General features: G+C 24.7%; 1 protein-coding gene across 1 annotated transcript; it reads left to right on the top strand.

Annotated features, from left to right (window-relative positions):
* Positions 1–12,416: 12,416 nt before the first annotated feature.
* Positions 12,417–40,675, top strand: LOC117170863 (ubiquitin carboxyl-terminal hydrolase 22). Its single transcript, XM_033357906.1, has 7 exons — positions 12,417–12,632; positions 12,712–13,336; positions 21,581–21,713; positions 25,028–25,243; positions 30,649–31,063; positions 35,195–35,758; positions 39,119–40,675. Exons 2-7 carry the CDS (start codon positions 13,217–13,219, stop codon positions 39,174–39,176), a joined length of 1,506 nt encoding a protein of 501 aa, XP_033213797.1. The 5' UTR covers positions 12,417–12,632; positions 12,712–13,216; the 3' UTR covers positions 39,177–40,675.
* The last annotated feature ends 10,946 nt before the right edge of the window (positions 40,676–51,621 follow it).

Raw genomic sequence — 51,621 nt, 5'->3', positions numbered from 1 at the left:
CGTGTACAACGTTACCGGCTGATGCCGTTGGAATTGATTGTTGAAATATATTTTTTTTACATCTTTTATTGTTAAGCTTTGTACTTAAACGTAGTTTTCTTTCGGCTCTTGCATTTCTCAATGTTTCAGACCGATATTTTATGTATAAAAAAAGTTGGAACGTTCAAAAAATGTTGAGGTTCAGAAAAAAGATGAAATAATTTTCAGTGAAGTTTCTACCAAAATGCAGTACCTAAATGTACTTTATTGTACTTTAATACATTTCCCAAAGTTTCAGCTCGATATTTTATTTACAAAAAAAGTTCTGAGGTTCAAAAAAACATTCAGTGAACTGAAAAACTGTGGTCGGTAATATAGGTATTTAGCTGTGTCACATGTCCTTAAGATTATAATTTACTCTTAAATTTCCAGCTCCTTAACTTCAAAATCCCTGAAAGGGAATTTAAATTAAAAATTAAATAGAAGTTTAGAGTATTTTCATTATTTAATTTTTATATATTCTTTTAATTTTTTTGTTAAATAAAAGATTTATTAAAATTTTTCCCAGGAATATGAAGAAAATTTCTTCATCGTGTTCAAACATTTCAAAATCCTAAAAAGTGATTTTTTTGACGATTTCGGAAATCTTTTGAAATAAACTCTTAATATTAATTTTTCAAAATAAAAAATCACTTAATTTTCATATGAATCTTAATGAATTAATTTTATTCTATTGGAGCCTTTTCAAATGCTTAAAAATATTTTAATTTTTTTTCGCAATCTTCGAAAATCTACATTTTGTTTTAGAATAAAAAAAGTAATATTTAAAATTGTCTTAAGAATTTTTTTTTTGAAAAGAAAAACTTGTTTTAAATTTTATTATGAATTTGAGGTATTTTTTTTATTCTGATAATTTTTATTCTAATAAAAAAATCTCTCTAAATATTTTTATATATTCTCTTTATAAAAATAATTTTTCAACAAAAACAACTCATCTTTAATTTTCCTAGGAATTATAGTCAAATTTGTTTTTTTCTTTATCATCTCTTCAAAATTGCTTGAGAAGTTTCAAAATTGTATTTCAAAATCTTCAAAAATCTACATTTTGCTAAAAAAATTGTTTGGAATTTTAAAAAATTTTTATTAATTTTGAAATTCTTTTAAAACTTCTAAATAACTATTTAAATTATTCGAATTTTTTCTCAAAACTTTTAATGAATCGTGCACAAATAAACAAAAAATGTCTAAAATGTTCGATATTTTTTTTTATTTCAAAACTGTTTTGAAATATTTGTAAGTCTTGTCTTAAAATTATTTTTTCTACATAAAAAATCGTTTTCAATGTTCCTAGGAAATCTTTGTAAAATTTGGATATTCTTTTTAGCCTTTCAAAATGCTTAAAAAACTTCAAAATTTGATTTCAAAATTTTTTATACCTTAATCCTGTTAACATTTTTTTGGGAACTGTTTAAATTTAAAATGATTTTAAAACTTTTAAACAACTTTTTAAATTATTCTAATTTGTCCTCAACCTTTTAATAAATACAGCAAAATTTTTAAAAATTCCTTATAATTTACCATGTCTTTTTTTTTAAGTTTTGGAAACCTTTGAAATATTTTAAAACATTCTTTTTAAAAATCAATGTTTCAGAATGAAAAATCATTTTTAATTTTCCTAGGAATCTTAATTATTAATCTTAAAATTATTGAAATATATTCAAAATTGGTCGAAAACTTTAAAAATTATTATTAAAGTTAAAAATTCAACTACTTAGTTTAAAGTAGAAATTCATTCTTAAAAATGGTTTATTATTATATATATATTTTTTTATTCGATCCAGTTAAGAGTATTTTAATTTTTTTCGTTTTAAATATTCTCCTAAGATTCTTGTTTTTTTATTATAACAATAATTTAAAATTTTCCCTGGAATTTTATGAATATTTTCTTATTATTTTAAAAGCTTGAATAATAATTGGGAAACTTCTAAATTTTATTTTAAAACCTTCAAAAAAATTAATTTTGTTTAAAATTTCTTGGAATCATTCCCAATTTTGAGTTATGTTTCAAATTCTTAGAAAACTTCAAAATATCTCCAAAAATGGTTCAAATTTTATCTATAACTTTAACTAAATCCTGCATAACTTAAAAAAACCTTAAAAATTTCCAGATTATATTTTGACGATTTTGGAAAGATTTTACAAAATTAAAAAAAAAAATTAATGTTGAAACAAAAAAAAAACTTAGTTATAATTTTCTCATTTAATCATTTTTTAAATTATTCGAATTTGTCCTCAAACTTTTAATAAATCCTGAAAAATTAAAAAATTGCCTTAGAATGTTCCATATATTTTTACATTTTTTTAATCTGTTGAAACATTTCTAAATATTCTCTTAAAATTAATTTTTCGAAATAAAAAGTCATTTTTAGTTTTCCTATGAATTTTAGTAAAATTTGTTTATTCTTTTTTAAACTTTCAAAATGCTAAAGAAGCTTCAAAATTTTATTTCAAAATCTTCAAAAATCTAAATTTTGTTAAAGGTTCCGTATTTTTTTTTTACAATTTTATAAATCTTTTGAAATATTTTTAAATATTCGCTTACAATTTAATTTGTAAAAATAAAAAATCATATTTGATTTTCCTAGGAATCTTAATCAAATTTTGGCATTCTTTTCAGCCTTTCAAAATACTTAAAAAGTTTCAAAATTTGATTTCAAAATCTTCAAACATCTGCATATTGTTGAACATTTTTTGGAATCTTTTTAAATTTTAAATTAGGTTTGAAATTATTTTAAAACCTCTAAATATATCTTAAAAGTGTTCTTATGATTAATAAAGGTTCTGAAAATAACCAAGATATTTTTTTCACGATTTTGTAAATATTTTTATAATTTTCTTAAAATTAATTTTTCAAAATAAAAACTAATTTTTAATTTTCCTATGAATTTTAGTCAAATTTGTTTATTATCTTTCAGCCTTTCAAATGCTTAAAAAGCTTCAAAATTTTATTTCAAAATCTTCAAAAATCTATATTTTGTTAAACATTTCTTTGAATCTGTTTACATTTTTAATTATTTTTTAAAATTCTTTTTTAACTTCTAAATAACTTTTTAAATTATTCGGAATTATACTAAAACTTTTTTTTTAATCCTGCAAAGTTAAAAAATTGCCTTAAAATGCTCCATATTTTTTTTTTACAATTTTGGAAATCTTTTTAAATATTCCCTCGAAAAATTAATTTATAAAAATAAAAACTCATTTTTAATTTTTCTAGGAATTTTAATATAATTTGTTTCGTTTTTCAGCCTTTAAAAATACATTTTGTTAATAATTTTTTGCAATATTCTTAAATTTTAATTCCTTTAGAAGTTCTAAACATCTCTTTAAATGGTTCGGATAATTATTAAAAAATCCTTAAAATCTTCCAGATTATTTTTTGACAATTTTGAATATATTTTTCAAAATTTTCTTTAAAATAAAAACTCATTTTTAATTTTCTTATTTGAATTTTTTTCAATTATTCAAATATGTTCTCAAAAGTTAAATAAATCCTTAGAATTAAAAAATTGCCTTAAAATGAAAATATATTTTTTTACAATTTTGTTAAACATTTTTAAATATTCTCTAAAAATTCATTTTTCAGAATGAAAAATCATATTTAATTTGCCTAGGTATCTTAATAAAATGTTGGCATTCTTTTCGGCCTTTCAACATATTTAAAAAGCTTAAAAATTTCATTTCAAAATCTTCAAAAATCGACATTTTTTAAAACATTTTTTGGAATATTTTTAAATTATTTTTGAAATTCTTCCAAAACTTCTAAGGATATCTTAAGAGTTTTCGTACGATTAATAAAAATTCTACAAATGATACAGATTATTTTATGACGATTTTGTAAATATTTTTGGAATTTTCTTAAAATTAATTTTTCAACATAAAAACTAATTTTTAGTTTTTCCTAGGAATTTTAGTCAAATTTGTTTATTTCTTTTCAGCCTTTCAGAACGCTTAAAAAACTTCCAAATATTATTTTTAAATCTCCAAAAATTTACATTTTTTTTTAATTATTTGGAATCTTTCAAATTAAATATTCTTCAAATTACTTTAAAACTTCTAAATATCTCTGAAAATAATTAGAATTTTTGATCAAATTATTTTTTGACAGTTTTGGAAATATTTTTAATTATTTACTTAAAATTATTTTCCAAAAATATTGAAACAATTTTCAGTTCAAAGCAGTAAAATTTGAAAGATTACAGTTTTTTTAAGGAGCGCACTTTTTAAATCAGAAGTTAAATTCTTTTTTTTAACTCATTACAAATTAATAATTATTCAATTATTATTTATGTATCAAAATTTGTTTTCAAATTTTTTTAAACATTCTATTTTTAAAAAATTCCTTTAAAATAGAAATCATTTTAAATTTTGACAGAAATCTTAAGAATTTGGAAATTTCAAAATTTCAATTCACAAAAATATAATTTCTTTTTTTTAATTTGTAGGAATGATTCCAAATTTTGAATTTTTTTTGTAATACTTTCAAAACCGCTAAATTTCACTTAAAATGGTTCGAATTTTTTCTACAACTTTTGATAAATTCTGCATAATTAAAAAAACGTTGAATCTTTCGAGTTCTTTCTATAAAAATTTTGGAAATATCTGAAAATATTTTATTTATATTAGTTATCCAAAATAAGAACTCATTTTTAATTTTCCTATGAATTTTAGTCAAATTTGCTCATTCTTGTTCGGCGTTTCAACTATTTTTCAAAAATCTTTTCAAATTTAAAATTATTTTATAAATTCTTTTAAAACTTCCAAATATTTTTAAAATTTATTGAAATTTTTCCTAATCCTTTTAATAAATCGTGCAAAATTCAAACAAAATGCCTTAAAGTCTTCCAGATTTTTGTTGTGACCATTCTAGAAATTTCTTTAAATATTTGCTTATAATTATATTTTTTAAATAAACAATCATTTTTTATTTTCCAATAAATCTTAATAATTTTTTGGTTATTCTTTTAAAACCTTTCCAAATGCTTAAAAATATTCTAATGTTTTTTTCTTAATCGTAAAAAATTTTCATTTTGTTCAAGAATTTTGCTCAATATTTTCTAGTTTTAAATTATTTTTTCAAATTCTTCCAAAACTTCTGAATATTTCCTAAAATGATTCAAATTTCTCATACAATTTTTAATAAAGCCTTAGAAATAAAAAATAAATTACTTAAAATCTTCCAGATTATTTTTGTTTGACAATGTTGGAAATCGTTTTAAATCTTTTTGAATATACTTTTGAATTTTACTGTATTTATACACAATACTTAGTTGAATTTTCTACCCAAAATATAAATTTTCAATTAAAAAGTGAGTTTTAAATACAAGAAAATAGTTTAATTTTCAATAAATAATCGAATATAAATATTTATATGAAGTTTCCACCAATAAGAAAATCTTCTACAAAAAATAAGACTTTAATAAAATACAGGAATTTTTAAACAAATAGTTGAATTTTAATTTTTTTTAAATGTCAACCATAAATGAAATAGTTATATTTTCAGTTTACTAATCAATTTTAGAAAAATTAATGTGAAACAAAATAGTTAAATTTTCAACCAAATAATTAAAATCTTTAACCAAAAAGATGAAGTTTTAAACCAGGTGATTTTTTGTTCTATAAAAAAATTTTTTTTTAACAGAATACATGAATTTTCAACTTAAAAGGATTCTTTTGCGAATAAAAATCAAATAGTTATATTATTAGTTAAAAAATAGGAACTTTTAAATGAAAAAGAAGATGTTTAAAATAAAATAGTCAAATTCTGAACCAAAGATATTAATTTTTATTGTTGCATTTTGTAACAAATAAAAAATGAAATTTCTACCAAAAGAGAACAATTTTTAATTAAAAAAGAGACACATTGAACAAAACATTGGATTTTCCAAGGAAAAACGATTCTTAACAAAAATGATTAATTATTTCGTATTAAAAAGGAAGAATTTCCAACAAAATTCACGAATTTGCAACTAAAGAAATTATTTTGTAACCAAAAATCAAATAATGAAACTTAAAATTAAAAACTTTAATTTTCAAAGAAAAAAAGAACAAATTTTCATAAAAAATATTAAAATTCTCAGCCAAAATAGAACAATTTGAACATAACAGTTGAATTCAAACAATAAATAACAAAAAATTTTCAACCAAAGAGATAAATTTTGGAAATTTAAATGATAAATCTTAAAAAAAAATTGAACAAAGTTGTTCAAGTTCAAACTGTGTACTAGTAGATTTTTCAACTAGGAAAAAACTAGATTTTCAATTAAAAATGGAGTAGTTAAATTTTTGAACAAAAAGTTTTATTTTCATTTAAAAAAAAAAGGAATTTTCAGCAAAATATGTAGATCAATTTTTAACCAAAGAGTAGAATTTTTAAAACTAAAATGATAAATTTTCAACCAGAAAAAATTATTTAATAAAGTATTTCTATTTTAAACCAAGTAGTTGAATTTTCAACTAAAAAAATGAAACTTTCAATAAAAAATAATGAATCTTGAACCTAAAAAACGATTACAAATTTATTTCCTTCTTGACTAAAAAATTGTCTTGGTAGAATAATTAAACCCTTTTGTTCAAAATGGGTATATTTGTTTCAATTCAACCATTTTTTTTTTAAATTGAAATCTTGTTTGCTTTGAATATTAAGCATATCATTCTTTAATGTGAAATCATCTTTTTTGTCAAAAATTAATTTTTCAAACTGAAAATTTAAACATTCCATTTTTAGTTCAAAATGCATGTACTTTATAGAAAATTTGTCTTTTTGGTAGAAAATAATTCTTCTTAGTTGAAAGTAAAATTACTCAGTTAAAATTAATTTTTTTCGTTGCATGTAATTATCCTTTTAGTTCGAAAATTCAACAATTTATATAATAATTCATGAATTTTATTGAAAATGAATCTTTTTTAGTTGAGCATTCAATAATATTGTTAAAAACTCATCCTTTTAGGTAAAAAATTAACTTTTTCGTTGAAAATTCAACTGTTATAGTAAGAAATATAAATATTTAGTGGAAAACGTCATTATTTTATGAAAACTGAAATTTTCAGTTGAAAATTCAAAACTTTTTTTTTTTAATTTATCTCTTTTGGGAGAAATATCATATTTTATGATTTTTAGTTAAAAACGCAATTGTATGGTCGAAAATGATTTAATTTGGTTGAGGATTTAAGCATTTTCTTGAAAATTCGTCTGATGGTAGAAAATCTTACTTTTTTGGTTGAAAATTATTACCTATTCATTGAAAATTATCTATCGGGTTCAAAGTAAAACAAATTTTGCATATTTATTTCTTGGATGAAAGATTGATTGTCGTTTGTTGAAATTCTTTTTGTTTTTAAATTCATCTCTTTGAATGAAAATTGCTTTGTTAAACATTTATTTTTTTGGTTGAAGTTTTATCTCTTTCGTTGAATTTTCATCCCTTTGGTTGAAAACTGAACCATTCCATTTATGGTTGAAAATGGTTACTAGATCCGTACCCTCAAAACGTAAATAGTCAGGGCCACCTGAACCGTTTCCAATTAGAATGCATTATAATGCGCAATTTACTCGACTGAGTACTTGCGCACTGCGGCCCTTCCGAGGCGAGAGTCACGACCGTCTCTCTCCCTACCGCCCGAGAAACTTCGCAGACCAACGGCTCTAGGACCTGGAGTTTAGTGCTAAAAAACTGATATTCATTGGTCGAAAATGTAAGTAAATGGTGAAAAGTTTAACTTATTTTTGTTTAATACTTCTTATTTAAAGATTTATCTTTTTGTTTGAAGACTCAGCTCTTTGGTTGAGAATTGAAATTTTTTGTTGAAAATTCCTTCTTTTATTTTTCATGAAAATGATTATTTCTGTTGAAAATTCAACTGCTTGGTTTAAAGTAGAAATTCATTATTAAAGATTATTTTGTTGTTGAAGATTTATCACTTTAGTTTTAAAAAAATATCTCTTTGGCTGAAGCTTGAACTTTTTTGTTAAAAACTTCTTTTATTTTTGGAGAGGTTCTGTGAATACGTTTGTTGAAGCCGAAAGAGCTTTAACAGAAGAGAATTCACAACCCTTAAATTAGAGTTGTCGATTTTCTGACCTTTAATTTTAAAAGGTTCTCAAATTTCTTGAAATCCCTTTAAATCTTTCAAATTTCGCGACATCTCTAGAAATCCCTTCAAATCATGCAAATATTTTTAATTTTTCGAAATCTCGAAAAATCCCTTGAAAATTCCCCCCTTATAATATTTTGAAATCTTTCAAAAATTTTCAAATTTTTTAAAACTTCTAGAAATCCTTCGAAATATTTTTATTCTTTCGAAATTTACAAATATCTGGAAATTTTTCGAATTCTTTTAAATTTTCTCGAATTTCCTTAAATCTCTAGAAATCTCTTGAAATATTTTATATTTTTTTACATATTTTCAAATTTCTTAAAATCCTTGAAATGTTTTAAAATCTTTTGAAATGTCTTGAAATCTGTATATTATTGAAAAAATTATGATTATTTATTATAAATATCAGTTTAGCTAAAAGTTGCAAAAAACGAGATTCGTATAATCAAGGATTACCCATCCAATATGAGGGCTATCGCACTGATACGAAATTTATACGAAAACCAAATCTCATTTGAGTTGGGGGCCGTTTTTGTATGGAAACCAGGCGAAACTCTTTCATGAAATCTTTAGATATCCCTTGAAATCTTAGAAATCTTTTGAAATCTCTAAAAATCCCCTGAAATATTGGAAAATTTCTTGAAATGTCTACAAATCCCTTGCAACATTTGAAAATTTCTTAAATTCTCCAAAAATCCTTAGAAAAACATTGAAATCTTTTGAAATCTCTAGAAATCCATGGAAATATTTTTAATTAACATTTTTTTTAATTTCTTGAAATCTCTGGAAATCCTTTGGAATATTTAAAAATCTTTTTTAAATTCTTTCAAATCTCTAGAAACCGTTTTGGAATTTTAGAAATTCCTTGAAATTTCTAGAAATCCCTTGAAATATTTTGACACTTTTTTTTTAATTTATTAAAATCTCTAGATACCCCTTCAAATTTTAGAAATTTTTTGAAATTTCTAGAAATCCCTTGAAATATTAAAAAAAAATTTAATTTCTGGAAATCTATAGAAATCCTGTACATTTTTTTTCAACTTTCTGGAAATGTATAGAAATTTCGTGACATATTAAATTTTTTTTTATAATTTCTGGAAATCTGTATAAATACTTTACAATATTTTTAAATTTTCTTAAAATCTCTAGAAACCCCTTGGAATTTAGATTTTTTTTAATTTCTAGAAATTCCTTGAATTATTTGTACATTTTTTCAAATTTCTGGAAATCTATAGAAATACTTTGGAATACTTTGAAATCTTTTCAAATTTTTCGAAATCTTTTAAATGTCTTGAAATCTCTAGAAATCTTTTGAAATATTTTTAATATTTTTAAATTTCTGGAAATCTACAGAAATCCTTTGGAATATTAGGATATATTTTAACTGATTTGAAAACACTAAAAAAAACCTTAAAATATTTTTAATTTAAGATTTTTTGAAATCTCTGGAAATCCTTTGGAATAATTCAAAATCTCTTTTTAATTTCTCAAAATCTCCAGAAACCCCTTGGAATTTTAGAAATTTTTTGAAATTTCTAGAAATCCTTGAAATATTTTTACTTTTTTTTTAACTTCTGGAAATAGATAGAAATCCTGTGGAGTATTGAGAAATCTTTTAACTGTTTTGAAATCTCTAAAAATCTCTTTTTAATTTCTCAAAATCTCCAGAAACCCCTTGGAATTTTAGAAATTTTTTGAAATTTCTAGAAATCCCTTGAAATATTTTTACTTTTTTTTTAACTTCTGGAAATAGATAGAAATCCTGTGGAGTATTGAGAAATCTTTTCACTGTTTTGAAATCTCTAAAAAAAACCTTAAAATATTTAATATTAAATTTTTTTTTTAATTTCTGGACATCCTTTGGAATATTTAAATATCTTTTATAATTTTTTGTTAAGTCTCTATAAACCCCTTGGATTTTTATTTTTTATTTTTTTGAAATTTATAGAATTCCTTGGAAATATTTGTACATTTTTCAAATGTTTGGAAATCTATAGAAATCCCGTGACATATACAAAATTTTTATAAATATTTTTTTTCTAATTTATGGAAATCTCTATACATATTTTCGAATATTTTGAAATCTTTTTAAATTTCATGAAATCTTTTAAATATTTTGAAATCTCTAGAAACTCCTTGGAATTTTAGAACTTTTTTAAATTTCTAGAAATCCCTTGAAATATTTTTACATTTTTTTTGTAATTTCTGGAATTCTATAGAAATCCTATGTATTATTGAGAAATCTTCTTACTGTTTTGAAATCTCTAAAAAAAACCTTGAAATATTTTTAATTTTCAGATTTTTTTAAATTTCTGGACATCCTTTGGAATATTTGAATATCTTTTATAATTTTTTGGAAATCGTTAGAAAAACCTTGGAATTTTGGATTTTTTTTTAATTTATAGAATTCCCTTGAAGTATTTGTACATTTTTTCAAATTTCTGGAAATCTATAGAAATCCTGTGGAATATTGAGAAATATTTTAACTGTTTTAAAAAAACTAAAATAAACCTTTAAATATTTTGAATTCAAAATTTTTTGAAATCTCTGGAAATCATTTGGAATACTTTAAAATCTTTTTTGAATTTCTCAAAATCACTTGAAACCCCTTGGAATATTAGAAATTTTTTGAAATTTCTAGAAATGCCTTGAAATATTTTTACATTTTTTTTTAACTTCTGGAAATCTATAGAAATCCTGTCGAGTATTGAAAAATCTTTTAACTGTTTTGAAATCTCTAAAAAAAACTTTATATATTTTATATTTTTAATTTTTTTGAAATTTCTGGACATCCTTTGGAATATTTAAACATCTTTCATAATTTTTTTAAATCTCTAGAAACCCCTTGGAATTTTAGATTTTTTTTAGAAATTTACAGAATTCCCTTGAAGTATTTGTACATTTTTTTCAAATTTCTGGAAATCTATAGAAATCCCGTGACATATGAAAACATTTTTATAAATATTTTTTTCTCATTTTTGTAAATATATTCAAATACTTTGAAATATTTTGAAATCTTTTCAAATTTCTCGAAATCTTTCAAATGTTTTGAAATATCTAGAAATCTTTTGAAATAATTGAACTTTTTTTTTAATTTCTGGATATCTGTAGAAATCCTGTGTAATATTGAGAAATCTTTTAACTGTTTTGTAAAACTCTAAAAAAACCTTGAATTATTTAAATTAAATTTTTGTTTGAAATCTCTGGAAATTCTTTGGAATACTTGAAAATTTTTTTAATTTCTTAAAATCTCTAGAAACCCCTTGGAATTTTAAAAATGTTTTGAAAAATCTAGAAATCCCTTGAAATATTTTTACATTTTTTTTTGTAATTTCTGGGATTTTCTTGGGAATTTTTGAACATCTTTTATAATTTTTGTAATTTTCTAGAAACCCATTGGAATATTAAATTTTTAAATAAATTTTTTGAATTCCCTTGAAGTATTTGTATTTTTTTCAGATTTCTGGAAATTTTTAGAAATCCAGTTAGGTCTAAAAAAAATTTTATAAATATTTTTTTCTAATTTCTGGAAATCTATAGATACTTTGTAATATTTAGAAATTTTTTTAATTTGATTTTTTTCTAATTCTTGGGAATCTATATAAATAATTTGGAATATTTGGAAATTTTTTTAATTAAAATTTTTTCTCTCTAATTTCTGGAATCTATCTAATACTTTGAAATGTTTTAAAATCTTTATGAATTTCTTGAAATCTTCTAAATCTTTTGAAATCTCTAGAAATCCATTGAAATATTTTTTATTAAATTTTTTTTAATTTCTTAAAATCTCTAGAAATCCTTTGGAATATTTAAAGATCTTTAAATAATTTTTTTTAATCTCTAGAAATCCCTTTGAATTTTAAAAAAGTAATGCAATTTCTAGAAATCCCTTGAAATATTTGTAAATTTTTCAAATTTATTGAAATCTCTGTAAATCCCTTGCAATATTTAAAAATCTTTTTTAAATTTCTTTAAATCTCTAGAAACCCCTTGAAATTTTAGAAATGTCTAGAAATCCCTTGAAATATTTTTACGTTTTTTTCTTCAAACTTCTGGAAATCTATAGAAATTTTTTCGTACAATTTGAAATCTTTTAAATATTTTGAAATCTCTAGAAATCTTTTGAAATTTCTGAAAATCCCAAGAAATCTCAAGAAATCCTTTAAAATATTTCAAAATATTTGCAGTGGCGCACTGCAAGTGGGTGGGTCGTTCCAGTTGACTTGGATGGGGTATGTTGGGGGTAATCTGAGTGGGTGTCGCATGACTCGAAGGTCTGTAGGTGAGTGAACAATTAGAAAATCGAGAGAAAAAATAAAAAATTACTAAAGAAAAAGAAAAAAAATTAAATTTAATCGTCTACCAGAAACACCTGCCTGTGATCGTAACACAGCACCACTGAATCCTGAAATTCATAAAAAAAAATTCCAATCTGCTAAAAGGTCGAGTCATCCTCTCCATTTTCATTGTATTATTCACAAAAAAATTACCAATAAAAAGTAAGTACCACACATTATTATCCAAGTCTCCAAACCCTTAATTCGAGTGTTTTTATTCCAAAACTGTAAAATTTTACAGACCAGTTTCCTCCTTGGGGCACCGCACCCACACAACACACGTCTGACTCAGGGACGGCCTTAAGGTAAGGCTCCAAAGTGGAGGTGAGGAGGGGGTAGCCGCTCGTACCGGCACCCCACCATAGCACTAGCAGTGACCGGCTGGTTTCCGTGGGATCCCGGGTGTCGAATCGCGACCCGTAGATCCTCGAAATCTCGTGATCGGGCGCTCTCTCTCGACGCGCTTTCTTTTCCAACCCAAAAACCGATTCCATTTTCCAAGCTTCGCCCGGAAACTTGACAAGACGACGAGAACATATGAAAGCAGTTTTCCGAAGATTTTCCATGTCAACGACACGCACGCTACGCCCCGCGCACATTGTTCGTCACATCGTTTTTTCACCGGATCCCCTCGAGTGTCAGGGCCCGCAAACCGAGGGAAGTCAAAAGGGGCTCCCAGAATTGGCTGCGATTCGCAAAAACAAAATCCTGAATACGAACCACGCCATCACTCGTGCCAGCCTGAGATGAGCGACCATGGCTGCATACACTTGAATAATTTCAAGGCAGCCAAGGGTATACAGCCCTACAAAGTGATCCACTCTTTTTTCGTCACCAGCACCTCCAACGAGGCCAGGATCAGGAAGGTGGGACTTTTTTTTATCTCACATTTCCCAGTAAGAAGAGAAAAATTCAGGTTTTCTATTCTTTCAAATATACAATACATTTTCTCACAAATTCCAGTCAACAGCAAACTTTCAAATGTTTTTGTTTATTGTTTTTTTTTTTTTTTTTTTTTGAGTAATTATTAAATAATATGGCTTAAAAACCACTTCATTGTTCAATCTACATCTTCAGGAGTTATTTAGGAACTGTCTTCCCTCCCGGAATTTTCGGTATTCAGGGCTAGAGTTGCGGGAAATTCCGTAATACGAGTGCCATTCATTTTCGAAAAAAGTGTTTCTTTTTCAGTGTTCGAACTTTAATAAAATGAATGTTTACTAATAAGGTAACGTCACTTCCTATTTTATTTACTCTTGTTTCATCCTACACTCGTTTCGATATGTAAACAATTTGTTTTTAAATTTAATTGAGGTTATGTCGAGCTCATGAAACAGAAATGCATCTTGCTCTTTTCCTATTCCCTCTGATTGGTAATATGAGCGAAAAATCGCCCATTTGATTCGAATATTCTGAATTTTTCTCTCTTCTCTTCCTACCGGGAAATGCCGGCTTTAGGATTCTAGTTTTTCTCTTACTATTTCTGAAGTATCTCCTTTTTTTAGTATTTTTAGTAATTTTCTACTCATTTTTATTGAAGTGTTTTTTTAAATAGTCGTTTGTTTTCGCGAGTGTCAAGTGTTTTAAGAGAACTGTCAAATTTCCCTGGTGGAGAGAATGACAAACAAACACATGGACATTATTTACACGCTTTCCCAGCAACGTGCACTTCACAAACGGTTCATTCACGTTTTCTTCAGGGGCGGTTTGTGACTTGAGAGCCCTGCTTATAACTTTTCTGATTACATTTTTTACTTGATCGAAACAGGTTTTATGAGTGGAAAAATTTCATTTTTAAAGTAGAAGTGTCGCTTTATACTTATTCCTCAACCGTTTTTACGAAATTTTATGTAAATTTCGTTTGTTTATTGCAAAATTTGGGAATTTAAAAAAATTATTATTCGAATTTAGAAGACAGGTGTTTAAAAAATTCCGGTTGCAAATCGGAATTCGTCAAAATTTAAAAGTTCTCTTTTTAGAATTAAAAAAAAAAGTATTTCAACTAGTTTTTAGAATTTCTCTGAATTATAATACAAATTAAAAATTAATTTTGTTGGTTTGAAGATTCATCATTTTCATTGAAAATTCATCTCTTTTTGAAAATGTAACAAAAATAATTTTGTTAACTAAAAATTTAACTATTCCAGTAAAAAATTTACTATTTTACTAAAAATTATTTTTTTTTAAAATGAAGAAATAGATTTTTAATCAAATATTCAACTATTCTTATCTTTTTTAAATTTCTTAAAATCTCTAGAAATCCTGTGGAATATTGAGAATTTTTTTTAATCTCTAGAAACCCTTTAGAGTTTAGATTTTTTTTTGACATTTATAGAATTTCCTTGAAACATTGGTACATTTTTTCAAATTTCTAGAAATCTATGGAAATCTCGTGGCATATTAATTTTTTTTTATAATTTCTGGAAATCTATATAAATACTTTGGAATGTTTACTCTGATTAAATTATAACTTTATTTATTATTATAATAAATTATTATAATAAATTTATTATTTTACTAAAAATTCTTTTTTTAATGAAGAAATAGATTTTTAACAGAATATTGAACTATTCCATTTTTGATTGAAAAATGGTCTTTTTGGGTGAAAATTGAACTATTTGGTTGAAAATTGATATGTTTTATGTAAAAATTAAACTATTTGAAAATTTTTATACTTTGTGAAAAATTCTTATTTTTTTTATGTAAATTAATCTTTATGGTTAAAATTTTTTTCTTTTTGCTGGGTATAAAATTCACCTATTTTAGTTAAAAATTCATCCTTTTGGTTGAAAATTGATTTTTTTTCTGTTTAAAAATTTAACAATTTGGCTGAAAATTTTTCTCTCTCAATTTAAAATTAATCTCTGAAAATGAAGCAATTTGTTGAAAATAATTTTTTAAATACAAATTTAATTATTCCAGTAGGAAATTGAACTATTTTACTGAAAATCCTTTTTTTAAAATTAAAAATAATATTGTTATCGGAAAATTCAACAATTCTGTTTTTAGTTGAAAATTTAGCCTTTTTGGATTAAAATTCAACTATTTGGTTGAAAATTGATATTTTTTATTTAAAAATTAAAGTATTACATATTTTGTTGAATATTTATTTTTCTGGTTAAAAAACTTAACAATTTGGCTTAAAATATGTCTAGTTTAATTAAAATTTCAGCTATTTTTTTTATCTTTATGATTAAAAATTCATCTTTTTTCTCTGTATAAAATTCACCTATTTTAGTTGAAAATTTGTTAGTTTGGTTGAAAATTGATTTTTTCTAGTTAAAAATTTAACAATTTTGCTGAAAATTTGCCTTTCTTAATTGAAAATTCATCTCTTTGAAAATGTAATTACTGTCATGAAAATAATTCTTGAGACCAAAAATGTAACTATTCCAGTGGAAAATTTAACAATTTTACTAAAAATCCTTTTTTTTTTAAATTAAAAATAATATTGTAACATTCAACTATTCTGTTTTTTTTTTCCTTTTTTTAAATTTATCTTTTTTGGATGAAAATCTATCTTTTTGGATAAAAATTCAAATATTCTGTTGAAAATTAATTGTTTTTTTATTTAAAAATTAAATGATTTATTTAAATATATATATACTTTGTGGAAAATTAGCCTTTTATTGTAGAAAATTCATGGGTTTGGTTCCAAATAAATTTCTCCATTTGAAAATTTAACTATATGCCTTACAGTTTTGGTCGAAAATTGATTTATTCTAGTTAATAAATTAACAATTTGGCTCAATATATGTCTTCTTTAATTAAAAATTTAAATATTTTTGGTTAGAAATTCAAGTATTCTGTTTAAATATTTATCATTTTAGTTTAAAAATCATCTTTTAGCTTGAAAATAAAATTACTTGGTTGAAATTTAAACTCTTTTTTTTTGAGGATTCGCCACATTAATTAAAAAGTCATTTCTTTGATTGCAAAATAAGCTTTTTGATTGCAAACTTGTTTTTTTCTTTCGATAAAAAGGAATTTTTGGTCGAAAATTTAACTATTTTGTTGAAGATTTGTTTCAGTTTTTCGTTGAAAACGATTTTTATTATTTTATTATTTCGTACGGAAATTTTAACTATCATTCCAGTTGAATATTTTGCAATTTTAGTTGAAAATACATCTATTTGGTTAAACATTAATTTTTTTACTACAAATTTTATTATTCAATTTTATGGTTGACAAAAGATATTTTTTAGTTGAAAATACGACTTTTTTATTGAACATTTATTTATTTTTTAAGTTAAAATTTAATTATTTTTGGTTTGGTTGACAAATAATCCTTTGAAGTAAAAACTAATTTTGTTATTGTTAAAAATGCAACTATTTCAGTTAAAGATTCATTATTTTAGTTCAAAAATTCACCAGTTAGATTGAAAATTAATTTCTTTAATGAAAAATTCAAGTACTTCGTTAAAAATTCATTTATTTGGTTGAAAATTTGTATTCTTCGGTCAAAAATTAATCATACTGTTTGAAAATTCATCTATTTGGCTTAAAATAAATATTTGCGTTTTGCGATCAATATGAATATTTTATTTGTAGTTTTTACATTAGATTTCTTTATTTAAAAATGCTCCGAAATAAAATTACACTCGAAATTTTAGAAATATTCCGCGTTCGTTCTTGTGAAAATGATTCACCCTCTGGAAAGTGAAAACAATAGGACCCTTTGAAAGGGCGTCTCGGGATTGCTTTTGTGTGTTAAATCTGCGAATAACGGGATTTAGGATGCAGCCCGCAGGTACCGTTGATCGGGACGCTACTGGATTCAAACATGTGCAACAATTTTCTTGGAATCCTTGGGAATAAAAATTCCATTTAAGAAAACAATCATGCGCAGTCGCGAAAAATATATATCATTTCCTGTAGTTTTTTGCAATTTTTACGCAAAAATACGTTATATTACGGTCTTATAGGGGGAGGGGAGGGGGTTCTCCCTTGCCCGGAATTTTCATCAGCCTGCATTTTACATTTTCTAAATTACATATAAGAGCCTGTCATTCCCAACCCCCGGGCCCGGGTTTTCCTCTCGACGGGCCTGATTAAGGGCGTTGGAAACAGGCCATAACCTCGAAATTTTGAATGCTTGGAAAATAAATAATTTTACACAAAAAGTACTATTGAGATTAGCCAATTTTTCATTCTGGATACAGAATTGCTTCGAAACAGTAGACACTAAGTATCTAAAAAAGTTGTAATTCTAGTATTTATGAAGTAAAAGGGGCTAATTCAATTTTGAGGTTAGATCCGGCTTTTAGCACCCTTAAGAGCGTTGAGGGTTTTAGAACCATATCCCATAGCTTTTTTGGTCGAGCTTTTGTGAAATTCTAATAAATGATACTAGCACATCTTTCGGGATTTGTTGCAACATTGGTTTGCATAAGAAATTTCTGAAGCGGCCGATAGAGTCTGCGCTCTTTATTATACTTCGTAATTGGAATCAGGCCCTAATTAAGGTTAAAAAAAGTTCAAAAATGTATATTGAGCAAATGTTTCAGATAATAGGCTTATCATTCAAGATCGGACAGAAAAGAAGCTTTATTGAATACAAATTTATTTATTTATTAAAAGAGCATTTATTGTTGAAGCAAATATATATAATAATAAATACATCAACATTTTTTACAAACATTCTAGAATGAGGTAAACAAATTATAATTTGAATATAATATACCATTTGAATTACGCGCGCTTTGTAATTTAGATATTTCAGGACGTGACGTCACTTGGCAAGATGTCCGCATGGCGAGGGCCAAGCAATAACACCAATTGCATGTGACGAAACTTAATTTTTATAATAAACATGGGAAAAAATGATGTTCGCGATAAGTTTATTTGGGTATTATTCTTCTTTTTTTCATATTCAATATAATAATAAAATCGTCACAGAAAAATTATCGATTTTTTTAATTTAATTGAACAGCTTTTTAAAAATAAAATTTAAAATCCAAATACATTTATGTTGAAAACGTATTTTTTTCCCATGATATTAAAAAAAATAAAGCTTCTTCCCATGCAATTGGTATTATTTTTTAGCCCCCCGCGTCCATACATTTTAAATTTCTCCCCGCCTAGCCTGAAATACCTAATTTAAGGCGATACATTTTCCCGCGAAATTTAAATAATGTAATTACTTTTAAAGAAAATTATATCGAAAAAAAGGATTCAGCAATTCCCGTCGTCTATAAGTTAATAAAAATTTACTTCAACTTCATGTTCGCTTCCAAATAAATTGATTTAACCTTATAATGCATCGAAATTTACGTGAACTAGCAAAATAATTTTATTTTATGCATTTTTTAAATCCTACATACTTGTTCTGATTCAGATTTTTGACACCAGGTGGCCAATCGCAGTTTAACCCTTTCCAAAAATAGTGTAAAACCAGAAAAGAAATGGTTGATAATGTTTAGATTAAACATGATTATTGCCGATTCAAATGAATAATTGTTTTAAAAAGTGTGCAATAAATTTTTTATTTAAATCGGAAAATTAATATCTAAAAACTAAAATTAAAGATAACATCTGCTACTTTCAGGAGCGTAGCCTAATCACAGAGAGCCCCAGCCTAACAATTTCTAGAAACATTTTTAATTATATTTGTTTAGGGTATAATTTATTAAATATAATTATACTATTTCTTTTATATAGAAATTTAAACTAAATTCATATTCGCCACTTCGAAAGTTGCGAAAAACCTTTTATGTAACATGAATTTTTCAGATTAAAAAAAAACCTTTTTAACAAAAAAGGCAGAATTTGTAACAAAAAGGTTAAATTTTAAATCAAAGAGGAGAATCCTAAAAAATATGATTTTTAAGAAATTAGTTGAAATATGAACTAAGTAATTGAATTCTCAACTAAAAAAGACGAATTTTTAAATAAATATTTTAGTTTTTAATCAAAATGATTAATTTTCCAACAAGATGATTAATTTATAAGATAAAAAAATGGTTCAATTTTGAAACCGAAAATATTATTTTTTAAGATAAAAAGTTAATTTTCATAAAAATAGTTTAATTTTTAATCAAATATTTTTTAAACCAAAAATATAACATTTCAACCGAATGGTTTAATTTTCTACCAAATTGTTGATTCATCAACGAAACCAGTTTAATTCAGACCCAAACAGTTGCATTAAAAAAAAAAAGTAATAATGAGTTTTCAAACAAGGAAATTATTTTTTGACCCAAAAGACGAATTTTTAACAAAGTACATGAATTTTCAACTAGAAAAGATTAATTTTCAATAAAAAAATCTCAATTTTCAATCGAAAATATAACAGCTGTAAATTTAATTTTAAAAAATTGATTATTCAACTGTTGAAAATTGAAGAAAATTGATAATTGAATTTTCAACAAATGTAAATTCAATTCTTGAAAATTAAAGAAGATTAATAATTTAATTATCTCCCCAACAGTAGAAAATTCTACTGTTGAAAATTAAATACCGCTGCTTATTGATTTTTCAATAGTTGAAAATTATATTATTGAAAATGGAAGAAAAATAATTTTTCATGTTTTGGAAATTCAAGAAAATGAATAATTAAAGAAAATTGAACATTGAGTTTTAACCGTTGAATTTTTAACAGTTGAAAATCCAATTTTCAGACTTTGCAAATTCGTTTTGTTTTGAATTGAAGAAAAGTGAAAATTTAGTTTTTAAAAATTGAATTTTCAACTGCTGAAAATTGAAGGTAAATAATTGAATTATCAGCAGTAAAAAATTGGTAATTGAAAATTGAACAGTTGAAAAATTAATGTATTGTTGAAAATTGGATTTTCAACAATCTAAAATTGAAAAAAAATTGATAATTTAATTTTCGACAGTTGAAAGCTTTGTTGTTGAAAATTGAAGAAAATTTATAATTGAAGGCAATTAATCATTTAATAAAATTGAATTTTTGTAAATTGTAGAAAACTCAAAATTCAATTGTTTTAAATTGCAGTAAACTGAATTTTCGGTTGTTGAAAATTGAATTTTTAACTGTCGAATATTGAAGAAAATTGAAAATTAATTTACAAAAGGTGAAATTTCATTTCTTAAAAATTTAAAATTGAATATGCAAGTGTTGAAAATTGAAGAGCAATAATTTAATTATTAACAGTAGAAAATTGAACTGTTGAAAATGAAATATAAATTTTTTTAAATTTAACTGTTTAAAAGTGAAAAAAAAATTGATAATTTAATTTTTGACAGTTGAAAGTTTTTTGTTGAAAATTGAAAGAAATTTATAATTGAAGATAATTAATAATTGCATTTTGAACATATGAAAACTCAATTATTTAAAATTAGAGAAAACTCAAAATTCCGTTCCTTTAAGTTGAAGAAAACTCAAATTTCTGTTGTCGAAAATTGAATTTTTAACTGTCAAATATTGAAGAAAATTAGAAATTAATTTTCAAGTGGTGAAATTTCAGTTCACGCAAGTTTAAAATTGAATATTCAAGTGTCGAGAATTGAAGATCAATAATTTATTTATCAACAGTAGCAAATTGAACTATTGAAAATTAAATATAATTTTTCAAACAATTTTTTAACTTTGTTGAAAAGTGAAAAAAAATTAATTTTCAAGCGTTGAAAATGATAATTGAGTTCTTAGCCTTTGATAATTTTAAATTGTCATTATAAATTTCGGAAAAGTCTCAAAAATAGGTCTTTTAACTGTCGAAAATTCAATTATAAATTTTCTTGAATTTTCGACAGTTAAAATATCTATTTTTGAAACTTTTCAGAAATTTATAATGACAATTTAAAGGGATTCAAAATGTAGTTTTCGACATTTGAAGAAAAATTATATTGCATAGTAATTAAGTGAAATAAAATTATGTCAAACGGTAATTCGTAAAGAATAAGAAAAGAACAAAAATTAATTCTATTAAATAAAATTTAGCCCAGCTGCTTTTAGGTAAAATAAATATTAGAGAATTTGAGAATTATTCATGCCTCTCAATTTTTTGTTTAAAATGGATCCTGACTCAGATTTTAAGTTTCCTAATTTCAAACTTGTTTATTTAAACAAATAATGAATCTCTCGAAATTCCTTGAATTATTTCGAAACCTTTCGAAATTAATTAATAAGTGTGATTTTAATTTTACAGGCAGTCAGTTGTCTCTGCCACACGTGCAAAACGTACAAGGATCGATTACATTCGTGTCTCCACTGCATTTTCTTCGGCTGTTACGTTAAAGGCCACATACAGGAACATGCTAAAACGAAAAAACACTTTTTAGGTAATATGATTATTTATCATTATGTCTTTAATATATATTTCAGAAAATAAAAAATAAAAATTTGGTTCCAATAAAGAAACAAATTTATTACCAATTTTTGCACAAAAAGTTTTTTTTTAAGAAACATCAAATTAAGGGTGTCTAGCGTTCTGGAAAAGCTGGAAAAGTCCCCTGCATTCTTTTTTACCTGGGAAAACCCTTGAATTTTTCTCATGGTCCTGGAATTTGTCTTCCCTGAAAGAAAAAAGAAGTTTTCACATTTTTTTTACTTTGTTGAACGCAAAAAGTGGCTGAACCATTTTTTGGCAGTTAGTTTTATAATTTTATATTTTATTTTATAGTAGAAAAACACACCTTTTTAACAATAGATTGTTCATCATATCACATTTTTTAACTTTACCAACAATTTCATCTAAATTTCTAAAACCTGATAATTTTTTTTGCTGTCAATCTTTTGGTTGAGAATTAAAGCCATTTGATGAATTTTGAAGCCAAAAGGAGGATTTTTCAACCAAAATAGTTTAATTCTAAACCCGAAAATACGAATTTTTACAAAAAACAATTTAAGTTTCAACTAAGTAATTAAAATTTCAAATCGAAAATATCATTTTTCTACCAAAATAGTTTACTTTTAAACCCGAAAATATCCATTTTCAACAACAAAAAGTTAATTTTCAACTAAAGAGTTGATTTTTCACCCAAAGTAGACTAAATTTTCAACTAAGAAAAAATTTGCAGTCAAGTCAAAAAAGTTCAAACCAAATTGTTGAATTTTCAAACAAAAACACGATTTTTGATACCAAAATAGTTTACTTTTAAAACCAATAATATGAATTTTTAATAAAAAAAAAGTTCATTTTTACCAAAACTTGATGAATTTTGAACAAAAAAGTTAAATTTTAACTATATAGCTGATTATTTTTTGCGAAAATAGATGAATATTCAGCAAAAAAGTTGGACTATCTACCAAGAAAGATTTTTTGGATAAGAAAGGAAAAAATTGTTTTCAACTAAAAATTTAATTATTCCATTTTTTTCAACTAAAAATTTAACTGTTTAAGTCTTAAACTAAAAATTTGTCTTAAGTTTCTGTATTAAAAATGTAATTATTTAAACTAAAAATTTGACTTCAGTTTTTGGACTAAAAATTTAATTATTCAATTTTTTCAACTAAAAATGTAACTATTTAATTTTACAATCTAAAAATTTGACTTCAATTTTTGTCTAAAAATTTAATTTTCTAAGTAAAAATTTAACCTCGACTTTTTCAACTAAAAACTGAATTATTCAATTTTTCAAAGTAAAAATGTAATTATTCCATTTTTTAAAACTAAAAATGTAACTATTTAATTCCCACGCTTAAAATTTGAGTTCAGTTTTGGTACTAAAAATTTAACTTTAATTTTTTTAAATAAAAAGTTGACTTCAATTTTTGAACTAAACATTTAAATATTTAATCTTTTAAGTAGAAATTTAACTTCGTTTTTTAAACTAAAAGTTTAACGATTCAATTTTTTAAAATAAATATGTGTCTATTTAATTTTTTTTAACTAAAAATTTAATTATTCAATTTTTTTAACTAAAAATGTAACTATTTAATTTTCTAACTAAAAATTTGACTTCAATTTTTGTCTAAAAATTTAAATATTAAATTTTTTAAATCTAAATCTAAAAATTAAACTATTTAATTTTTTGAACTAAAAATTTAATCATTCAGTTTTTTTCATCTAAAAATGAAACTATTTAATTTTTTTAACTGAAAATTTGTCTTCAATTTTCTACCAAAATAGTTTACTTTTAAACCCGAAAATATCAATTTTCAACAACAGAAAGTTAATTTTCAATCAAACCGTTGATTTTTCACCCAAAATAGACGAAATTTTCAACTAAGAAAAAATTTTCAGTCTTCAAAAAAGTTGAAACCAAATTGTTGAATTTTCAAACAAAAAACACGATTTTTGATACCAAAATAGTTTATTTTTAAAACCAATAATATTAATTCTTAATAAAAAAAAGTTAATTTTGACCAAAATATGATGAATTTGGAACAAAAAAGTTCAATCTCAAACACCAAAATCTGATTTTATAATTAAAAAAAAAGCGTTTTTTCGTCCATTTTATTTAATATTTAGAAGTTTATCTTTTTTTTCAACTTTCGTGATAGTGCAATGAAATTTTTTAATCCAAATTTTAAGCGCTCTTAATTTTCAGTAAAATAATTAAATTTTAAAAAAAGTATTTGAATTTTTAACCACATTTTTGAATTTTTAACACAAAAAAGACCAATTTTCTACAAAACAGTTGAACTTTCCACCTCAGATATTAAGTCTTTGCCAAAAAGACATTTGAAAATTCGATTCTTAAAAATAGAAGAAAATTTAATTATCAACTGTTGAAAACTGAATCAAATTGATCATTGAATTTTCCGCACTTAAAAATTGAAAAGAAATTAAAATTCAAGAAAATTGAACATTGATTTTTCATGCAAACTCCTGTTAAAAAAAAAACAAGATTCCAACGATAAAATTTGGACCACAACGGACAAACAAAAACAACAAAAAATCTTATTTTAATCTGAAAAAAATAATTTTCGGACAAAAATAAAAAAAAGTTGTTTTTTTTGTTTTTATTGTTATCAAATTACAATAAAATATCATTGACAATAAAAATAAATAAAATTGCATTACCAGCGTTTCGTTTTCGGGAAAATGTAATCAAATTAAATTAATATTTTTTAAAATAGTTTAAAAATAAGTACAATTTTATTTGTTTTTTAATTTTAATTTTGAATGTTATTTTATTGTAATTTGCTGATAATAAAAATAAAAAGAAGGAAGGGGATGTGGTTGGCTGCCTTCTCATTTTTCTTTCCTCTTTTTTATTTTTGTCCGAAAATTATTAATATTTTGTTATTTAAAAAAAAAAATTCAAATTACAATAGGATTTTTGTTTCATTTTTGTTTTGATGTCACTTTGATTATTGGACGTTAAATAGGATTTTTAATTTAAATTTTAATCTAATTTCAAATTCTTAAATTTTGATTGAGTTTTCAACAGTTTCTCTTCCATTTCCAAATTTTTAAATAAAAATGAAAATTTTACCGTCAAATGTGTTCTAGTAACTATATCCAATTTGTAAAAAAAACTTAATGTTAAAAGTAATTTCTAAATTAAAAAATTAATGTTAAATCTTTTTCCCTTTTTCGTGAAAAAATGACCCTATTTTTCGCTTTTTTAGCTCCCTTTTCACTGTAATATTTACGTGAATTATTTTTGAATTAAATTCCTCATTCTAATATCTTTTCTATTTACAGCTGTGGACTTGTGTTACGGAAATATTTTATGCTTTCAATGCGGAGACTACGTCTACGACCGAGAATTATTAGCAGTTGCAAAATCACAATGGAGCGAATCCGCAAAGTCGTTAAGCTTAGGAGAATTTTATCGATCGTGGGAACCCACTCAAACCGAAGCGGAATTGTTAAGAAAAAATCCACGCCGAAGACGAGTTGTAGAAAATTCCACTATAGGTAAATAATTTTTAAATTTTGACTATCCGCATTTATTTTTTGCAAAATAATTCAATCCTTAAAATAAAAAAATGAAGTTTATGCGAAGAAAAGATAAATTTTCGAATAAAAAAAGACGAATTTTCATTAAGTATTTGGATCTTTTAACCAAACTGTTTAATTTTCAACCAAGAAAATTTATTTTTTACAAAAAAAAAAACATAAAAATTCTCGATAAAGTACATCAGTTAATAATTGAAGCTTTAACCAAGCAAAATAATTTAAAAAATGGACTATTTTATAAATTATATATTTTACCTAATTTTTACTTTATATATTTTTTCGTTTCTACATTTTCAGCAGTTTACAGCCAAACAAATTTATATTTTACCAAAAAAAAAAAAAACTTTTCAATAAAATACATAAATTTTCAAACATATAGTTAAAGTTTCTAATAAATTGTGGAATTTTTTACAAAAACAAATTCATTTTTAACCAGTTAAATAAACAATTCCAAATCTAAATTAATTATTTTTTTCGTTTCTAAAATTTTATAATTATAGCTTTTAATTTTTGAAGTAAAAATAAAATGGTTAAATCGGGTTAAATTTTCATTAAAGAGAGTTGATTTTCAACTGAAAAAAACTAATTTTTCACAAAAAAGTCTAATTTTGTACCAAATAGTTGAAGTTTTAACCCGTGAATATCAACTTTCGAACACAAATTTAATCTACAACGAATCAGTTGATTTTCCAACAAAATAGTTCAATTTTAATTTTTAAAAAATTATTTTCTACCAAACAAGAAGAATTTTCGACAAATTCAAAACTTCATTTAATTTTTTATTAACATTTTTTTCGATTCCATATTTTTAGCCTAGAGATTCATTTTTTTTTTTTTAGATAAGAAGAGGACAATTTTTGACAAAACATGAATTAGTTTCATTTTCATTGAATAGAAATAATTTTTAATTACAAAGAAAATTTTATACAAAACATTTTAATGATGTACAAAAGCGAAAACTGGATTAGATAAATTTTCATTAAAAAATGTAATAATTTATCAGGTAGCAGTATCCTACCTAATTTTCTACCTTAAATTTTATTAAAACATTACTTTGAATATTATTGAATGAATTATTATTTTTGAACATTTTTTTTTAACGAAAAATTTAACTTTTTATTTTCTTTAACTAAAAATTTGACTTCAATTTTTGTGCTGGAAATTTAATTATTCAATTTTTTCAACTACAAATATCACTATTTAATTTAACTGTGTTTTTTTAACCTGAAAATTTAAAGGTTCCATTTTTTAAATTAAAAATTTGACTATTTAATTTTTTCAATTAAAAATTTGACTTCAATTTTTGGACTAAAAATTTGGCTATTGAATTTTTTTAACTAAAAATTGAATTATTCAATTTCTTAAAGCAAAAATTTAATTATTCCATTTTTCTAAATAAAAATTAAACTATTTAATTCTTAAGCTCAAAATTTGTCTTCAATTTTCGGACTGAAAATCTAAATATTAAATTTTTTTAGTAAAAATTTAACTTCGATTTTTTAAATTAAAAACTTTAATATTTAATTTCTTAACTAAAAATTTAATTATTCAATTTTTTCATCCAAAAATTTAACTTTCTAATTTTTGTAGCTGAAAATTTAATTATTCTATTTTTTAAACTAAAAATTGAACTATTTAATTCTTAAGCTAAAAATTAAACTTCAATTTTTGGACTAAAAATTTTACTATTTAATTTCTTTAACTAAAAATTGAATTTTTCAATTTTGTTAAGGAAAAATTTAATTATTCCATTTTTTTAAACTAAAAATTGAATTATTCAGTTTTGTAAATCAAAAATCTAATTATTCCATTTTTTAACTAAAAATGTAACTATTTAATTTTTAAGCTAAAAATTTGTCTTCAATTTTCGGACTGAAAATTTAAATATTAAATTTTTTTAGTAAAAATTTAACTTCGATTTTTTAAACTAAAAATTTAACGATTCAATTTTTTAAAATAAAAATTTGACTATTTAATTTCTTAACTAAAAAATTTAATTATTCAGTTTTTTCAACCAAAAATTTAACTATTTAATTTTTGTAGCTGAAAATTTAATTCGTCCATTTTTTTTAACTAAAAATTGAATTTTTCCATTTTTTAAAACTAAAAATTGAACTATTTAATTCTTAAGCTAAAAATTTGACTTCAATTTTTAGACTAAAAATTTGGCTTTTTAATTTTTTAACTAAAAATTGAGTTATCCAATTTGGAAAGCAAAAACTTAATTATTCCATTTTTTTATAACTAAAAATTTAAATATTGAATTTTTTAAGTAAAAATTTAAAATCGTTTTTTTTCAACTAAAAATTTAACGATTCAATTTTTTTAACAAAAAAATTAATTATTCAATTTTTTAAACTAAAAATTTGACTTTAATTTTTGGAATAAAAATTTCAATATTAAATTTTTTAAGTAAAAAACTAACGACAATTTTATTAACTATTCAATTTCTTAAACTAAAAATTTGACTTTAATTTTTCAACTATAAATTTAATCATTCGATAAACTATTTATAATTTTTTAAAATAATATTCCCTTTGAATAATGGTAGAAAAATGCGGTTTTTTTTTTAAATATTCAACTTTTTGTCCACTTTTTATTTAGAATGAGGTAATATTTAATTCATGCTAATAAAAAAAATTGTTTAAACAAATATTTATTATTTATGACTCCATAAACCAAGGAAGACGACTTTTTTAACCATAATAAGCAGTTGGATTCAACGAAAAAAACAATTTTTAACAAAATAGTTGAATCCTCTACAAAATAGACGAATTTTCTACCAAAAAAGACCAATTTTTCTAAAGAATATAGGAATTTTCAACTAAGAAAGTTAAATTTTCATCCACAAGTAGAATAGTTAAATTTATAGTTAGAAAAATAAAATTTTAACAAATAAAAACACATTTTTTAATTTTTCACCCAATTTTTGAATTTTCAACCCCAAAATATACATTAAAAAAATGAATCTTAATGAAAAATATTTATTTATTATTCGTTCATAAATATGAATAATAATTGATTAGATAAAACAATTCTAGATCCGTTCAAGATTTGAAAATTTCCAGATTGTAACTGTTTTAATTCGAAAATCTTAATAAGAATTGATATTATTATTATTTATTCCGATAATTTTATTTTAAAATAAAAATTTTAATGATTTATTAATAAAATATTTTTATTTCAAGATTTTAGGCCTTTCCTTATGTTATCTTTTATATTAAATTTAATAAATAAATTTATTAACACACATATTATTTCTATTAATTTCTCTAGCCATTACAAATCTTATTGTGCATTTGAAACTTTATAAACTATTTTATACTTAAAAATAACTCCATAATAATTTAGTCGTAATTAAAATTTTTTATTAAATTTAAAATATTGTTAAAGTCTAAATTATTCAAATGTTTTATTTATGAAATGTTTAATTTTTTAGTGAAATTGTTAAATCTGCACATATAAATGACAATTGAACACTTATTTTTGATAGAAAAAATATGAGTAATTTTAAGAAATATCTAGAAGTTTTCCAAAGATTCAAAATTAATTAAAAGCTTGAAATGATTTCAAGTAATTTAAACGAAGTGTGTTAATATATTTTTTCAGAAAATCTAAATATATTTTTTAATTAATCGATTTTTTCCTACAATTTTTGGAAAATCCTCCGAATTTAAAAAAAAAAATTGAACCAAAGAAGACGACTTCTAAACCAAACAATTTTTAGTCAATAGGTGATATTTTTTGAGCCAATAGTTGAATTTTCCACCTAAAAAGACGATTTTTAAAGTAAAAGAGAATTTTCAATCCAAAAAGTATAAATTTTCGACAAAAAAATATGACTTTTCAACAAAAAAGTTTAATTCTGAAAAAGAAATATAATACTTTTTTTTTTGTTTTTGATGAAAAGAACTAACTTTCAATCGAAATAGATTTTTTACCCGAGAGGTTAATTTTAAATAAAAAAGAGGTAACTTTAAAAAGAAATCGTTGAATTTTCGCAAAAGTATGTTTTTTAAGTAAAAAGATTATGTATTAAACAAAAATAGAATAATAGACTTTTCAAATAAAAAGAATTAATTTTTAATCAAAAAAGATGAATGTTCAACAAAAAAAAAAAGAGTTTTAAATAATAAAAAAAATGAATTTTCTGCCAAACAATATAATTTTTCGTCCAGAAACGATTACTTTTTAACAAAAGACTTTAGTTTTCAATAAAATAGTTAAATCTTTAACTAAATAGTAGAATTTGTAACGAAAAAGTAGAATTTTAAACCAAAAAAATTATTTATTAAAAATTTCACTCCTTGGTTGAAATTTGAACGAATTTGTTTAAATTTGATTTTTTTTTTTCGTTGAAGATTCATAATTTTAGTTGAAAGTTCGTTTTCTTTGTTAAAAAATTCAATTAAAAATTCTTTTTGTTGTAAACAAGTTTTTTTTTAACTACAAATTTAAATATTTTGTTAAAAAATTCAACTGGTCAATTGTAAATTAACTTTTTTGTTCTTATTTTATGTTCTTGTTTTTAAAATTAAATTGTTGGTTCGAGAATTAGGCTTTTTGGCTTGAAAATTCAACATTTTCGTAGAAATTTAGTTAAAATAAAAAATTTTTGGTAAAAAATTCAACTTTTTTGAAGAAAATTCATTTTTACAGTTGTTGTTTTATTGGAAAATTAATTTTTCTCAGTAGAAATTCATCTGCTTAACTTTTTTGGTTAAAAATTGAACTTTTATGGTTTAAAAATGCAGACTATTCATCTCTTTTTGTTTGAAAAATCAACAATTTGGTAACGGATTTAACTATGTTATAAACAAAAATGGCTAATATATGTATAATATATTAGTATAATTATAATGCTTTAAATTCTTAACACATTAATTAAAAATATTGCATTTTCACCTTTCTTTTAATTAAAAAAAAAATTTATTATTAAATTACTTTAATTTGATTTTTAATGGTTGTGTAAAAAAATCGTTTTTATTTATTTTTTTAAAATTGAAAATTAGTTCTCACTGGAAATGTAAGTACTCCATTTTCAGGGTAACCGTTTTAATCAAAGAAAAAAAAACTTCGGGGCATCACATTTGTTTATCACCAACTTGTCACCTATTTTAGAAAAAAAAAAAAATGTCACCCATTCACCATTTTTGACGACAATAGTCACTGTGATGACTGTGAATGCTTTAATTTTTTGTTGATTAATTTTAAATGGAAAAAATGTTTAGAATAGAGTTTCATTTTTTAAATTTTCCTGACCGTGAAAAATGTTTGTGAACCGGGCGGGGGGAAAAAAATTCCAACCCTGAAAAAGTAGAAAAATGGAGAAACGGAAAAAAAGTGAAAATGTTTGATTGCAGGTTTAAGGGGACTGATAAATCTAGGAAGTACGTGTTTTATGAACTGCATAGTTCAGGCGTTGATTCACACGCCATTATTGCGGGATTATTTTCTTGCTGATCGTCACCACTGTCCGCAGCCAAGTCGCTGTTTGGTCTGCGAAGTGGCGCAGCTTTTTCAAGAATTTTACTCGGGCAGCAAGGCCCCTCTGACTCTGCACAAACTCCTCCACCTGATCTGGACGCATGCACGACACTTGGCCGGCTACGAGCAGCAGGACGCTCACGAGTTTTTTATCGCCACCCTCGACGTTCTCCATCGGCACTGCGAAGCTGCTCCCATCCTCGTCAAGGACAATCCTCATCACTGCAACTGCATTATCGATCAAATTTTCACCGGGGGATTGCAGAGCGATGTCGTCTGTCAAGCTTGCAAGTAAGTGCAAAATTTATTCGCAGAAGGAAAAAGCAACAACAACAACAACAACAAAAAACAACCGAAAAAAAAACTTTAATTGTGCAAATCTTTTAGTAAATTTTATCATTAAAATGAAAAGATAATGAAACCGTTCTAATTCAACCAAAAATTTAACTATTTAATTTTTGTAGCTGAAAATTTAATTATTCAATTTTTTAAACTAAAAATTTGACTTCAATTTTTGGACTGAAAATTTAAATATTCAATTTGTTTAGTAAAAATTTAACTTTGATTTTTTTAACTAAAAATTTAATTATTCAATTTTTTAAACTAAAAATTTAGGTATTTAATTTTTTTGACTAAAAATTTAATTATTCCATTTTTTTAACTAAAAATGTAACTATTTAATTCTTAAGCTAAAAATTTTGTCTTCAATTTTCGGACTGAAAATTTAAATATTAAATTTTTTTAGTAAAAATTTAACTTCGATTTTTTAAACTAAAAATTTAACGATTCAATTTTTTAAACTAAAAATTTGACTATTTAATTTTTTAACTCAAAATTTAATTATTCAATTTTTTCAACCAAAAATTTAACTATTTAATTTTTGTAGCTGAAAATTTAATTATTCAATTTTTTAAACTAAAAATTTGACTTCAATTTTTGGACTGAAAATTTAAATATTCAATTTGTTTAGTAAAAATTTAACTTTGATTTTTTTAACTAAAAATTTAATTATTCAATTTTATCAACTAAAAATTTAACTATTTAATTTTTGTAGCTAAAAATTTAATTATTCAATTTTTTAAACTAAAAATTTGACTTCAATTTTTGGACTGAAAATTTAAATATTCAATTTGTTTAGTAAAAATTTAACTTTGATTTTTTTCACTAAAAATTTAATTATTCAATTTTATCAACTAAAAATTTAATTATTCAATTTTTTAAACTAAAAATTTGATAATACAATTTTTTAAATAAAAATTTAACTTCGACTTTTTAAACTAAAAATTTAAAGATTCAATTTTTTAAAACTATTTAATTCTTAAATTAAAAAATTGACTTCAATTTTTGGACTAAAAATTTCCATCTTTAATTTTTTTAACAAAAAATTAAATTATTCAATTATGTAAATCAAAAATTTAATTATTCCATTTTTTAAACTAAAAATTGAACTATTTAATTCTTAAGCTAAAAATTTGACTTTAATTTTTGGACTAAAAATTTAGGTATTTAATTTTTTTGACTAAAAATTTAATTATTCAATTTTGTAAATCAAAAATTTAATTATTCCATTTTTAAAACTAAAAATTGAACTATTTAATTCTTAACCTAAAAATTTGTCTTCAATTTTCGGACTGAAAATTTAAATATTAAATTTTTTTAGTAAAAATTTAACTTCATCTTTTTTTGTTGAAAATTCAACGCGTTGGTTGTCATTTCTAGAATTTGATTGAAAAATCGTATTTTTTGGTTGACAATTTTTTTGTTTGAAAATGCATCTTTTTCAGTTGAAAATTCAACTTTTTGGTTGATAATTTCCTTAATTTTATTTAAAATTCATATTTTTTGGTAGTAAATTAATCTTTTTGTTCAAAAATTTATCTTTTTTAGTTGAAAATTCAACTTCTTGGTTGAGAATTTTGTAATTTTATTGAAAACTCCTCTTTTTTCAATGAATTAATTTTTTTGTTAGTTAGTTTAGTTGCAAATTCAACTTTTTGATTAAGAATTCTTGAGTTTTGTTAAAAAATCATCTTTTTGTTTAAAAATCAATCTTTCCTAGTTGAAAATTCAACGCGTTGGTTGACATTTATAGAATTTTATTGAAAGGTCATCTTTTTGAGAATAAATTAGTCTTTTTATTAAAAAATTAATCTTTTTTTAGTAGAAAATTCAACTTCTTGGTTGAGGACTCTTGAATTTTATTAAAAGTTCGTCTTTTTTGGTATTAAATTAATTTTTTTGGTTGAAAATTGATCTTTTTGGTTGAGAATTAGTTTTTTATTATTTAGAATTAATTTTTTTAACGAAAAATGTAACTTCCATTTTCTGTGGAAAATTCATCATTTTTTATAAAAATTTAATCTTTGTCATTGAAAATTAAACTAACTCGTTGAAAATTTACATTGATTTTATTGAAAATTAAGTTTTTTACTGAAAATTTAATTAATCTCATTTTATTTAACAATTGATCTATTTTAGGTGAAACTATAACAATAACTAACTATTTTGTTGAAAATTCGTGTTTTTTTAATTTTTTGTAGAAAATTGATCTTTTTAGTTGAAAATTCATGTATTTGGTTAAAAAATAAATTTTTCTTTAGTTGAAAGATTTATCATTTTAGTTGCAAATTCACTTTAAATATTCCATTTTCTAAGGAAAAGTTTCAAAAAATGCATATTTTTGGTTGAAAATTCATCGCTGTGATTAAAAATTAATTTCTTTGGTTGAAAATTCGTTTCTTTTTTGTTGAAAATTAGTTTTCTCTTACATAAAATTAATTTTTTTTTGTTAAAATTAATTTTTGTGGTTGAAAATTGAACTATTTTGCTGAAAATTTGTTTGTTTTTTTTTTGTTGAAAATTTATTTTACTAACTGGAAATTTAAGTATTTTATTTGTGGTTGGAAATTGATCTATTTAGTTGAAAAGACATGTATTTTGTTAAAAATGGATTTTTTTTTAGTTGAAGATTTGAAATTTAGTTCAAAAATGTTATGTTTTGTCGAAAATGTACATATTCTCTTTTTCGTTAATAATTCATTTCTTCGGGTGACAAAAAATGTTTAGTTTAATTTTGTTGTTTAAAGAAAATTCATATTTTTGGTTGAAAATTTATATTTTTAGTTGAAAATTAATTAATTTCGTTTAAAACTCGTGTTTCGTTTGTTTAAAATTTACTTTTCTGACTGAAAAAAGAACAATTCTGGTTTAGGTTTGTAAATTTATCATTTTTATTTGTAAATTAATATATTTTATTGTAACTGTATCTTTTTTGGTAGAAAGTTCATCTATTGGGTTTAAAAGTGAATTATTTTGTTGAGAATTCATATTTTTTTATTAATTGTTGTAACTAAAAATTTAATTATTCTATTTTTGTTAAAAAAATCATTTTTTCGGATGAAAAAACCCTATTATTTTGTTGAAAATTAGTCTTTTAGTAGAAAATTCAACTAAATATTTCGTTAAATATTCATATTTTGGTTGAATGCGTATTAATATTCATCAGTTTAGATAAAAATTGATTTCTTCGTTTCAAAATTTGTCTTTTTGATTTGAAAACTCATTTAGAAAGTTCTTAGAATGTTTATGATATAATGCGAATAAAATGTTTTCTATTACTTTTATTTGTTTTTTATTTAAATTAAGCGCCCTTACCATTTTGAAGCGCTACATTTTCCCGCGAAATTTAAATAATCTAATTATTAATAAGAAAAATGGAAAATACGTCTTTTTAAATCCTAATTCAAATTGCTTATAAATGCCCATTAAATTCTCAAAGTATATAAGGGTCGAGCATATTCTCGAGCATAGTATCATGCTCATGATAATTGCTCCGATCACTTAAACTCTTTAGAACACTAAAAATTTTATTCTGGTCTCACAGTCCATATGGGATAAAATGTAGGGCTCAAAGGATACTTTTTTCATGCTCATAGGTAGTGTTCTAAAGAGTTTGTGTGCTTGAAGAAATTCTAATGAGCATGATACTCTGCTCGAAAAAATCACTATATTAGACCGAAAGTTATAGAGGTTTAAAGAAAAAAAAATTGGGATTTTTGTAAAACAAAGCACAAACTTCAAATACGCATAATTTCGTAGAAAATATTCTGTTTGCAAAGCATAAAAATACGTATTGCCTAATTTCTTCTGAAAAAATAACATATTTCGCCCTCGATAGGTTCTGTAATTTCAAGTGTAGGATCCATTTTAAATTATAGTTTTCGGCCTGATATTGAGATATTTATTTATTTTTTTCTTTTCGAGCATAGTATCATGCTCATGAGAGTTTTCCAAAATAAATGCGTTAAATTCTCTTGAATGCTCCGTTCGAGTTTAAATGCTGCGCATATTCTCGAGAGCATTTTGCTCGGCATCAAGTCTCGGGAATTTGAGAACACTCTGAAAATGTTGCTGTCTTTTCAGTGGTGTTTCGACAACAATAGATCCTTTTTGGGACATATCGCTGGACCTGGGTCCAGCGGCAGGCAGTTCAATAAATGACAGTTCAGGTCCTCCGACGTCTCTGCTCGATTGCTTGGAGCGGTTCACCCGCGCCGAGCATTTGGGCTCAACTGCGAAAATCAAGTGCAGCAATTGCCAGACATATCAGGAGAGCACGAAGCAATTGACGATGAAGCAGTTGCCAATTGTGGCAAGTTTCCATCTGAAGAGGTTCGAGCACTCGAGTATCCAGGACAAGAAGATCTCGACCTTCATCTCGTTTCCGGAACAGCTCAACATGACGCCGTTCATGTCGCACCGACGAAACGGAAACAACAACAGTTCGCTGGAGAATCTGCCGAAAAATGGCGAGGATCCGGCCTTCAGCGACAACAGGTATTCCCTCTTTGCGGTCATTAATCATGAAGGATCTCTCGAGACGGGACATTACACGGCTTTCATCAGACAGCAGAGAGATCAGTGGTTCAAGTGCGACGATCATTTAATCACGAGGGCACGACTCACGGATGTTCTCAACAGCGAAGGGTGAGGATGGCTTTTCTTTTTTCTTTTATTTATTTATTTAATTAATTTAAGTTAATTCAACCCTCAAAGTGCATACATGGTAAAAATCACGGTAAAGTCCATCGTGGGTGTTTAACACCCCAACGTATTTAATCATGTATTGTTTAACCCCTATTGAATATTTTGCCACGATAAAATTATCCGGTATAGTTTAAGGTATCTTTTATAAGGTAGAGTTCATTTTATGGCCATTTATTTATTTTAAGTTTGTTAACAAAATTATTGAAAAAAGTGAAAAAATGTTGTTGTTTTTTTACTTAAAAATGTATAATGCACGCAATTTTAAATATTTTAACCTGAAAATTTGTGACTGTACTTTTGAATTAGTGTACTTTCATAAAAAAAATATTGCAACATGGTTGCTTTCAAAAAAGTATGACGCGCTGACGTAAGTTAAAAGCCATCTACGGAGAAAAAAGTATGAAGTAATCGAGAAAAAAAAAATTATTTCACTTCATATGGTCTACTTACGTTAGAAAGTAAACAAAAATCAATAAAATTTTTTTTTGAAATGGCTCCAAAATTACTTTTCTACTCACAAAGTGCACACTGGGTGTTTGACACCCCACGATTTTTTTACCTCCACTTTCAGCAGCTGCTGGGGATTTTTTGCAAATTTTGAGAAAAGAAAAATCCTTCCAACTTTGATTTCAACCGTTTTTTAAACTAATTAGTTAAATTTGGATATTTTTCAATTATGATGCCATTCAATTTGGAATGCTTATTTCGAAAATCGTTCACTTTAGAAATTCTTCATTTTAGATTTTTATTTTTAAGCGTTATAATTCAGTTGTGAATAACTGTGAATATAAATTAATTAGTGATTTTGCAAATGAATTTTGCAGAATGTCCAGATTTTAACGTTAAAAATTAAACTGTTTTAATTGGAAAATCTCATTAGTTAAACAAATGTAACCTCTCTATTGAAACTTTCTAAACTATTTTCAATTTTTAAATAACTTCAAAATAATATATTTATAATCCAAGGCTTTTATTTAATTTCGAAATATTATTCCAGTCTAAAATACTCCATTTGTAAACCATGCAATTTGAAAATTTTCGATTAGGAAATAGAACAGTTTCTTAATATTTATACAATCTGACTGTTCATTTAAAATCAGTAATATTATAAATTGAATATTCAACATTAAACAATAAAAAAACCCAAATTATTGAATTTTGATCAGAAGAAGAAAAACAACTTTCTGGGAAAATTGAAAATAATTTTTTATTTTTAAAAACTAATTTTAAGAGAATATTTAAAAAGATTTATAAAGACTTACAAATTTATTGTTGAAACTGAAATTTATCCAGAAGAATAATAATTCGGACTTAGAACCGAGACTTTTCAAATTTTAACCAATTTCGAGCTATTACTGGAAATTTTCGAAAAAAAGAAAAAATTCTGAATTAGAACAGGAACTTTTTCTAAAGAATTGAAATTTTGAGTTGGAGCAGGGAAATTTTTAAACTTTAACTAATTCTGAATTGAAACTTGTATTTATCCAAAGGAATAATAATTTTGACTTGGAACCGAGAATTTTCAAATTTAAATAAATTCTCAGCTGGAACAGGGAATTTTTTTAAAGAATGAATTCTAATTCCAAGTTGAGATGGCATATTTTCGAAAAAAATTTAAATTATGAATTTGAACAGGGAATTTTCAATTTTGTGCAAATAAAAAAAATGGTTTTTTATTTCAAATTCATCTGTTTTGGTACAAAATTGATATTTTTCGGATAAAAATGCAACTATTTGGTAGAGAATTTAACTATTTTGTTAAAAATTCATCTTTTTGGATGGAAAATTCAATTTTTTCGTAGAAACTTATTTTTTTGTTACAAAAATTCAATTTTTGATGTTACTGAGTTAACTGAAATTTTTTTGCATGAAAACTCAACTTTTTTATGATCAAAAAATTCTTCTGCTTAAAGATAAATGTCATATATTTTTTTAAATAAAAATGCAACTATTTGCTAGAGAATTCAACAATTTTGTTAAAAACTCATCCTTTTTGGTTAAAAATTCGTCTTTTTGAATTAAAAATTCAATTTTTTTGTAGAATATTAATTTTTGTTAAAAAATTCATAGTTTGATCGTGAAAACTCGACTAAAATCTTTTTCAACAGAAAATTCAACTATTTTTTTTTGATAATTTATCTTTTTGATTTAAAACATTATATGCTATAGAAGAAATTTCATTTTTTGTATGCAAATGCAACTTTTTGGTTTAAAATCGTTCTTCTTTTCTTGATAATTCAACTAATTTGTTTTAAACATTTATTTGAATCGCTTAGTTAAGAAATCACTTATTTTGTTAAAGATTTATATTTTAAGTTGAAAAGTTATCTCGTTGGTTAAAAGTTTAATTATCTTGTTATAAATTTATCTTTTTTTAATCGAGAATTTAACTACTTTGATCAAAGTTAAACTACATTGTGAAATTTTTTTTATTGAAGGCTTATGCTTGATTAAATATTTAACTGTTTAGTGGAAAATACTTCTTTTTGTTGGTGTTTAGAATTCATTTTTTTAACAGAAAATGGAACTTTTCCATTTGTTAAGATTGATACTTTTTAGTTAAGAATTCGCGTTTTTTTTTGTTTGTAAAAAAATATGATTTTTTAGTTTGAATTTTTTTCTCGTGAAAATGCATGAGATTCGTGTAAAATTAATTTTTTTTTGAACAGTCATATCATTTTCTAATAAAAATTTTTAATTAAATTTTATTTATGAAGTTTAAATTCATTATTTTATTCTTTTTTTACTAAAATATAAACAATGACACTTTTTCGTTGGAAATTTGTCTTGTTAGGTTGAATATTCAACTATTATGTTAAAAACTCAATTATTTTGTTGAAAATTCCAGTATTTTGTTAAAAAGTTATCTTTTAAAGTTGAGAAAACTTTTTTTGTTTGTTTGAAATAAATGAATTTATTTGAAAATTTTAAATTTGTGTATAAAAGACTGTAATTCCTGAATATGTCTGAGCTAGAAAATAATTTATATTCGACCGCTGATATAGCCTGAACAATAAAAATATTGTTAAAAATCATAAATTCCTAAATTCTTTTTTATTCTTCTAAATTCTGTCATATTCTCGGTTATATAACCTGAATTTAAATTCTCGGGAATTTAAGAACTCTATCTATAATGAATGCTTTGTAGTCCACCAAGTGGTAAGACACCTTATAGAATTCGACTTTACCGACCGAGTATGACATAATGTTAGAATACTCAATTAAAAAAAAAAAAAAAATGGCAAATACTGAGAGTAGATTACATTAAAATGGTGTTTTTTCTCTGTTTTTTTTTTTCAGGTATCTGCTTTTCTATCACAAACAAATCCTCGAGTACGGACAAAATAGTAAATCTTAAGTCTGATGTAATTAATTTATTGTGTACTTCAATATAACTTGAGTGGTTGTTCGGTGTTCGATTTTCGATGTTCGAAGCCAAGGCCTGATTAATTGTAAATTCTCGTGCGAGGAGTTTGTTTTGCCAATGGCCAAAGAATGCCGATATCAAAGATAGTAGTTGCGTGATTGACTGAGTCTGATTTCATGATTGTGGTATGATGATTGATTGTGTGAAAGACAAAAAAAAAAGAGGGAATGAGTGAGTGAAAAAATAATAAGCCCCTGGAGACGAGAATAGTCAGATTAAATCGAGAAACGCTATATTAGCGTCGATTCTTTTACGAAAAGCCAGATGACAAAACAAGAGTGGATCATTTATTTAATTAATGTTTATGTTCGTCTTTTTTTTTTATTTGGAAGGGAATGAAGTAGAAGACAAAAAGAAGAAGAGACGTTTCTTCTTTTGGTTAGTGACTGACTTTGTCCGCGTTGTTCGTTTCCTACCGTGTCTCACTAAGTCTAGTTTTAAGATTAGCTCAATTTTTTTAACTTACCGATTTGCAACTTTTGTACATTGTCGATTATGTGCGAATATATATTTTTCATGTCGAGAATACGTAATTTATTTTGTCGACGAATCATTGACGGGCGCGAGTTTTTTTTTTAAATCGGGTGAATTAATTCCACAATTACCTCACACTGTCGATGATAAATCAATGTTTGAATTTCACATTATTGTCGCATTACTGTTTCATGCGGCTTCTAGGACGACGGTATTTTTGACTCGAGCGCCATCTGCTATTGAAATTTCTTCCTAGTAGTTCGAAATTGGCGGCGCTGTTGTAGCTGCTACCCAGCAGGCGCTGGATCTCTTTTTAAAATTTGTACATTTGTTTTAATCTCGTGTTGATTTGCGGTTTTTCTGTGGAGAATTATTATCGAAAGTCACGACAAATAATCGATGCGGCACAAATTGTAGCTTGTGTGCCGAACGGAATTTTTTATTTACAGGCGAATGATCCTGTAGCTGGATGACATAAGAGATGTTTTTTTAAAGCTGACTAGATTTACAGTTGGAGCGATTTGAGCAGAAGCGAATTTTGCTGCTGCGGCATCAATAATTATTAAGGAGAATCATATTTACTCGAAACATAAAGTGATAAATTGATAAATTGCTCGCTTGAGTGAAAGTATAACGGTGATCAGATCATGTACGCTATTTTGAAAGTAGACGATATGGACTCTACGTGAATAATTTACATATATTATGTACATATATATATATTTTTTTGTTTTTTTTTCTCTGTATTGTATCTGCGTGATTATTGTGAGGCAGAAACAACTTTTGCTAAAATTCGTTTGCTGAGCGAAAAAAAAACGAAAAAAAAAAACGTATTCATGGTATTACTACTCTGTATACGAAATAATTGATTCCTGAAGACCGATGAAACGGGTAGAACAATGATGATTGTAATATTTTATAAAAAGGCTGACAAAATATACCTACCGTAAAATAAACATTTATTTAATCGAATTATGCATCCCTGAATTATTTTAGAATAAATAAAAAATATATATTTTTTTTAAACAAACGGTTTTTCAGCTGTATCGATAAGAAACTTCAGAAGCCAAAATAATTTTAAATCAGGAAAATAAGAAGATTTTTCACAAAAATAGGTAAGTCAATGCTTTTAAATAATTTGAGGGATTTTAAGATTTTTTTTCAACACAGGTTAAAATTAGTTAGATTTATAGTTGAAAAAAATTAATGAACATTTAACTAAAGATGAAACAGTTAAATTTGCAGTTAAAAAAATTAACTAATTTTGATCAAATTACAAGAATTTCTGAGAATAGTTGATTTTCAACAAAAGAAAGTAAATTTTTCATCAAAAATTGAATCGTTATATTTTCAGTTAAAAAATTAATTTTCAAGCCGAAAACAACAATTTTCGACAAAACAATTAATTTTTTAATCAAAGGAAAAAATTTCGAATTAAATATTTATATTCTCAACAAAAAAGATAAAATTTAATCACAAATAATTTATTTTCTAACAAAAAGACGAGCTTTTAACAAAATGCATGCATTCTAAAAAATTGTTGAATTTTCAACTGAAACAGATCGATTTTCAATTAAAACTAAAATAGTTTGACTTTTAGTTGGAAAAATTAATTATAAACAAATTTTGTCCACAAAATAATAGAATCTGCAACAAAAAAATGAATTTTTAATAAACTTCATTTTTAACCAAAAAATGGAAGTTGAATTTTTAGTTGAAAAAAATAAACAAATTTTATGAGTTTCTAAAAAAAGTTGATTTTCAAAAAAGAAAGGAAATTTTTTGCTACTCCAATATAAAATTCGAAAATTTAAGAATTTTATTCAAATGAATCTAACTTTTTGTTGCAAATTCGTCTTCGGGTTAAAACTTCAAGAATTTTATTTGAAAAATCTACTGCTATATTTTTATTTGGCAATTCACATTTATTGGTTCAAAATTTTATTATTTGGTTGACGATAAAATACAATTTTTTTTTAATTCAACAATTTTGTTAAAGGCATACTTTTTAAATAAAAATTCAACTGTTTTGTTGAAAATTCCTCGCTTAGGTTGAAAATTCAACTGTTTGTTTGAAAATTAATATATCAATTGACATTTTTTTGTTGAAAAATCTACTATTATATCGATTTTCAATTAAAACTGAAAAAGTTTAATTGTTCATAAATTGAATTCTCATAAAAATGAATTTTCATAAAAATACATGAATTTTAACGAATAGTTGAATTTTCAACTAAAGAAAATGAATTTTTAACCAAAACTGAAATATTTATATTTTCAATAAAAAAGATTAATTTGGAAGCAAAAGAAAATCAAATTTTCAACAAAATAATTAAATTTTCTACCAAAGAAATGAATTCGTAATTAAATAATTGAATTTTCAACTAAAAAAGATGAATTTTCAACTAACAATGGATTAAACTTTCAAACAATTAAATTAATTTCCTAAGACAAACAGATTTTCAACAAAATAAATGAATTTTCAACCAAATAGTTGATTTTTCAACAACAAAAGATCAACTTTTTAATTCAAATTAAAATACTTAGATTTTCAGTAAAAAAAATTAATTATAAACCAATTTTTTCCACAAAATAGTTCAACGTGCGACCAAAAATGGAACAGTTAAATTTACAGTTAAAAACAACAACTAATTTCTAACAAAATGCATGCATTTTAAAAAATAGTAGAGTTTTCAACTCAAGAAAGTCAATTTTTAACCAAAAATAGAATAGTTATATTTTCAGTTAAAAATAGCATAATTTTCATGCAAAAAATAACGAATTTTCTTTCAAAAAGATGAATTTGCAACAAAATACATGAATTTTTGAGCAAATACTATATTTTCCAACAAAAAAAGATCGATTTTCAATTAAATCTAAAATAGTTGTATTTTCAGTAAAAAAAATTAATTATAATAAAATTTTTCCTACTTTATTGGAAAACTCCACTGTTTGAAAAATTATCAATTTTGTTTAAGTCATTCTATTCGGTTGAAAATCTAACTTTTTAGTGAAAATTCCACTTTTTGAGTTGAAAGTTCAACTATTTTATTTGAAAAATTTACTACTATATTTTTATTTGGGTATTCAACGTTTTGTAGGAAATTTTTATTTTTTGTTGAAAAATGGGTCAATCTTTTCAAATAATTTTAAAGATTTCAAGATAAGTTTGCGATACAGATTAAAAGTAGTTAGATTTACAGTTGAAAAAATTAATTACATATAAGCACATTTTTCCACAAAATGGTTTAATCTTCAAGTACAAAAATGAATTTTTATCAAAGTTCTTTTAACTTTCAACTAAAAATAGAATAGTTAAATTTGCTGCTAAAAAAAAACAAACTAATTTTTATCAAATTACAAGAATGTTTAAAAATAGGTGATTTTCAACAAAACAAAGTAAATTTATAACCAAAAATGGAATCGTTATATTTTCAGTCAAAACCTTAATTTTCAAGCCGAAAACAAGAATTTTCGACAAAATAATTAATTTTTTAACTGAAGGGAAAAATTTCGAATCAAATATTTGAATTCTCAGAAAAAAAGATTTATTTTCAGCACAAATGATTAATTTTTTAATAAAAAGACCGACTTTTAACAAAATACATGAGTTTTCAAAAAAATAGTTGCGTTTTCAACTAAAAAATCGATTTTCAATTAAAACTAAAACAGTTAGATTTCTAATTGACAAAATTAATTTTTAACAAAGTTCGGCAAATTTCAAACAAAAATGGAAGTTAAATTTTCATTTAAAAAGATTAATTTTCGGGCAAAGAAAAACGAACTTTCCAACAAAGAAACGAATTTGTAATAAATAGTTGAATCTTCAACCAAAACGAATAATTTTTAACAAAATATATGAATTTTGAATAGAATAGTATATTTTTCAATTAAAAAAGATAGATTTTTAATTAAAATTAAAATAGTTAGATTTTCAGTTGAGAAAATTAATGATAAAAAAATTTTTACCACAAAATGGTTTAATCTTCATATAACAAAATGAATTTTAACAAAGTTCTTTAACTTTCAAGAAAGAAATGAATGGTTGAGTTTTCAGTTAAAAAATAAGAATTTTTAACAAAGTATATAAATTTCTAATAATAGTTGATTTTTCAACTAAATAAATTCAATTTTGAACCAAAAATTAAAGAGTTATATTTTCAGTGAAAAAGATTGATTTTCAAGCAAAAAAAAAGAATTTTCAAACATGTAATTAAATATTTAACCAAAAAAACGAATTCATAATAAATAGTGGAATTTTTAAGTGAACAAGATCGATTTTTAATTAAAACTAAAATAGTTAGATCATTAGTTAAAAAAAGTAATTATAAACGATTTTTTCCACAAAACAGTTTAATCTTCAATAAAAAATAAAATAGTTATATTTTTTAATTAAAAATATTTTTTTCCCACAATAAACAAGAAATTTCAACAGAATAATTGAGTTTCTAACTAAAAAGTTGAATTTTCAAAGGAGAAGATGAATTTTGAAGAAAATACATGATTTTTGTAACCAAATAGTTATTTTTAAACTAAAAAAATTCATTCTTAATTGAAACTGAAATAGTTCGATTTTCTGTTCAAAAAGTTAATTATAAAAAAAAATTCCACAAAATAGTTTAATCTTCAACCCAAATAATAGATTTTTTAACAATGTTCTTCAACTTAACCAAAAATGAAATAGTAAAATTTTCAATTAAAAAAAAAAACAAAAAAAACGAATTCTTCACAAAATGATTAAATCCTAAACCTAAACATATCAATTTTGAAAGAAAGAAACGAATTTCCAAAATAAAAGATTAATTTTACTGCAAAAAATACAATTTTACGACAAACTATATTTGAACTTTCAACTAAAAATGGTCAATTTTCATTAAAAAAAATTGAACCGTGAAGATTAATTTTCTAAAAAAAAAATCATCTAGGTAGTTAAACATTCAACCAGTAAATAAATATTTTTTTAAATAAGCGAGTGAATTTTCAATCGAGAAAGAAAAAAAAATGTCACCAAAATTGTTGAATCTTTTAGCCAGAAAGACCAATTTTCAACGCAATAGTCAAATCTCCAATTTTCCACCAAAATAGTCAGGGATTCAAAGCAAAATTTTGATTGTAATTGAAAAAAAAAATATGAGAAATTTTTAATAACAATCAAAAGTCCACGTATCAGACTTTTTAAGTCGTGAAAATAATTATTCATATTTTTCACAGACTCCATTAGTATTTGTTGAATTTTCTACTAAAAATGATTAAAAAAGAAAATTTAATAATAATTTAATAATAATATTTAGCAATAATTCTACCAAAAAAGACGAATATTGAGACATTTAATAACTTTCTTTTACGTTTAAAATATTTTCTCCATAAAGTCGTATACAGTACCATGTCAAGGCTAACCTTCCCGACGGCTGACATTTCTACCTATCCTAGCATGACCGCGACGTCATGCTACAAAACTCAATATGCTGGGTAATATTTGAGTCGTTTTTCGATTATATTATATTGATTTCAAGTTTGCAAATTGTACTATTTTCAGAAAATGTTACATTTGTCACGTCACACGTCATAAAAAAACATTGACATACATGCAGGCTAACGGACAGGGACTTTATCAACTCCGCATGTGCTGAAAAGGATTATCATTTATAGTATTTATTGATTTCAAATAGTTCCGCGTTTTTCGGCACATGCGCATCGGAAGCATTTGTTTACAACGCCCTCATCGATACAAAAATGGAGCAGTCAATAAACTCCGCTTGACAAAAATAACCTGAAGGCCCCGGTAAAGGTATTCGAACTTTTGTCTATTATTTTGTCGAATTTTGTATTTGTATTGTATATTGTTGTATGTTATTGTAGTTTTGATATTTTACAAGGAAGAATACACGAATTTACAATTATTTTTGCACTGTAAGTTTATAATTTTTAATTATATTTTTTAACTATAAAATATTAAGATGCAATTATCTAAAAAAATTCTTTTAAAGTTCAAGTTGCATAGTTTTAAGAACTGTTTTCGACTTTATAGGAGATTGTTTTATTTCAATATTTGTCATCTTAGGTCGAATACAAACTCAGTATCTTGATGCAAGAACCGTAGATATATACTTTCTTGTAAAATATTGCAATAAAAATAAATTACAATATACAAACAAAAAAATTCGTACAATTCACAGACAGAAGTGACAATTCCTTGTACGCTCGGTTGTATTTATTTGATCTTCTTACATATTTTTTAACAATTATTAATCTGAGATTAACAATAAAATTTAATCTTTTTGTTTTTAAAAATGAATTCCTGCGAAATGTTTGACCACAAACCAAAACTACTCAATTCTGGGTTTTAGGTGCAAAAATTGGTAATTTATACTTTTCACGGAGTCTACAACTTTCAATGACATCATTTTTAAATACAACTAATAATTTTGAAGTTGATGAAGAAAAACATGTTTTTTGGGTTTTGCGGGCAATTTTGGAGGAATTCTTCAGAAAAAAATGTTTTCTCTAGACCGAATATTGCAAAGTTGATTTTTAGGTAAAACGTAAAAAATAGGATTGCATCTTTAATTTTCTAAAATTTTCATGTCCCGTTAAACCCTACTTAGTTTCTTGAAAAGCGAATATGGAAAGAGTTAATAAGATACAAATTTTTGTGTGTTGATTTGAAAGTTTAATATTTACTTTTATTCTTTTTTGTTCAAAAGAATAACCTCCATTTGACCGAATTGGATGAAGATCACCAGATACGTAGTTATAACGCCTGTCATCTATAAAGAATCATAATGATATTCAGAATGCATTTTAACTTCGTTTTGTTTATGAAGATTGACATTAAATTACCGCTTGCAAAAGTGCGGGCTCCAGAGTAAATAATCCGCCAACAGAAAAGGATAATTGCTGGTGTAACATTTGCATCGAAAATGCTTGAATCTATAAAGCATTATTAAAAAAACTTTCCTTTTAAAAGTAATTAAATTACTATGAAATTAAAAGAGAAACATTTTTTATTTTCAATACCAATTCAGAAAGAGTATTCTTAGCTGCTGGGACTCTGATTTTATATATGAGTTTTTCAGCAGCAAAAGCCTGAAAAATGTTAAAATAATTTTGTTATAAAATTACATTATGGTTAAATAAAAAAAACTTTACCCCTATTTCAATTAAAAATTGTTTTTATGAACCTTTTGGCTGGTCAAACTACAGATTATTACAATAATGATAATTGCAGTGCCGCACGAAATTAATACTAAAAAGTATGTTAAAATTTCTTCAATTGTATAATTATTCCGTTGAGCTGCTACAATAAAAGTATATAATATTACAGTTATAACAACAAAAGCCTCTATTGCACTTGTAATTAATGTTGGCATAAAAATGTAATTAATGCTCTTCCCTATTTTACAAAGTTGTCCGTGCATATAGGCAATAGTCCGAAACATCTCGATATGGCTTTCAGAAACGAAAGAGTTCTACAAAAATATTTCTCTATCATTGATTGTTTATAAACTTTTTCTAATTGTACAATATTATTAATACCTGAGAATATGTAGCACTTGAAGATTGTATAATTATGTCCAGCAGTTTTTGATTAAGAGCATTAAATCTCAGTCCAAGTATCCATACTAAGCTCATGAATAAACACAAATTTGATTTATGAATAATAATTGGAAACCACCAGGAGAAATAGTCTATCAGTAGGCTGAAGCTGTTCATAAATTTTTGTTCTTGTAACACCAAAACTTTAGAGTGTATAATGTTATATCTAAATGTCTTAGAACGTTCATGTAACATTGTTACTTTTGTGTTATACAGAAAAATTACGAGACTTTTTCAAACCTGACTCCATAAGAAAGTTGCTGAACGGTCATCAAGATATGCGCGAGTATATAAAATCTTACACAAATTACACTTTTTTTGGTATCAGATTTATAATTAAATTCATGCTGTAACTTTGTCTTTAATACTTTATCCTGCGTATCAATTAAATTGCACATTTCTATAAACTGAATATTTATATAAATCAAATTTTTAATTTCATATGATCAAATCATCTTAAAAAAACATTCTTACCGATTTGTTTGTTATTGTCTTCCAAAAAAACAATTCAAACATAGTAACAGAATTTAGACTAAGTCTCAAATACAAACATAATATTCCATCAAAACCCAAATGTGATTGTTCGCTAAATAAGGGACTCATTATATTAATAGAATAAAAAATGAGTATTACCCGTGTAGAAATTTCCCCGGTTGGCCCTAATACAACAAGGTTTCTGGTCGTATCCCGGCCGGGCTACCCCTGACTGGGTTTCATGGACAGGAACCGGGCGGGAGCCGGTCGGGCTACATTTTTCTCGAGTCACGTAGTCTGGAACCGGCCGGTTACTGGCCGGGCCAACCCTGGTTATATCCCATTTTTTAAGAGCCGCGATATTATCCAAGACGTAATTATGGATGCTAGATGAATTATTATTTGAAAATTATAATTTCAAGATTTATTAGATCAGTGAAACAAAAATGAGCTTTTTTAAATTCTTTAAAAAAAAAAACATTAAATTTTTTCGAATAATTTAACATTTTAAATTAAACTGTTATCGATTCTGCTATGTGCAACAACAGAAATGATGAAATTTTTATAAACTTCTCTATATTCAGACAATGTTTAGCCAATACAATTTCAAATTTACCGCCATATATAGCGCCTGCTGTGTCTGGCGGCTGCATAGACACTCAGTACTTTTCAGTTTCGCACCTGGAACGAGAATGCTCCTTGTACTCACGTCGCGTCGTCTCCTCGAAGTTCGCAAATAAAATCGAGACTCGTAGTTAAAATCCACCTGATTGCAGTAATTAATTTGAATCCCCCACTTAGTGCGCGAATAATTATTGTTTTTAATTAAAATATAGTCTTGTGTATACAGTTTTTACTTTCTTCCTTCCTAACCTTAAATCACCACGTATCTTCCAAATTGCTATGAGACTCTATCATCAGGGAATAAAATTCTACTCCAATTTTCTTGCCAGAATTGGTTCACTTGATTTGACTTTTATGTTGACCGTAATCTTTACGATGAGCTTGAAAAGACAAAACAAGTTACCAATTTCTCGCCTGAAGCAAAATTTCTTAACCGCTTTTTGGTCGGATTACCCGACCGGATCCCGGCCGGTATTGAAGCCGGGATCCGACCAGTTTACCGTGACGTTGTTAGCCGGATCCCGGCCGGATTCCCCGACCAGCGCCCGGCTTAAAGCGGGGCTATCCGGCTGGGACCCGCGCGGATCCCTGATTGGATTCCTACACGGGTATAATTAATTTAATAGACACATAGATTGGTTAAAAGTTTTACTAGTCTTGTATGTATTCGTCAAACAGTCTGCTGACTAACATGGCTATAAAGGTACATAGCAATGTGAAATTGTGTGCGATAGCAAATTTGCTGAGAACGTATTTTCTGTGTCCCACAGAACCCTTTGGTACAACCGGAAGAACTCCACAAACTCGCCAAAGCCATATTGATTCCATAATGGAATATATATCATAACTTCCTGGGGTATTTTCTTCAAAATAAAATTTGATATATATTACAAAAATATCAGTTTTAAAAGTAAATTATATTCAGACTTACCAGATTTCCAAAACGTCTTAAATGTATTAAAAAATTCCATTCCTATATTGAAACACCTTCAATTCATTTCGGAATTGTGAAATATGTACAAGTGTACTAAACTTCATTAGGAAAGTGACATGAGTAATTGAAATGCATTCCTCTTCACTTCATTATCAGTTGTTAAAATAATTGAAAGTTTTTATTCATTATCGAAATGGCTTTGCATTAATCATAATAATCAATGAACTATTTTAAGGAAATGTAAGATAAGTAAAATCGCTTAATTTAATTCTATTTTCAAGAAAATAAGTTTGTGTAATGTTAAAAGTTTATTTTTATCACTACACAATACAATAGGATATAATATATAATTTCTAATTTCTCATGTTTTCTGAATAGAATAGTTTTCATTTAATTAAACTGAAGCATATATGTGGTTATTACTCCAGTCATATCTGCAGGATAAGAATGAACAATGTATACAAACTTTATTATGAACATTGATATTAAAACTATTTCTAGTCAGTAATATTCTTTTAAAAAAATTAAGATGAAAAAAAACTTTTAATATTAAACACCAATTGAGAAAAAGAATTGTTAATTTTCTATAGGTATTCTGATTTTTTGTATTTGTTTTTCTACACCAGAACCTTAAAATGATTTTCATAACAAGATAAGATTAAGTAATTATTTTAGTCTGATAAATAATAGTAACATTCAAATTCTCCCGCAACAATTTTGATTTCATTAAAATGCGCAACTCCAGTCAAATCATCTTTTAGAATACATAAATTGAGTTAAACTAAACCAGTTGATGATGAATCTGAAATATAAATCTTTTGAAGGGAAAGATAATAATATTTCACAAATTGATCATGCAATTTTATTAGTTATAAATACAAAAACAATCTTTTCAAGAAACAAATTTAAATAAACGTAGTAATGTAGCGGACAGTATCAAAGATGGACGCTGTGAAGTCTGGCTTGCACATTTAAATAACACGTAAACAAATAGAAAATCAGTATTATACAAATGATCTTTTAAAGTACATTTCTGGTATTGCCGATTAATGCTTCGTGATCGAAAAGGTAAGCCATCATAAGCATCAAACCTTCATTGTTTACATTTTCATAACATATTTTTTATACAAGCAATTTTTGACACTAGCAATTTTGAACACTCTAATAATGCTTCATTTTATTTTTTAATCATTATATAGGGACGAAAATTCATTTTTAAGAATCGGGATTACAACTTTTAACCTAAAAATATTGCTATGGCGGAATTTTATTATAAACTTTTATTATAAAAGAATATGAATAAAGGAATCGTGATTGACACTAGGTAAAATCAGGTTTTCAATTTTTAACCTAAAAATATTGCTAAGCTGAGATAAAAATCGATTTCTATAATTTGTATTCTGTAAAGACCTAGAGCTTTAGAAAAATCAAAGAATAAGAACATCCATTATAAAAAAAATGAATAATGAAATTATGATTGGCGATATGTAACTCGAGACTGAAACAATGTTAGCTGAATTTGATAATATTTCATTTAATGACTTAAGAATATAATTTTCCCTGGCCTGAACATTTTCAGATTACATGCACTTTCATCAAAGAGTTTAGTTACTGTGATAGAACGCTACGTCGGTATAAGAAGAACTCGTTACTATTGCCATCATGATATAGAGTTTTCAATTTTCTTTTGTAACACCGTTTTTAATTTCTAGATACATTTTAATTTGTTTATATTTCTGTAGCGTGTGAAATAAAATACAATTAAATCAACACAGGACCTATTTAATCTGCATGCGTTTAATACAATTTGCATGCATTTGATTTAGTTTGCGAAACCTTGAACAGAACTTAATACAGTTTGCTAGAAGTAATTCTTATTAACAGTCCTTTCTATTTTCATAATTGGAATTTAATAATAAAGCTGCGGGCGAATATTTATATTGATACGCTCCTGACTCAAAAGTGGACAGCCAGGTAGAGCTAAGCGATGATTCACGAAATCATTCGATCATACGATCGATTGCGCGCGCCATCAGCTAATAAGAGGGTGTAGCGTGGGACCAATGCATTCTATAAATTGATTCCGATACCGGTACCAGCTCTCTTTGAATTACGAAGACTTCTTACGCAAGGGTTGACGAGGAGGGAGTCTCCCCTGGTTCACTCATCCACCCAGGGGCGGACTGGCCATTCGGGAGTTTGGGAGAATTCCCGGTGGGCCGCGGGCCCGCCAGGGCCGCTTGGGTCTGCGGCAATGAGTGAATTGATTTTTTG

Source organism: Belonocnema kinseyi, chromosome 4 (genome assembly GCF_010883055.1).
Source record: "Belonocnema kinseyi isolate 2016_QV_RU_SX_M_011 chromosome 4, B_treatae_v1, whole genome shotgun sequence".
NCBI classification, from domain to species: Eukaryota; Metazoa; Arthropoda; class Insecta; order Hymenoptera; family Cynipidae; genus Belonocnema; species Belonocnema kinseyi.
This window is presented reverse-complemented; position numbering and strand designations above follow the sequence as displayed.

Coding starts and splice junctions, on each gene's coding strand:
- LOC117170863 (XM_033357906.1), top strand. CDS start 13,217: ATGAGCGACCATGGCTGCATACACTTGAATAATTTCAAGGCAGCCAAG. Junction 25,244..30,648: donor TGTAGAAAATTCCACTATAG/GTAAATAATTTT, acceptor GTTTGATTGCAG/GTTTAAGGGGACTGATAAAT. Junction 35,759..39,118: donor GATGTTCTCAACAGCGAAGG/GTGAGGATGGCT, acceptor TTTTTTTTTCAG/GTATCTGCTTTTCTATCACA.